The sequence below is a fragment of the Mytilus trossulus genome, chromosome 11 (genome assembly GCF_036588685.1).
Source record: "Mytilus trossulus isolate FHL-02 chromosome 11, PNRI_Mtr1.1.1.hap1, whole genome shotgun sequence".
In the NCBI taxonomy this organism is placed as follows: Eukaryota; Metazoa; Mollusca; class Bivalvia; order Mytilida; family Mytilidae; genus Mytilus; species Mytilus trossulus.
In genome coordinates this window covers 234,989-307,077 of record NC_086383.1, presented here as the reverse complement: position 1 = coordinate 307,077, position 72,089 = coordinate 234,989, and the positions used below count along the sequence as shown (strand labels likewise).

At 31.6% G+C, this 72,089-nt stretch overlaps 3 protein-coding genes across 3 annotated transcripts; all 3 read right to left on the bottom strand.

Moving 5' to 3' along the window:
- Positions 1-41,234: 41,234 nt before the first annotated feature.
- On the bottom strand, positions 41,235-41,792 carry LOC134691539 (uncharacterized). Its single transcript, XM_063552105.1, has one exon. The coding sequence runs from the start codon at positions 41,790-41,792 to the stop codon at positions 41,235-41,237; it is 558 nt and encodes a 185-aa protein (XP_063408175.1).
- Positions 41,793-46,674: 4,882 nt separating this feature from the next.
- On the bottom strand, positions 46,675-50,149 carry LOC134691538 (fibrinogen-like protein A). The gene is made up of 4 exons (XM_063552104.1): positions 50,138-50,149; positions 48,144-48,240; positions 47,427-47,591; positions 46,675-46,889 (listed from the first exon to the last, which is right to left on the bottom strand). Exons 1-4 carry the CDS (start codon positions 50,147-50,149, stop codon positions 46,675-46,677), a joined length of 489 nt encoding a protein of 162 aa, XP_063408174.1.
- A 282-nt stretch (positions 50,150-50,431) lies between these two features.
- LOC134691537 (fibrinogen-like protein A) lies at positions 50,432-67,897 on the bottom strand. Its single transcript, XM_063552103.1, has 9 exons — positions 67,787-67,897; positions 58,001-58,066; positions 57,158-57,229; positions 56,358-56,429; positions 55,237-55,296; positions 54,876-55,015; positions 52,070-52,166; positions 51,359-51,523; positions 50,432-50,607 (listed from the first exon to the last, which is right to left on the bottom strand). Exons 1-9 carry the CDS (start codon positions 67,857-67,859, stop codon positions 50,432-50,434), a joined length of 921 nt encoding a protein of 306 aa, XP_063408173.1. The 5' UTR covers positions 67,860-67,897.
- Positions 67,898-72,089: the final 4,192 nt, after the last annotated feature.

Below are 72,089 nucleotides of genomic sequence, written 5' to 3'. Positions count from 1 at the left end.
ATTTTACGTTGTACTTTCGGGACCTTTAATAGCTAACTATGCGGTATGGGCTTTGCTCAAGGTTAAAGGCCGTACAGTGACCATGGTGACCTTTAATAGTTAATTCCTGTGTCATTTTGGTGTTTTGTAGACATTTGTCATATTGGCAATAATACTACATCTTCTGTTTCATAATCATCATAGATACTAGGATTAAATTTTAAATTACGCCAGACGCGCGTTTCGTCTTCAAAAGATTCATCAGTGACGCTCGAATCCAAAAATGTTAAAAAGGCCAAATAAAGTATAAACCCATTGCAATGTATTTGCCTTTACAAAAATAATTTGCTGCAACAGTTGAGTAATGATAAAAAAGTCATACTTAACAACAAGTGAAATGTATATTAATGTAGTTATGGGGAAAGAAGTAGTAAAAACAAATATGACATTCAAAATAAATTAACTGAGGATTTCTATTAAACCTGAAAAACTCAAACACTTTAATCCAACGGAACCAATTTGGAAACAACTGGCATATTCTTGTTTGGTGAATCGGTTTAATATCGTGGCATTTTTCGTGTTTCAACTTCACGCATTTTAAACAACAAAGAACAGCATGAATAGTACAGAACAACTCGAGTTTTTTATTATGTTGTTCACATCGTATATTGATTTCCCGAACAAAAGCCGGGAACTTCATGAAATCTTCGATCGGTAAAGTGCGATGACTTCTGGTTGCTTTACAAAGACCATGGTGCTGTTTACATTCGGAACAAATCGACTTATCACATTCAGAACACCAAACAGTAGCTGGTTAGAAAATACCACGAAGACTGTAGATGTCAAAATGTGGTAATTTGCTTGTCATATTTCTGAAATATTTTTTAAATGTGATTAGCTTGGAACATTAAATAAGACAGCAAAATTCAAAGCTTATCAAAAAACGAATGCATTGCTTTTATTAAAAAAGATGTTTCTATAAAAATGTTAACCGACTCAATAAACTATCCGACAGAACCAAATTAAAACTTTTGAATTTCACAATTTTACTATATGACAAGAAATTGTTTCAATAACATAGACGGTACCAATATCGCTGCACCAGATGCACATTTTGACATGTCACAAATATTAAATAAACAGACCGAGAGTTAAATTCATGCCTCAGTAAAAGACCGAAATATCGTCCCCCTTCAGTTAATAATCGGAATGAGTGTCGTAATATCATCCACGACTCACTCCGTACTAACTGTTTGAAATAGATAAAACGGGAAAAAGCTGACAAACAATCTTTGGACTCTTTTTTCAATTCAGTAATGAACATAGTTGATATGCGTATTCAACATTTTAAAGAACATTTTATTATTATCAATAACCACAATAAACCTATTCCTATAAACGTATCAAACATAAACTAAAAGAACTTGCCAAGGAATTTGTTTTTGTCCTGACCGATAAAGCTACTAATAATATCATTATCGTTTGACGTAAATTTTACATTGAGGTTCTGAAAAAAGAAATAACCAATTCACCAACATTCCAACTGACTCCATTTTCAGAAAACTACATCTGTAACAAACATAAACTTTTAGCTTCCGCTTTTCAATCAGAACCAAATACAATGAAAGTCTAAACTATGTATTGTCTTCCGAAGCTCCACAAAACACCTTACAAATATAGATTTATTTCTTCTTCAAGCCATTGTACCACAACTAAATTGTATATTCTTCTTACCAGTACACTTGGTACAATACAACCCCTGATAATAAATTGTTCAAATTAGGGTTTGGAAAATAATGGAATTAATTACTTTTGGAGTGCCAAGAAATCGTTGGAAGTACTTGATAAATTGTAGCTTATATTGGTGATTTTGAATCTGTTCAAAGTTTTGATTTTTCTACCCTGTATATCCCATTGCCTCACATTCTCATTAAGAAAAAAACACCAACCTAATTAAATGGGCATTTACAAAGTCAGAATGTGAATATATATGATCAAACTCTTTTAGGTAATTTTTTAGTAGCAATAAACCAAAAAACTATGTCAGTTGGACATGCTTTGATACTATATATGCCTTTGAATGTTAACTGGATACACATTTTTGTTCGCTTTGGAGATTCCGTATATCGTTAGGTTATCGGAATTCCAATGGGAACTAACTGTGCGCCACTTATTGTGAACCTGTTTTTGTATTTCTATGAGTTACAATTGATGACAACAATCAGCAAAGACCCATCGAAACAACATCTGATAAACACATTTAATAAGACTTTTAGATATTTGGATGACATTTTGGCTCTCAATAATGACGACTTCAGTATGTATACTAAAGACATTTATCCTGTTGAACTTACTTTAAATAAAGATTATAATAACAATGACCACTGCCCTTTCCTCGATCGTTATATCTATATCACTAACGGAAAGCTGAATACTAAAATTTATGATAAAAGAGATGATTTTGCATTTCCTATCGTTAATTAACCATTTTTAGATGGTGACGTTCCCTTGTCACCATCTTATACGGTGTTATATATCTCAACTTGTACGATTCGCTCGTGTATGTAACAATGTTTTAGATTTTAACGAGATAAATTTATATATTACTGGAAAATTGTTACACCAGAGTTTTCGATATCACATACTAATCAAAACGTTAATTAAATTTTATCATCGGTATAATGACATCATTCGTAAATATAGCTTAACATGCAGACTTCTTATACGTTTAGGTTTTTCACATCCATTTTTTATGGAAATATTCGTTATCAAGCACAAAAATGTAAGTATTCACCCCAGCAACTAACAAAACCTTTAAATAGACTTATTAAGAAGGGATATAGTTACGATACTGTTGTCAGGTCATTAAAGATTGCATATTCTGGCGTTAATATTGATTCACTTAAAGGGTCTTTGCATTGGAACTAAAAACAGTTGTTGGCATTACACGGGTTATGTTCTTCTCATATATGTTAAGATGGTCTGATACTAAACCCCTAACGGGAAGGATTGTGCCTGATATTCATATGATGAAATCATAATCTTTCAATCAGTTTAATTGAAGTCAGGAGCTGGCATGTCAGTTAACTGCTATAAGTCTGTTGTTATTTATGTATAATTGTCATTTTGTTTTTTTTCTTTAGTTACATCTTCTGACATCAGGCTTGGACTTCTCTTGAATTGAATTGTAAATGTACGTATTGCTATGCGTTTACTTTTCTACATTGGCTAGAGGTATAGGAGGAGGGTTGAGATATCATAAACATGTTTAACCCCGCCGCATTTTTGCGTCTGTCAGGAGTCTCTGGTCTTCTTAAGTCTGGTATTATTTTAATTTAAGTTTCTTGTGTACAATTTGGAATTTAGTATGGCGTTCAATATCACTGGACTTGTATATATTTGTTTAGGGTCCAGCTGAAGGACGCCTCCGGGTGTGGAAATTCCTCGTTACACTGAAGACCTGTTGGGGACCTTCTGCTGTTGTTTTTTCTACGGTCGGGTTGTTGTCTCTTTGATACATTCCCCATTTCCATTCTCAATTGTATAGAATATCGATAGGTTACACTTATTGATGTTAACATTTTCCTCCATACCAACTTTGATCAAACACATTTCAATAATTTACTAATGACTTATACAACGTAAAACGTGGATCTGTCTTACAATAACAACAGACTTGCTAATTGTTGAAAGCCTTATAGTTGTCATTTGGTGTTTTTTTTTATTTGGAGGAGAGTTGTGTCAATAGCAATTATACCAAATCTTCTAATCAGTTTATCTGGATCATGTGCTTAGTTACACATGTAATAAACGATCTCAAAACTTGTTTTTAGCATTTTTATTCAGGTCAGCGATGTTTATTTTGTTCAACCGCTAGCTTTATACAGAAAATCGCCTATAAATAATGTGTGAATTCGCGTAAAATCTTATCTGACAAGAACAACATTGTAAACAAATGAATGGCATGAGAAGAAAATTACAATATCGGATCCTATTCCGGAAGCTGATATGGGTAGTTCTGGGTTTTGGCGATCTTTAAAAAAATCAGACAGATGACAAAATATATCTTTGCATGGTAAATAAATATAAACACTAGAATTGAAAACCAAAAGATATATGTGAAAGAATGAAAAATCAGAAAATCTTTTCGTACTGAAACTCAAAATTACTTTTTGACAAATTTTAATGTCAAAATCCAATACAATGTGAGTCTTTGTGACAGCTGGGAATAGTATATCTAACAATATATATGGTCCTGGTGAAAGTATAATTTTTTCTTCATCAGTAATAAATGTTGGTAAAGCAAGTTAGATGCTTTTAAAGTGTAAATATATTACTGCAATTTCAATGGGTGTTTTTTTCTCTCATTTTTAATGAGTCTGTTAAAATAGCTGGAAGTTTCTAATTTTACACATATAATGCAACTAGATCATATGATTTCTGAATGTAAACAAATTATATAATATGTATGTGGAGACCTTTGGGTCACTCTACCCCTCCTGTTTGATAACTTTGAAACGGATGAGATCCCCACCTCTCAACCACATACATTCATGCATGGGACTATACAACTAATCAAATGAAATATAACTGGAGTTCGTGGGACCCCTCTACCCCGTCCTGTTTGAGAATATGAAAACAGTTCAGATCCCCACCCATAAACCATATATATTATTGTATTGGACAATATAACACATCAAATGAGTTAAAGGGGGAGTCCCTAGGGTCACTGCACCCTCCTGTTTGAGAACTTGGAAACAGTCGAGATCCTCACCCCTTAACCATACATACTAATGTATGGGACTAAATAATAAATCAAATAAAACATAGGGGGAGTGCCTGCGGTCTCCCCACCCCTCCTGTTGTTTGAGAACTTTAAAGCAGTCGAGATTCTCACCTTTAAATTCAACCATGTACTTTCATGTATGGGGGAAAAGAACTAATCAAATGAAATATATGAGTCATAAGGGTCACCCTACCCAATACTGTTTGATAACTTGGAAACAGATGAGATCCCCACCCCTAACCATGTACATTCATGAATTGGACAATATAACTAATCAAATGCAATATAGGGGAAGTCACTGGGGTCCCCACCCCCCTCTGTTTGGAAACTTGATAGCGGTCGAAATCCAGACCCCTAAACCATATATATTCATGTATTGGACAATATAAAAAATCAAATGAAAAATAGGTGAAGTCCCTAGTCTCACCCAACACCCTCTTGTGTGTGTTTTGAGAACCTGTAAAAGATTCAGATACCAACTCCTTAACCATGTTCATTCCTGTTTGTCATTTCAAAAAGATTGAATGACATACAAGGTCAATCTTATAGGCGTCACATTTGATATCACTTTGCTAAACCTAACACCTGTCATTTTATTTCAAACTTCGACATCATGGACTTGGGGTGAAGGTGAGAGTCATTTACATTAACTATGGACAGGTCATCCAGACCTCACCATTGATCCCTGTAGTAGTAAACATTTGTCTGATTTGTGTCTCATAACTTTTGTGCTGTAGAACACAAACTCAGTTTTCAGCAAGTCCATTCATACTTTTACAAGCCCGTTCTAAAGTCAACTTAAAGTACTAACAGTCAACTAATACGAACAATTAGGATCAGCTAGAAGAACTGCAATCATTGCGAATTTGTACCACTGCTAACTAAAGACTCATGACCATGAAAAAAATATAATTGATATATACGTTGCTATTGAAAACCTTAGTAAAATATGAAATATTCGCCTTAATGATTTAATTTAATTCATTAAATGAACATAAATGTACAATTATATACTATGAATGTTTAGTGTTTGTTCTTTTAAATCTCTAAAAAAAAAAAACATGGAGCAACATTAATATTGCCAAAGTTTTCATAATTATGTTTGCCTTGGTTTTTGGTTAACTGCCTACAGTGCTTACTGCGGTTTGATTGTTTTGTTTTTATTTAGAGTTAATCTCCACGTTTCACACCACTTGTTTAAAATGTCCAACTGCTTTTGCAGTTTCCCTGCGTCAGGTGCAATCAATGCAATGTCATCATCGTATAATAACATAGAGACCATTTTGTCATATATTTGAATACCACATTTTGCTTCTTTAATATTTGAGACAAAATCATTTAGATAGATAAAAAATATAGTCGGTGATAAAACACAACCTTGTTTAACACCAAGAGCAACACGACAAAATGATGTCATAAAGTTATTTACTCTGACTGCACAATTGACATTACTGTATAAACAGGTATTACAATTGAATATATCGTTAATACAAATTTTCCTCTATTTAAATAGTAAATAGTCTCTATCAACAGTATCAAATGCTTTTTTGTGTCAATTGTACCAAGTCAGAAAAATGGCCACTGTTCGTTTATGTGTGTGTTTCATATTCAGTGTTGGGTTTCTGTTGTGTTGTAGTTCTTTTATCTTATATTTGATATGTTTCCTTCAGTTTAAGTTTGTACCCCGTTTTTTGTTTATCAATCGATTTATTAATTTCAAACAGCAGTATTCTACTGTAACCGATTTTTATCAGTCTATAAACCATGTAATAATCAAACTGTCGGCTCTATCAATCATCAAAACGACTGAAAGAGATCTCTGATATTCCATACTTGGTTAAGGCACTTTCCCCAAAACCTGGTTTCATAGTTGACTTAATGATTAATGTTACTTATTTTAATGATTTCATTATGATGACATCAATAATGAAGCTAATCAAGCACACATAATTTTAAACAGTAATATGTCAGTTCACGTGGGTTTTCACCTGTGGAAAACACATTAACTTAAAGTTATATTTACTTACACATTCATATTTATTGTTCAGTTGACGATTAATAAAAGGGTTATTTAATTAATTGTTGTGACAATAAAAGAGACTGACAGAAAGCATTATATCCGCTGTGAAGTCTATGAACCATGTAATAATCAAACTGTCGACTATATCAATCATCAAAACGACTGAGAGAGATCTCTCATATTCCATACTTGGTTAATGCACTTTCCCCAAAACCTGGTTTCATAGTTGACTTAACCTTACACTTGTATGAGTTTTGTTAACGATTTCATTATAATGACAACAATAATTTAGCAAATCAAGCAGACATAATTTATTAACAGTAATATGTCAGTTCACATGGGTTTTCACCTTGGAAAAACACCTTAACTTTAAGTTATATTTACTTAAACATTCATATTCATTGTTCAGTAAACCCTTCTTGTGTTGAAGATTAATAAAAGGGTTATTTAATTAATTGTTGTGACCATAAAAGAGACTAACATAAAGCGTTACATCCCCTGATTTCTACATACAAAAATAACGACATATATAGAAAGAAAAAAGTATTTCAATTTTTCTATTTTTTTAATTCATTTTTTTATCATTGTATAATTTGATCATTATAATGAAGAAGTAACTTTTATGATAACACGGTCATCATTACGTACTGGTTATTTAATATCAGATGATCATTATAATGAACAAGCAACAACGAATATTCTACAATCAATGTCATCGTTTTTTTCTGTTTTCTGTTCAATCTCAAGCATCTAAAAAAGAGAAACAAATAGTCTTACACAATTTGCCTTATCTATTTACGGAAAATTTCTGATATTCAAATATGTTATGAATATAAATGCTTGTTAATGACTGTACAATGTATTACCTAATGTCATATCCTAAGAGAGAATATTTATCTTGACGCTCATATCAAAATACTTAGCAAGCCAAACAATTACAAAGTTGAAGTGCATTGAGGATCCAAAATTCCAAAAAGTTTTTTCTAAAAAATATTGCAAGCCTAAATCTTACTTTGGTTAAGCTTGTATATGATGAGATGGTATTATGCCTGTCGACTGTTTTACTCAGTGCGTCATCTTTTTCATAGACTTGTAGCTTCTAAAAGGTGTTTAATTCAAACGTAAATGATACCATGGGAAGGCACTATGAAAATGAGGTAAACATCTTTTCACTGTATAACTAGTTTAACACCAACCAAATGTTTTAAATTTGATTTGTTTCTCTTGGTATCTTGTGTGCTTTTTTTAGAAGAATCGCCGTTATTGATATTTTTAAAACAATTTCAATGTTTACATATTTTAACTCTTTTAAAGGTTCCAATCCAAATGCATGTCATGCCTTTAAATACAGTTATGCAAATTAATTTAGTTTGGTTGAGTATGGTTTTTTAAAATAAAAAAAAGACGATAAACATGTTACTTTATTTTAAAATCACTGATTTTGTTTTGTTAACACTTGCACTGTTAAAATTTCGAGAAGAAAAAAAACCAACGTCAACTTTATTATATTTATTGAACAATTGGTGTTATATATTTGATGTTTTTCAAACATCAAATGCTTGATAGAATATTTCAAAAAGGTAGATCAAAAAGGGAATTTTTTCACATAAAAACAATTGTCATTTGTAATCCACATTGACCAACATTTGTTTTGAAAACAAAACATAGTTATGTATTTTATCAAAGTCATCTGTTAAACAGAAAAGTTGTATGATTTGACTTATGTACTTAAAACTATCGCAGAGACTTACACAAAGTTAGTATGTATCAAAAAATAATACGTTTCCCAACGATTGTAAATGAATATTTCTTTACAAGTTATTGCGTTTAGTATCGCAGAGACAATCTTGATAAGTAAGTATGTATCAGAAAATAATACGTTTCCCAACGATTGTAAATGAATATTTCTTTACAAGTTATTGCGTTTAGATATCATTTTGTATCATATTATTTCTCCTATGACAATTTTGAAGTATTGAACATTTTTAAACGAACGATTGTTACTGATATATCTCTAGACACATATATGAAAGTTTACAATGCAAAATGAATTTAGGAAGAAATGGTCGATTAATTTCAAATGCAAAACATTAAAACATTTTTCCATCAAGTATTATTCTTCTTCGGATGGTTGTTGGTTTTTCCCCAATTAGAATTTAAATGGGATTTTTTTTAACATTGTTTATATTTAAAAAACACCATGCAGCATCATGTCATCCTAGTTTCCTCTTTTTATTTAATGGTAATGAAAACATAGAACCAGTGGTTTTAGCTTTACATTCAACGGAAAATATCTCATGATTATTCCTAATAACGACGTTAATAAATCAATACTTACCAGTACATGTTCCAAGTTTGAGATTTATATCATCAATTGCAATGTCACCCCTGTAATTAACACCCCTAGAAGCTTCTATGGTGATCTGAAACATACAATCAACTTATATTTCTGAATTTGAGATATCATATAACAAGAACGAGTATAGCAGTGACCATATCCATAAAACATTTTTTTTAAATATTGATGAAAAGGTTCTTCATGGATACACACTACTTATCAATTGATAATTTAATTGATTTATATTAAGTTGCACAAAAGTCACCATTTGATAACTAAAGTATTGTTATCAAGTTACACAAGACTCAACACTTGATAACTTAATTGCGTTATAAAAAGTAACACAATACATACTATTTGTTAACTAAAGTATTAGATGTCAAGTTTCACAACACTCATTACTTGATAACTTAAGTGTTGTATGTCAAGTAACACAAAACTCACGACTTGAGAACTAAAGTTTTGTAGGTCAAGGGACACAACACTCACCACTTGAGAACTTAAGCATTGTATGTCAAGTAACACAAGACTCGACACTTAAAAGATTTAAACTGTGTTGTGTCAAATTACACAAGACTGACCACTTGATAACTATAGTATTGTATTTCAAGTTACACAAAACTCACAATTTGAGAACTAAAGTACTGTATTTTAAGTTTCACAAAACTCATAACTTGAGAACTAAAGTATTTTATAAAACATTTGAACCAACCGTTTTATCAGAAAAAATAAACTGGTTATATAGCAGTTTGACAAAATCTTATTTTGATCTTTGAAAAGCTTTATTTTCCCTTAACAATATAATGTAATTAAAACGTTTAGCTGATTTTACAGAGTTATTTCCCTGTAGTGTTAGGTACCACCTTAAGTACTGTATTTCAAGTTTTACAAAAATCACAAATTGAGAACAAAAGTACTGTTTCACAAAACTAACCACTTGAGAACTAAGGTATTGTATTTCAAGTTCAAAAACTCACAACTTGAGAACTAAAGTATTGCATTTCAAATTTCACAAAACTCACCACTTGAGAACTAAATTATTGTATATCAAGTAACACAAGAGTCACCACTTGAGAACTCAATTGTGATATAGTAAGTCTTAGCACACTCATCACTTGCTATCTTTAGTTTCAGGTATGTCAAGTTACCCAAAACTCGCTAATTGATAGCCTAAATGTGGTATATCAAGTTAGACAAGATCACCACTTGAGAACCTAAAAATGTGGTGTGTCAAGTTACACAACACTCAACACTTGAGAACTAAAGTGTGGTGTGTCAAGTTACACAACACTCACCACTTGAGAACCATGGTAGTGTATGTCAAGTAACACAAATGACGTGGAAAAAATCACCAACATGAAGGCTTCACCAAAGACCAAAGTCAATACTGAAGAGCATGACTAATGATACAATTATAAATGACAAATTCATATGACTGCGACTGACCTCTCTCGAACATTCATAATGGTGGTGATCTGTTTTTCAAGTCAATTGACCTGCAGAACAGTTGTCTTATTCTTGTCATATACACATGTATAGATACCGCTTCTCCGCTATTTCAGATAGCGGATGTTGTTTTTGTTTTCGAAAACATTTTGACGTCAGCATCAAGTGCCTTGAGTGTAATTTCTACTTAAACCTTTTTTTTTCATACATTGTTCATAAATGAATCGTAGAATACATACACCGAGATTATTATATTGTGGGATATCTATAGTAGCAGTTTTCCAAGACTCAGGATCGGGTTGCTGTCCTGTTTTTGTCCATATGCTAGTCAAAGGAGAAGTTTTATCCCCAGCAGATACTTTCAAAGTTCCTATAGCTGATCCTTTCATATGGTACTGGAATGTCAGACACCAAGGAGAGGCTAGAAAAAAATCATGTAATGATCAATATACTTGACAGCAATGAGACATGAAACTGATATGTGAAGAATGCAGTTTCATTCCCGTGCCTATGTTGATTGTTTTTGTTTTATCTAAAAGATAATTTCCCATTAGAATATAATTTAAAATGGCTAATTCGATTTGAAATTAAATATATGTTTTGATCTTCTTTCAGAAATTTACTGAAGCAGAATAATCATGTTGTAATGTACTATTGACGTCTGACGTAATTTACGTATACTTGAAAATCAGAAGTGTTGTCTATAAGAATAAGAAATCTATGAAAAAAAAGAACCAACGCAACCAACAAATTCAATACTAGTATAAACCTAAAATGGACGATACTGGGCATATAAAGAAAAAAGTATGGTTATATACAAATATGATGTGTAATCCCCTAAAACATGTGTAAAACTGTTTTTTACAGTTTAAGAAAATGTCGTCTCAACTTACGGAATTGAATTTTCTGTTTTCTCAATCAATTTATATTTTTACAACAACATGTTGACGGACTACTCAACATCCATGTTAAAGGAACTTTTTCCGAATACCTTTTTACTAAATGCTAGCGCAGCCACGAAATTACCAAATTAACCCTGGTTATCCGTTCTTAATCTAAACTACGAAGACCATACGTCTGTTCGAATTTGCATATTGACTTTTATAGAAAATAATGTTCGTTCCACTTGAGACTGTGAAACATCTACTTGAATATAATTTTTTTTTTTTATGTTCATGGCATTACAGGAGACTTCAACATAGTCGAAGACCGTGAGGTCAAAACTTTTCATAAAAAAGGACATAAAAGAGAGGCGAAAGATACAAGAGTGACAGTCAAACTCAAATATCGAAAAATAACTGATTACAAGAAGACCTCAACATAGTCGAAGACCGTGAGGTCAAAACTTTTCATAAAAAAGGACCTAAAAGAGAGGCGAAAGATACAAGAGTGACAGTCAAACTCAAATATCGAAAAATAACTGATTACAAGAAGACCTCAACATAGTCGAAGACCGTGAGGTCAAAACTTTTTACAAAAAAAGGACCTAAAAGAGAAGCGAAAGATATAAGAGTGACAGTCAAACTCAAATATCGAAAAATAACTGATTACAAGAAGACCTCAACATAGTCGAAGACCGTGAGGTCAAAACTTTTTACAAAAAAAGGACCTAAAAGAGAAGCGAAAGATATAAGAGTGACAGTCAAACTCAAATATCGAAAAATAACTGATTACAAGAAGACCTCAACATAGTCGAAGACCGTGAGGTCAAAACTTTTCATAAAAAAGGACCTAAAAGAGAGGCGAAAGATACAAGAGTGACAGTCAAACTCAAATATCGAAAAATAACTGATTACAAGAAGACCTCAACATAGTCGAAGACCGTGAGGTCAAAACTTTTTACAAAAAAAGGACCAAAAAGAGAAGCGAAAGATATAAGAGTGACAGTCAAACTCAAATATCGAAAAATAACTGATTACAAGAAGACCTCAACATAGTCGAAGACCGTGAGGTCAAAACTTTTCATAAAAAAGGACCTAAAAGAGAGGCGAAAGATACAAGAGTGACAGTCAAACTCAAATATCGAAAAATAAATGATTACAAGAAGACCTCAACATAGTCGAAGACCGTGAGGTCAAAACTTTTTACAAAAAAAGGACCTAAAAGAGAGGCGAAAGATACAAGAGTGACAGTCAAACTCAAATATCGAAAAATAACTGATTACAAGAAGACCTCAACATAGTCGAAGACCGTGAGGTCAAAACTTTTTACAAAAAAAGGACCTAAAAGAGAAGCGAAAGATATAAGAGTGACAGTCAAACTCAAATATCGAAAAATAACTGATTACAAGAAGACCTCAACATAGTCGAAGACCGTGAGGTCAAAACTTTTTACAAAAAAAGGACCTAAAAGAGAAGCGAAAGATATAAGAGTGACAGTCAAACTCAAATATCGAAAAATAACTGATTACAAGAAGACCTCAACATAGTCGAAGACCGTGAGGTCAAAACTTTTCATAAAAAAGGACCTAAAAGAGAGGCGAAAGATACAAGAGTGACAGTCAAACTCAAATATCGAAAAATAACTGATTACAAGAAGACCTCAACATAGTCGAAGACCGTGAGGTCAAAACTTTTTACAAAAAAAGGACCTAAAAGAGAAGCGAAAGATATAAGAGTGACAGTCAAACTCAAATATCGAAAAATAACTGATTACAAGAAGACCTCAACATAGTCGAAGACCGTGAGGTCAAAACTTTTCATAAAAAAGGACCTAAAAGAGAGGCGAAAGATACAAGAGTGACAGTCAAACTCAAATATCGAAAAATAACTGATTACAAGAAGACCTCAACATAGTCGAAGACCGTGAGGTCAAAACTTTTTACAAAAAAAGGACCTAAAAGAGAAGCGAAAGATATAAGAGTGACAGTCAAACTCAAATATCGAAAAATAACTGATTACAAGAAGACCTCAACATAGTCGAAGACCGTGAGGTCAAAACTTTTCATAAAAAAGGACCTAAAAGAGAGGCGAAAGATACAAGAGTGACAGTCAAACTCAAATATCGAAAAATAACTGATTACAAGAAGACCTCAACATAGTCGAAGACCGTGAGGTCAAAACTTTTCATAAAAAAGGACCTAAAAGAGAGGCGAAAGATATAAGAGTGACAGTCAAACTCAAATATCGAAAAATAACTGATTACAAGAAGACCTCAACATAGTCGAAGACCGTGAGGTCAAAACTTTTCATAAAAAAGGACCTAAAAGAGAGGCGAAAGATATAAGAGTGACAGTCAAACTCAAATATCGAAATAGAACTGATTACATACGACACAACATAGAAAAAAAGACTACGATACGGACCTCATCATAAAAATCAGTGTTAATGTCAAATTTATGATTAAAAAAAAACAAACTTTAGACAGTTATTTTAATTAAATTACTGATAAACTAGTAATAGAGTTTATGATATACCCATTTCTAAATAAAAAAAAAATAATTTGATACTTGTTTTGTTAAATACCTCCGAGTTCTCTTTAAATATACCGAAATTTACACAAAGGCACTTTCCTTAATTAACTCTAACATAAACAACAATTATTCTCCATTTCTAGATTTAGACATTTTAATGATTTTAAGGGAGACTTCATACTAAAATGTACGACAATAGTTATCAACGGTGCCAGGATTATAGTTTCGTACGCCAGACGCGCGTTTCTTCTACATAAGACTCATCAGTGACGCTTATATCAAACTATTCATAACGCCAAACAAGTACAAAGTTGAAGAGCATTGAGGATCCAAAAATGAGACGATTTGCCATTCCCTTTGGTTAATTTTCCTTTTTGTCGGCGCTGTTCATTTGGCAGGATTGGCTCTATCATACGGTGTATATGTACTTTTAGTATCTCAATTCGTTCATTATGCCCGTGCATATAATGTATTACAGAAATTAACGAACTTAAAAATAGATCACTGGTAAATTATTAAGTCAGGGATTTCGTGACCATAAATTACTTAAAACTTTTACTAAATTCTTTCATAGTAAACTTGGCTTTACATGTGAAAACTTATTAAAAACGGTATTGCACATCTTGAATGTTACGGCAATATGAACGTATAGAGCGGAAATGACTATCTGATCCGTGTAAACTCATAAAATCTTTAAACAAACGTATTAATAAATTTTGTATATAGTTTACATTATCACAAGAAATGACTTTGTAAACAGCAAATTAAAACATTACTAAGTTTGTAATATTTTTAAGCGGGATGTTTAGAGATACATCCACGTGCATTTCTTAAGCTTTTCTATGAAGAAGGTAACTATTAACTATCCTACTGCCGGTCGATACATATGTTTTTGGCATTGCACAAGACATGTCTTTTTTGACTATGCATAACGTTAAAATACTAAATCCCTAGGATGTGTTTCATTTGATTTTAGTCTCAACATGTTGCATGATTTTTATCATTATTAACTGTTTTTGGTTTTTAACAAATATTATTATTAAAACTATAAATGTTCACTTCTTCATATTATGATTGATTGATTGATTGTTGGTTGCTTAACGTCCAATGGCAAATATTTCATGCATATTCAGGACGAGAACAAGTTCATAATAAATACAATAGGTCGGGTTGTTGTCTCTTTGACACATTTCCGATTTCCATTGAGTGAGCCAAGGCTCCGTGTTGAAGACCAAACGTTGATCTATAAAAAAGAAAAATCACAAAAATACTGAACTTAAAGGAAAATCTAATCGGAAAGTCCATAATCCCATGGCAAAATCAAATAACAAAACAAACAAAAAACGAATGGACAAGAACTGTCATATTCCTGACTTGGTACAGGCATTTTCAAATATAGAAAATGGTGGATTAAACCTGGTACGGTTTTATAGCGTTGACCCTCTCAGTTTGATGACAGTCTCATCAAATTCCGTTATATTTTCTATGATGCGTGAACTAAAAAGACATAATAGATAAAATAGTCCAAATATGGGTACAGCAGGCACAATCTTGTATCAGTTTTAAGAGAAACAATTTAACAGAACCGAACACTCATATATCTACACGCTGTTAAGATGATACACAACGTCAGTACGCAGAATCTATACATCACAACAATCATGTATTATTTGTGAAGTTGAAAATGAATATTTATCAACAAGGTCTTGGTACCTTCCTATGAACTTTTTTTAGAAAAAGGACGAGACGTTCGATGACATACCCCTGTGTCATCAACTTTCTTTTCATACACTGATGGTTTACTTTTAAAAATTGTGACTTGAATGGAGATATGTCATGTATGTGGTAAGTTATATGACCTTCAAAATACTGTTTATATTCATTACATCTCTGACGCGACATTAAGTGTCGAAATCCGGATATGGTGTATCAATTTTTGCACCTGGTGTTTACGGTCTACCATCTTTTCCTCAAGTTCATCATGTGTTTATTGTTATCTGTTTATGTTGTTTTGGGCTCAAATAAGTTGTTGGTAACTGATACACAATTGCATTTTTTTTTCTCTTCAACCAAAACATTAACATGATTAACTTCGGTATGTTTTGGTATTAATAATGATCCATAAATTGAAACCCCTTTCAATCAAAAACTTACACAAAACACCACGAAAATTGGTAGCTACTAATAAAATGTCTCAAATATTAAGAATATGCGATCATCGACATGTCAATCAGAAACATTCTACTAAAGTGTGAGCATAAAGGTAGATGACCAAAATAAACTGGAGATACACAATAACCAACTTTTATGAAAGTAACGAATATCCTACCTTGTAAGTCAGTAGCTTCCGTTGTGAGTACAGTTTTTTGTCCGGAAGATTGATCAGTTGCCTCTATGTACATGTAGTATGTCCCTTCGGCTGCTGATTCAGGACCAGTTTCACTGGAAGTGGTCCCTGCCTAAAGCATTAGTAATACAAAATTAAAAAACAATAAAATTGATATTTATTTCTATCCACGTTTATTACGTTATGTACGGAACAACATGTTAAAGGTGTACCTTTTAAACTCAGAAAAAACAATCCTTTTAATTTGTGGATTATTCCAAAACCACTTTATAAAAATGGTATGTCATATTGTAATGCTATGGAGTGTACACTCTTAAAATGTGCCACCGTTTAACACTGTATAAACCTCTTAAATTTCAAAAATAAGCATACAATTGATATATTGATATAATCAAATTGTTATACCACAAATATTAAATTGCATCTTTAATTAAGCTTTCTTTGTTTTTCTCTGTATTGTTTTAATGCTGACACCGATAACACATGCAGTCATATATTATTCGATAATTGCTGAAATAAAATTGTAATTTGGAATAATGGTAATGAAGGGTATGCACCAAGGACTCACATATTTCAATTTAAATGATACTGTCACACCTTGGTACAAAATATATGTTACATGAGTATATATACTTACAGATTTTGACATGAATAAGGTACGCTTCATTTATTTGTAAAGGGACAACAATGTTACTTTGACACAGATTTATGTTCGGCGTATATAGAATGTTAATAGTAAAATGGAAATAATTATCCTAATATGCAGTTTGTAAACATTTACCGTGATATTGCATAGAAAAAAAAACTTTGTATATCTTCAATGAAAGTGGCTTGTCAAACAATTTCCCTGTATGTTTGTACAAGATGTGCATATTATTAATTACAGAGTGTGCTAGTGATCTAATACGGTATATATGGGGTCAGTAAATTCCATACGGGATCAGAGTGAAACTCGAATCCCCATATGGAACTTACTGACCCCAAATATACCGTATTGCATCACTAGCATGCTATGTAACGAATTTATCTTACCGACTATCTTAACGTGTAAAATTTTGTTTTTATACTCTATTAACCATTTGCAAATTCAAAACGATTAAGTATACAAATTCGCTGTTTCAGAATCAAAAGCATCATAAGTAATTTCATTGTTCGAACCCCAAAGTGAAAAAAAAACGTCATTGGTTGCATTTCGATTGTTTATAACGTTTTAAACCAATCAAAACGCTTTGGTGTACGCTTTTGAAAATATTACCCAGGATGCATTAGATTCTGAAACGGCAAATTGACTTCTGGTAATTAACACAACTAACGTGTAATCAATGTACAAGCTTCAATCAATAGACCATGACTAAGGTAATTAACACAACTAACGTGTAATCAATGTACAAATTTCAATCAATAGACCATGACTAAGGACAATATGTCAAATCTGGTTTACAGATATGAAATTTGCAAAAACTGATGCAACTATATATCAAACATAAGATAAAGAAACACTAGTTCAGGTCCGGTCGGAAGAACATACAGGAAAGCAATACATATTCTAATAAAACCATTCTATTTAATTATTTTGGGAAACAAATGTGGGGATAAGGAAAAAATGTAGAACCCTTGTTGAAAGTTTCTTAAGTTTCATTAATAAAAAAGTATACACATATGGAAAAAAGTATTGCATCACTTTGATTTTTTAAAACTTGAAAAACCAATCGTTTATTTTGGATGGAATAGGATAAAATAATTGTAAAATGATATTGAAAAGTAGTTAATGATAACATTGGCTTTAAAACGAATAAAAAATGTGTGAAAACAAAAAGTTGTATCAAACCAAATTTTTTATTACAAAACGAAGTGTTTTTTCTAATAAAAAAATGCATTTTACAACTTTTACTGTAGTCGAACTTTACAATGTCAGACATTTTAAAATTAATCTTTAGATCATTGTTCACATCATGGTTGATCGTTATACGCCAAAAAATTAGTACTTTGTGCGCAGCTTTCATTCGAACGGATAACCGCATCTTAACGTCTTCTGATTCCAGCCATAAGTCGACTGATTTGTTGCTAAGCTAGCAATACCATTCTTGACGAAGGGTATTGTTTATTTCATGACTTGTTTGAACTGGGTTGTCGTTTCATGCACTTTACGCCAAAAAGTGTCCCATATATGCTCGATATGGTTCAAATTCGGGCCACGTTTGGGCCAAGGAACATAAACCAAATTTCATTGGAACAATGGATCTTCCTTCACGACGCTAATTTTCAACTTTTGCGAGCTCTGCACTATATTGGATACGAGCTTCTGTGTGTCTTTTCGTATGCAAAGGTCTCCAAAATGGTATTTTCACTCGATAACCAGTAGCGATGAGCCGATTCCGAACAGTTCTTGTTTGAAGTCTCCTCTATGGTCATCATTCTCTTTTTAGGATTGTATTGTTTGCAATGGGTTTCCTTCTGAACAACATTCATTATGCTTTATTTTATCTAGCAAATTTTATAGGGGTCTTCTTGACATCGGAAGGTCTTTGACATCGTTTCGTGCCTGATTTTTATTCTCAAAACGACTTGTAGTGGAATGGCGATGACCAACAATACGTGGAATTATCACAGCGACATATCTGCTTCCATCATGCTGGTTATCTGCCATATTGCTGCAGTTACTAGTATGACTTGTGGATGACCAATTGCAAGGTGTCAATAACATAAATTTATAAACTTGGTTATTTTAAGTGTTGAAAGCAATGAGGATAAAACCAGCTGTGTTAGTGTTAACGAGTACAGTAGCTGCATGTGCAGATAAGAACTGATAGAGTCGATATTTATTCTTTAAACTCAGATGAAATTTAAATAATGTGTAACTAGTTCTATTTCAACAAATGATTAACAAAAAAAATTAAAAGTTTTTTTTTTTATTTGAATTTGAATTTGGTGTTTCAATACTTTTTTCCATGTGTATATATGAAATTAAAACACAAGTGCACATTTGCCCTGTTTGTCAGACAACAAGTTCCTGTTTTGTACTTCCAAACTTTCATGAACTAGTACGCTCTAATATGCAATTTTTCATCACTAGCCAGGATAAGGTATTGTTTTGATATGAAATGACTGCCACTTTATATGAACATCCGACAAGGTGCTCATTAATCCTTGAATTTGCCCAACTTAACAAAGAAAGCAATGGGGCCATCAATCACTTGTTTGTATAAAACAATTGAGTAACCATTTCACTGACACAATCAAATACTAAAACAGGTGTTAACAATGATACAGCGACCTTGACCTTAATTGTTATGTTCATTGTTTTGTTTATCAGTATATAATACTATTGAAATCTTTGATTCTAGATGTATATGTTCAAAACCAGATTCCGTAAAGTACAACCGCTTCAATTCTCATTGAAAATTAGTGTCCGTCTCGTACAAAGTATTCTTAATATGTTCTCCAGTTACGCGGTGTGTTTTAATAAAAAAGAAATCTGAAAAGGAGGTAAAGCAATCAATTTAGATTGGGAGGGGTAGGTATCTAGTTTTTGCATCATTGTAGAACCTCATATTCTAACGCTGTTTTGGGTTGTTAACCATAGAAAAATACCGATTTCATAATAATTCATTATCCATACCAATTTGGAAACACAGATTATAAAAAAAAACATGTGAACTCTCCTCACATTTTTTTTTAAGCACGAAAGCGTTAATGTTGAACTTGTGTGTCTAAATATCCAATTGCTACATTATCTTCCTCTCTTTAGAAACACTACACTTCATGTAAAGCCGGTCGAGAATTGGCCGTTTCAGAATCTAAAGCATCCTGGGTAATATTTTCAAAAGTGTACACCAAAGTGTTATGATTGGTTTCATACGTTAAAACAATGGAAATTCAAAGAATGACGTAAGGTTATTTTCACTTTGGGGTAAGAACAATGAAATTACCCATGATGCTTTAGATTCTGAAACGGCCAATTGTACGACTATTTGTTGAAAGTAGACTTGGTTTTGTTTAAAAAAAACTTACAGATCCTCGAGTCCAATCAAAGTCATCCAGACTTGATTGTCTAAAAAAACATTGTTCAGTTGTCTCAAATCCACAGCTATGATTTATGTCCGGTATGACTGTAAATGATATCAAATCACTTTATGTTGAAGTCGATGGAATCATGAATTAGTATAATCTTAGTATGTAAATCTAAGTCATGGCAGTCCTTTTGCCATTTTGATTTATATACAATGTAGCCATTCGAAAAATATAATGAAAATTGTTTTAGCACACATTTGTCCCTTTTCATTTTGCATCTGTCCCACCAAATTAAAATATATAGATTGAAATGATTATCTGTCATTGGTTCTGTGATACGGGAAACTTGTTTGCTAGATTTATTCTACTACTTTTTTGACGACTAAGTTAGCAGTTTACATTGCAGTCTAGATAATTCAATTAGCAGCATGATGACATCATCAAGGACAAGGTCGCACTATTAACAATCTACCTTAAGTTTTTGGTCTTTAACGGGGAAAGTTCAAATTGGATATGCTTTGTACAGATATGTTATTGTTAGATTTACAATGACGTTGTAGTCGGATGTACTAGTTGCTTCATTATTTTATGTCGAGCACAAACTGCTTACAAAAGAGGAAAAAAAACAACTTTTCTTTGAATTGTTCAATTTCATTTGCAGTATGGTACGTTATTCAAAGACTTGCCTTTGGGTTCCTCTCCGCAGCATGGTTTTTTATTGCAGCATATGCCCTTTTCAATCCATCCGAGTCCAAATATTTGTTCACAGGTTAAGCCTTTCCGTCCACATACTCCATTTGAAGCCAGACATTGTTCAGTTAGTACTGAAAAGAACAGTACTTCGATACAATATGAAATCATTCGTTATGGTTTATGCATAATACATTATTATTTTATATGTAAGGTCATAAATTGTTATAAGTAAACCGTTATTGAAAAAGGAGCTAAATATTACCGCCAAGGACAGAGAGGCGAAAAATACCAGATGAACATTTAAACTCATAATGCAAGTAAACTGACAACGTCATGCCTCAAATGAAAAAAAGACCAAATATTCACATAATAGTACACAAGAATCAACATAGAAAATAAAAAATGAGCAACACTAATAAAACCAAAAAAATGAGGTCATCGCAGGTGCTCCAGAAGAGGAGATCCTGCTCTGCATGTGCAAAATTGCTGAAAATTATATACGCAGTTTTATCTAGCAAAAAGGTAAGCTCTATTATTTCCAGTTATCAGATTAAACATGGTATTTCACAGAATCATTCTGGAGAGACATGAGAAGAAGTAAATGCCCTTTTCACAATTACATTTTCCAGATGCACCAGGTTCACTATAGGACACAAATAAGAATGTTAACTCAAGAAAAGGATTGTTTAAAATGTTATGATATTTTGGTATTTATGATTTCTTAAGAATAAATTTATCTGAATTTTATTGATACTCGTTACTCTATTCAGATGTTTGAAATTTTCTGTTTTGGAATGTTGAAAGCTTTGATTGTTCTTGCGTCAAACGTTAATTCCACAATGAGAAGATGTGTAAAGTATTGCACAGCTCAAACATGCTCATGCTATTGTGTAAAAAAATGAATGTGTAAATTCCCCAATTATTGTATTAGAAAGAAAATTAGTTGAGAAACGAGATAATATGTTTGTATTTCTGTAACATCACTAATTCTATTATATTGGTTGTTTCCTCTGGTCCGCCAGAGAAGCAAGTCTGCTGTGATGCTGTGAAAGAAAATACTGTACCTGTCAACTATGAGAGACAATAACTGCGTATCATTATATAGTCCCACGTTATTGCCCTTATAACTTGCACTTAAAAAAATCATAGTTCAATCATAGAGTCACAGGCTCAAGTCGTTGTTTTGTCCGTCCAGGCTTTTGACAGGGTTTATAAAGCTCAATCATAACACATATTCTTCGTTTTATATTATATTTATAGAAAATATTTTTTCAAAACAAAGTTGGGAAAGTATTTGTCAGCCGGCCTTAAACAGTTATAACTACAAATAAAACATTCTTAAATGTATTTCATGGTTTGGGGCCTCCGTGGCGGAGTGGTCTCATTATTTACTACTGTAGGTTGTGAACTCAGCTCTTGTTGGTACAATTGACTCCACCCTTAACTCACTAGTATTGTCAGTCTTCCTATAGAAGGTCCGTGGTCGCTACGAACTGGCGTTAGAACACCCACAATAAATAAATCAATCCAACTCTGATTGTGCATATTAAAAACGAGATAATTTTGCTTGTTTTATGTGACACCAATGATGTAGACACTTCTTGTCCTTTCAGTAAAACAAAGTTAATGACATAAGTTTGGAAGAGGTGGTCTTGCTCTGCCCTACCGTTTCGATGTAATATTAGCGGTGTGTGGATTTTTATTCTTCATTTAAATAAGTTTTGGGTTGAAAAATAGTTTGGCTTCGAGCATTACTAGATAGACATATTTTGAAATGCTGATCTAAAATATGAAGACCTTATAGCTACAAAAGGACGAGCAACTTAATTAACGCATACACTTTTCAGCTTTATGTATTAGGGTTTGAATATAGGTATATCGCATCCCTAGCCAAAAGATCAGTTCTTACTTCTTTTAACATTTTATACATTTCCACTTCATCAGGAGCTAAATGAGGTTCTATATGTCCGATCTGGACAATATATGTCTTAATTCATTTTAGAATAACTTTGCCGGAGAGAGTTGGAAACTTGATTTCTTTATACGTTTGCTCTTTAATAACATAGAATTATTTTAATTTATCGATGTAGAATTGGACAAAAACATAAGCAACGAGCTGCAGTAGTGTATTCGACACAGATTTGATTGTAAATGAAAATAACACTTTCCTAACTACCGCTAATCGTTAACGCTTTATTGTGTTTTTATTGCTGCGAGTAATACTGCCGAACTAAGAACACAATGCTTCAAATCTTCATTTTTCTATAAAACTAATGAACGTGGAAATTCGTTTTCTAAAAATCCATATCAATTGAAAACCAAACCTCTCATTTGTATCTCCGATAGCAGGGTTAAAAGCCTATATCAGAATGATAATATCTACCAACGTGTCTTAACTTACTACTCTAACACGACACCTTACTTACATTACCTTAGCCAATTATTATAAAAACAAGGTCAAAGGTATATTGCATGTTGACCTTCAGTCTAACTCTTTGCAGTTAACACGTCAAACATAAGTTTTTTGCGGTCATAAAAGCATGTTTGATCATTTAGCCAAAATGCTGTACTCGTTTTAATATACTTACTGCCGCCATTAGACACACAGATGACGCAGAGGATTATTACAATCAAACAACAAAACTTCATCATAATTCTGAAATGAATATATTTCTATATCAATTCTATATTCCGGGTTATTGAGAATGTACCGATAACCAGCAGCAAGCGATACACTTGTATTCATTACGGGGGCTCGAGGGTCTAAACAAATATTTTGATTTAATATGAGATTTCTCTATATTTTTCTATAAATGAATTTTATCTTATAATTATTAGAAAAATGAAAAAAAAATAAAATCACCTTTCATTAACGCTCACAATGTGCCTTCGAAAGAAGCATACATTTTTGTTAATGTCCTTTTTTTCTGTTGAACTAATAAGAGAAATAGCGATACTATCGAATTAAAATAAACTAAATTACAGGAGTAACGTTAATTTGACAATTATTTAGATTATGTACAGCTTATTCGAAAACAACAATAAAAAAAAACAGGTCACCGATGAGTTGAAATAAATATTAATTGTACATGCTGTTATGCCAAAAAAAAGGCATTATTGCACCAAAGGGAGAAAATTTGAAGCTTTGTCAGTGAAGTCTACATTTTAAAAGTCACCTGGGACCAATACGAATTGATTTTTGGAATGATTTTCGAACCATATGATGAAGTAACAACTACTAAAAGTAATAAATAAAATTTGTAATGAAAAAATAATGTTTATCTATATATTTCCTGAAAATCTTATACCCGCGAGCCTCCTTAAAAGATCAATTGTGATTGCTATTGTTAAAGCTTCAAAAAGACTAGTCTTCAGTCCCAACTTATATTTAAGGGCAATCTGACGGGTTTTGATGTGTTTTTAAAGCACTTTCTTTCGTAAACCATGAACATATCTTATTTTAACAATATTGTTCAAAGTTCATATGTTCATATGTTAAAAGGGGAAATTGATAATTGGTCGTTTGAAATTACAACTAAAAAATGAAGTTATTGAGATCACGTCTAGATTCGTTTAAAGGGATTCGTGTTGCTCTTGTTTTAGTTTAAAGAGTTGTTCCTTGTTATTTTTTTTCTTTTTCATGCTGTTCAGCACTAGAATGTATGTAGGTGGTGTGAAATTCTTTCAATTTCGAAGTTACTTTTTGAAGGTTGTTCCAGAATCACATTGACTACATGCTCAAGTAGTGGCTTTATTTTTACATTTGCATTGAAAATACTATTCCAAATAACTCGTTAAAGGCTAAGAAACACGAGAAAGTAATGTATATTAAAAGAAAGAGAGAGATTGGATAGCAAGGTCACATTCAAAAAAGATGATTGGACTCACATTAGTAATAAACAATATATGGAAATCTAACGACAAAGTAACACTAGAAAAATAAACATGTCAAAGGTACCAGGATTGAAGTCTTATATTTGTGCAAGCTCAACGTTTCTTCTACAAAAGAATTATCAGTTGTTTAAAAAGTGACATTTCTGTCTTTGAATTTTACTTGCACATTAGATGTCTGTGTTGTGATGGCCAAACGCTCTCCAAAAACAACATGAGCTGTTAACCATCTGATGATAAACTGTTATATTACCTCTTTAATTGTATTGATCAAGTTCAAATCACAAGAATTTTGTAACCAAGAAAATAATTAAAAACTTACCTCAATTTACAAAAGAAGATCTGCAGATAAAAAGATAACTTCTAAAATGAAGTGCCTCCTTATAAATCAAATTGAATTTAAAAAAATGAACATGTGTTAAGGAATTTTTATCCAAGATGTGCAACATCGAATAGTGGCATATGTTGTTTTTCTTCCTTTAATATCTGAATAAGCAAATATTTCTAGAATGTGTAACATCTTTCATCTGTTGTTAATTTGCACTTACATGTATTGGTAGATAATGTTATTGCATCAGCAAATTTAACATACCTTTTTCAAATAAAAAGGCCAAATAAAAGTTTGGTTTATAACTAATTCGATATGAGCGTCACTGATGAGTCTTATGTAGACGAAACGCGCGTCTGGCGTACTAAATTATAATCCTGGTACCTTTGATAACTATATATCTACATAAATAAATATACAAAAGAACAACTATATTTAAACGATAGAAGTAAATATAAGTTTCAAAACATATTTCAGAAAAAAAACCATATATTCTTTTTCAGAGTAGTTTGCATATTGTTAGAAATCAAATAAATACATTCTGATTTTGATAAAACAATCTCCAATGTTAATGTCAAAAGACAAAAAAAAACATATATTGTTTCTCAGAGTTGTTTACATATTGTTAGAAATCAAATAAATAGTTAATACATTTTGATTTTGATAAAACAATCTCAAATGTAATTGTCAAAAGATAAAAAAAACATATATTCTTTTTCAGAGTAGTTTACATATTTTTAGAAATAAAAAGAATACATTCTGATTTTGATAAAACAATCTCCAATGTTAATGTCAAAAGATAACCAAACACGCCATACGCATGTTTCCTCTACACACAAAAAATGTATAATGTAATTTAAATAAAAAAAGGCAAAAAGATACCACTGAGTTAGTTGTAGAGTTAAAAGTGATTAACCGTATTAATTTATAATTCTATAAACAAATAATGTGATACGATATCATTTACAGATAATATTGCTTGTTTCGTTTTTATTTTATATGTTGTCCTTACATTTATAAATGTATGTGACGTCCTTTCAGATGTAAAACAGACATTATATAGATATGCTGAGTCAAGCCCTTTTCAATTGATATGTATAGTTTGTTAATATGTGTTGCTCTTACACCATTGTCAAGGGTCGAGTGTTGTGTATTATGCAAACCTGATTAACCCCGACATTTTATATATGTGCCTTTCCCATATCAAGGGATTGTAATTCAGTTGTTGTCTTTAGTTGCTGTAACATTGGTACAGTGGAGATCACTTCTAATCTCTAATTAAATCTGCTAGGAAAACTGTTCTAGAACAGTACGTAGAACTGTCAGCCTGACACATTTTAGTCAGTTCTAGGTAAGATCTGTTCTAACTACAATTGATTTGGTCAGTTCTACCTAGAACTGGTTTGGACAGTTCTACCTAGAACTGAGCCTGACAGTTCTACCCTAGAACAGTTTTAGACAGTTCTAGCTAGAACTGACCAAATATTTGGTCAGTTCTACTTATAAAACAGTTCTACGGTTGAATTTGATTTCTTATTCTACGGCTAAAATTGATTTTTACAAATTCTGCGGCCAGAATTGATTTTTATAAATTCTACGGCCAGAATTGATTTTTATAAATTCTACGGCCAGAATTGATTTATAAATTCTGCGGGGAAAATTGATATAAAATTTCTACGGCTAAAATTGATTTATAAAGTCTACGGGTTTATTTATAAACTTTAAGAAAAGTTTGTTTCCAGTTTTTGGTGAAAAAAATATTTGTTTTGAACCCTGAGAAAAAAAAATTGTTTGTTTCATCCTCAGCTGCCACTATATAAAATGCTAAATTTGAAGAAGAAAAAAATGTTTTCGGTTTGTCGCTTAAAAAAAGATTGTTCTTCGCCAAAGGCGAAACAAAAAGTTTGTACATAAAAAATACCCATAGCCCCCCCCCCCCAACCCCCCCAACCCCCGATAGTCAAATGGTTGCTGCCTTAGAGAACATGTTCAAACTGTTAATCCCGCCATATTCTGCATGTTTGTGTCTGTTCCAAGTCAGGAGCGTGTAATTCAGTGATTTTTTTTTGTCGATGTGTTACATAATTTTTTGTTTTTTTCTCAATGTTTGTACACAAATTAGGCCGTTAGTATTAGGGGGGGGGGGCATTATTATTTGAATTGTATTTGTTATTCCGGGAGTCAGGATAACAAAATTATCGGACCTCAATAACCAACAAAATATCTGTTTACGAGTAGTTTTCATACCTTGGACGACCTGTTTAAAAAAAAATTTAAACTGCCTTTATTTGCTTTTTCCATTCTGCAAATCTATATATATAGCTGCACAGTACTTAAGTTTTAATTTTAGGTCTAGAGGGACTGTAATATACAAGTAACAGCAATTTTGGAAAAAAAATGTAATTGTTCACATCAATTCATAGTGCCAGCATGCAGGGGCAGCTAGATCCAGGCTAGTGGTCAAACTATATGCTCCCATTCATTTGCATTGATGTTAAAAAAAAGTGGGATTCCAAACCCTGAACCCCCTCCTCTTGATCCTCAAATGAGCATGTCCTTGTTTTATTCAAAATATTGAATCATAAACAAATATCAGTAGTTTGTATACTTCAGAGTGAGTCGTGTAAGAAAATCTTTTGACTGCATTAACCCAAACTTACCATATTTGCTTTTTATTATTTAAATCTATATAGCTGCACAGCAATTCAGTTATAATTTTAGTTCGAGATATGCTGTAGTATATAAATAACTGCAATATTGGAAATCAATGAACACAAATGTTTTTTTCGCATTAACTGAGGGTGCCAGCATTTCCTATTTCTAGTTAAAATATTGCATCAGAAACAAATTTCAGTAGTTTTCATACCTCAGACTGACTCATGTGACACAATTATTTGTCTGTATCAATCAAATGGACTTTGATCATAGTTGAAGGCCGTATGGTGACCTATGGTTGTTAATGTTTGTGTCATTTTGGTCTTTTGTGGATAGAGGTCTCATTGGCAATCATACCACATCTTCTTTTTTATAACACTGACCATTTGTGACAGCATCAACCAAAACTGAACATATTTACACTTCATAATGTAAATCTTAATATATATATAGCCGCAAAGTAAATCACTTATACATGTAGTTACATATCATGATGGATTGTATAATTCAAATGACAGCAATATTGTAACACATTGGCTAAACAAAACTTTCACATCAACTTACATGATTTAGAGTACCAGCAATTTTCTGCAAGTCCTCTTTTATTCCAAATATTGAATTGTAAACAAATTTCAGTAGTTTTGATATACATGTATCAGACTGAGACGTTTTATTATGTTGGATATCGAGGTCCGATAATTTTGTTATCATCCAACACTCACATTACTGATTCATATACTTTATTTTGAAATAAAAAGTACATGTATCGGAAGTTCTCTTCTTGGAATAGTATACTGTTAATATAATTTGAAGACAAATGGAAGAAGGCAAAGAAAAATGCATGGTTTTGTTTGTAGCCGAACGTCCAGTGGCACATACTTCATTCATGTTCAGATTACTCGTATATTTTTCTGAGTTTCAGACTCCCAGATATCATTTATAATCGTTATGGATAAGTCTGTCTAAATTGACGAGATGGTGCAAATGTATAGTTTTTTACGTTATAATAAAACACTTTTTTCAGTAATATCCCATAATTCATCCACTGTACAATTTTCGTATGAACATGTGTCAAAACAGAAGCTTAAATGAATGTAAATCCAAGGCAAACAAGGTAAATTACGATTAAAATTCCATGATTTAAATGTAGAGTTATATTATAAAGAGACTGTTAAAAACGGGGAACGAAGAAACATAAACAATGATGTTTCCTATGCAATCTTATAAACATATTTCTCCGATGAGTTGGATAACCTCCTATTCACTTCGATATTTGTACATGTGACGTTTGATCAAGGATTTGTATACTAGTTAACTATACAAATCATTGGTTTGATCAGAAAGAAATATAGAAAATCTGCTATTATTCAGCAAAGTAACTGGAAGTGATTTTTTCTTCTAAATTCTAAAGTGCCCTTACTGCAGTGTCGTCATTTAAGTATTATAATTCTGATTTAGTCAGTTCTGCTAACAGTTCTACGGTTAGAACTGATTTGGACAGTTCTACCTAGAACGGATTTGGACAGTTCTACCTAGAACTGATCCTGACAGTTCTACCTAAAACTGATTTAGTCAGTTCTACCTATAACGGATTTAGGTTAGAACAGTTCTCCAGACAGTTCTCCAGACAGTTCTAATGAGTGGTTAGAAGTGATCACCACAGTATGTGCATATATCAGGACGTTAATTTTCTCGTTCGGTTTGATTTACGTTAATTTTTGTCTTTTCGGGGCTTTTATCGATGACTTTTCCGTAAGAGTTTTGTAAATTGTTGAACTATGACCTTTCTTTTTAATCTTCTTTATCATATGTTTTCAATTGATATGTATAATTTGTTAGTATGTGTTGCTCTTATACAATTGGCAATGATCAGGAGTGTTGTGTATCTGCAAACCTGATTAACCCCGCCATATTCTATATGTGCCTTTCCCACATCAAGAGCTTGTAATTCAGTTGGTGTATTTAGTTGCTGTAACATTGGTATGTGCATATAGCAGGTCGTTAGTTTTATCGTTCGGTTTATCTTTTCGGGGCTTTTATCGATGACTTTTCCGTAAGAGTGTTGTACATTGTTGAACTATGACCTTTCTTTTAATCTTTTTTTATCTTTTGGTCTGTTGTGGGAAGTTTCTCACATGTTGGCTATCATACTATATTCTATTATGCCATAGCAAAAGTCGCTCAGACATTGTTTGTATAATGTTAAATATATAAGACGAAGCTAAAAATACGACAAGATGTGCGAAATTGATTTGTGACAGACTATACTTCCTTTGTTAATCTTATTGATTATGCAAATTTTCCAATTTCTGATGATTAATGTCTATATACATCTTTTATGGTTTGTTCAACTTATCTTACTTACCGATTTACCTATGTATATTTATAAATATTGGGAATACTTCAGCAGACTGTCACATGTTCAACTAAAAATATATTTTATATTTGTCTCACTACATCAGCAGAAGTTCACATGTTAAACTATAACAAATATTTTATATTTCATTCAACCTATCGCACTTTATCAAGAAATTTTCACATTTTAAACTATAACAAATCTTTTATATTTTATTCAACCTATTGCACTTTATCAACAGAATTTTACATGTTAAACTATAACATGTTTCAGAAAAAAAAATATATATTCTTTTTTTGAGTAGTTTACATATTGTTAGAAATCAAAAAAATACATTCTGATTTTGATAAAACAATCTCCAATGTTATTGTCAAAAGATAACCAAACACGCCATACGCATGTTTCCTCTACACACAAAAAATGTATAATGTAATTTAAATCAAAATAGGCAAAAGAATACCACTGAGTTAGATATAGAGTTAAAAATGTTTAACCGTATTAATTTATAATTCTATAGACAAATAATGTGATATGATTTCATTTACAGATAATATCGCTTGTTTCGTTTTTATTTGATATGTTGTCCTTACATTTATAAATGTGTGTCAATTCAGATGTAACACAGACAGTATATAAATATGTTGAGTCAGTTGGTGTATTTAGTTGCTGTAACATTGGTATGTGCATATATCAGGTCGTTAGTTTTCTCGTTCGGTTTGATTTACGTTTAACTTTGTCTTTTCGGGGCTTTTATCGATGACTTTTCCGTAAGAATATTGTACATTGTTGAACTATGACCTTTCTTTTGAATCTTCTTTATCATTTGGTCTGCTGTGGAAAGTTTCTCACATATTTGCTCATACTATATTCTGTTATGCCATAGCAAAAGTCGCTTAGACATTGTTTGTATAATGTTAAATATATAAGACGAAACTAAAAATACGACAAGATGTGCGAAATTGATTTGTGACAGACGAAACTTCCTTTGTTAATCTTATTGAGTATGCAAATTTTCCAATTTCTGATGATGCATGTCTATATACATCTTTTATGGTTTGTTCAACCTGTCTTACTTACCGATTTATCTATGTATATTTATAAATATTTTGACTACGTCAGCAGACTGTTACATGTTAAACTAAAAATATCTTTTATATTTTATTCAACCTACAGTATCTCACTACATCAGGAGAAGTTCACATGTTAAACTATGACAAATCTTTTATATTTTATTCAACCTATTGCACTTCATCAGGAGTTTGATACATATTTCTTTCTTCAAAAACAGGCAATATGATTTTATACATACCATATTTCCTTGATACAAGAATGTATATTTGAAAATAAATAATTACAAAAAAACATAATTGCATACAATTTATAAAAAGAGTGTTTTTTTGTTTATCAAGTGCAATCATCCCTATATAGAATTGTATAGGGACGCGTAATGATTCGAAGGAAAAATTGTGTTTACGTTGTCAAGAAAAACAAATGTTAATGTTCGCCAGATGAGTGTAAATATATGGGCCTCGTCTTTAAATTTTACTTTTGGGGTTGTGACACATTAACGTTACGACATTTAATAAAGAGAGTGAGTAACACAAAGGCGTTTCCTGTCATCACTTGTACAATTCCGTACTATTAAAATATTTATGAAACTGAAATAGACATATGATACATATATCTAAATATATAACATCTAAAAAGATAACCAAACACGCCATACGCATGTTTCCTCTACACACAAAAAATATCTGTAATTTAAATAAAAATTGGCAAAATAATACCACTGAGTTAGATGTAGAGTTAAAAATGATTAATCATATTTATTAATAATTCTATAGGCAAATAATATCATATGATATCATTTACAGATAATATCACTTGTTTCGTTTCTATTTCATATGTTGTCCTTTCATTTATAAATGTACGTCCATGCAGATGTAAAACAGACATTATATAGATATGTTGAGTCAAGCCCTCTTCAGTTGATATGTATAGTTTTTTAATATGTGTTGCTCTTACACCATTGTCAGGGGTCAGGATTGTTGTGTATCTGCAAACCTGATTAACCCCGCCATATTCTATATGTGCCTTTCCCACATCAAGAGTTTGTAATTCAGTTGGTGTATTTAGTTGCTGTTACATTGGTATGTGCATATGGCAGGTCGTTAGTTTTCTCATTCGGTTTGATTTACGTTAAACTTTGTCTTTTCGGGGCTTTCATCGATGACTTTTCCGTAAGAGTGTTGTACATTGTTGAATTATGACCTTTCTTTTTAATCTTCTTTATCATTTGGTCTACTGTGGAAAGTTTCTCACGTATTGGCTATCATACTATATTCTGTTATGCCATAGTAAAAGTCGCTTAGACATTATTTGTATAATGTTAAATATATAAGATGAAACTAAACATACGACATAATACGCACAGCAAAAATAAAATATAAGACAAGCTCATGATACTCTCATGCACTCAAAATTTCTCAATAACCATAATACTCACAGCAAAATAAAATGTAAGACAAGCTCATGATACTCTTATGCACTCAGAATTTCTCATTATTAACTTATAAATGAACATATCATAGATACCAGGACTAAATTTTGTATAAACGCTAGACGCACGGTTTCTCTAGAAAAGACGCATCAGTGACGCTCGAATCCACGAAATTAAAAGAGCCCGATAAACCACGAAGTTTAAGAACATTGAGGACCAAAATTCTTAAAAAGTTTTTTTAAATACAGCTAAGGTAATCTATGCCTGAAAGTCACTGACATATCTTCGTACAATCTCATTTGGTTATCTTTTTGCCATTATTATTCCCAATTTCAATGTTTTTGAGGGAATTAAACTGTTTTCATCGACAATCAGAACTATAAAAAAAAGTGTATAAACAAAAGAAGATGTAGTATGATTGCCAATGAGACAACTGTCCATAAGAGACTTACATGACACAGACATTAACAACAATTGGTCACCGTACGGCCTTCATGTAGTAAGCTATAACAGGCCACGACAAGACAATGTAAAGCAATTCAAACGAGAAAACTAATGGCCTTATTTCTATGAAAAAATAAATGTAGTTTTCTTTATACAGTTTTGACAGTACGAGTAAGTCTGTTATTAATCCTTGCAATTTTCGAACTGGTATATTGTTATGAAAAATTACGATACGTGCTATATGTTCAATAATTTTCCTTTCAAAACATTGTTGGCTTATTGCCTCTAAATTAAAAAAAAGTTTCATTACAAAAAGAAAGATATTTTAATCAAATACAAGTATTCATGTTATCAATAATCAATACAAAATACGATATCTTAATAATCAACATGTAAGTGATAAAGTAATTAAAAAAAACATCAATGCATAATTATACAAAATAAACACACAGTTGATGTCCATACATGTCTTTTTCTTTTATGGACCTCTTTAGCAGAAGTTACAATTGTGGAAATCTTACTTTATGATAAGTCTACGGAAGGATATTAAATAACAATATCATGAAATTAGTCACAAAGATCCTGACCAATTATAATATTATGAGTCGATGTTTCAAATTTTGAGAAATGCTACTTTATTAAATAGTCATGAGACTTTGGAGAAGGTATGATAAGCTATATAATTGGCCCCCTATTTTAGTGAAAAATAAAAGACAATTGTTTTTCTGAAATATATGTTTTTTAACTTCCATAAATATCGAACTTATATAAACACCATTGAAGTTCGAATATTTTTAACTTTTAACAATCAAAACGACACGTTTTTCTTTTCCTAGTAACGGAAAAACAACAAAATGGTCGGTACCTAACAGTAATATCGAATGAATTGAATTGAAATCAATTCCAGCGTTTGTATTTTATGGTTTGAATGAAAAGGAAACGGACATTCTTGGTTTGACGGGTAAAGATTGCACTATTTTATCGGAGTATCAAAATTTACGCACTGCTGTGTCATACTCCGGCGTCGTGATTCTTCTCAGTACTATTTGCGTGATTGTATGTGTGGTTATATATGGAAAAATTGTATACGTGATATGCACTCAAATGAAGAAAGAGAAAAAACGAAAAGACAAACCAAATCACTACCACATAAATGAGTCCACGTCCGACGTGAAATCATTTAATACGCAAGCTATCTCAACAATTAATAATAGTGAGGTGGAACTGAGAAATGTTCAAACGGAAGTGACTGGCAAATCGAAAGATAAGTCGTCAAAAACAGCCAGCAAATACGAGAAAGGGAGACGACTGACTATAAGCCTAATAGTGGCAACTGCAGTTTCGTACGCAGGATATTTAATTTATGTGTTCACAATATTGGTAAAAATTACGAATCCTAGACTGTACGAAAATAGTATCCGACCAGCAACTGCGATCCTTCTACGTGCGTATTTTATAAACAATGCATCTAACCCTATTGTTTTTTGTCTCATTGACAAAACTTTCAGAAAAGAATGTTTGAAATTGTACAAGAAGACGATATGTGCTAAGAAATTGTACCAAATGTATAAATGATGCATGTGATAATATGAGCAAAAGTATAATGTATATTATTAGTCATGCTGCATTGTAGGTTAATGCTTGGGTAAAAAAGAAAACTGCAGGCCATATTTCGACTATTTTTACGTGATTCTTAAATCTTGAAAAGGCCAGTGATTATCACTCAGATTCGACTTTGAACCACAAACTACAAAACAAATAGCATATGAGTCATGTTAGATAATATGCGTATTAAAAACCAAATATTAAAAAAGTAGTAGGTCCAGTAAGGACCAATTTTGGCCTCAAATCTGAAGTTCATCTGATGAAAGATTTGGACCACTTTTTAAACACTTAAGTGTTTATTTCATTTGAATCAATTAGTTAAAGTGAAGGATTTTAACTGATATAGTCATTAAAAACGACCCAATTTAAGCTCAAATATGAAAAATCTTCCAAATATGCCGAAAAATGTCACTTTTCAGATGGTTTTTGTTAAAAATGAAAGTGGCCGCATCCGTGTTTATCATCAATCTTTATATGCTAGTATAGTAAGTATTATCATAAAATACAATTTTCCTTTTAATATTACGGATGAACACGAATGCGGCCACTTTCGTTTCACACCAAAACCGTCTAAAATTTAACTAAAATGCTAGAATTGTGAAGATTTCAGTAAGTATGCATGACTTAATGGTGCTTATACCCGATATATATGCATTGTATTGTCAAAAACAGCCTATATGTATGTAGCAGAAGCATTTTACTGTACAATAAATAAACTAAAAATTTACATTTTAACAATTTTGTAAAACTGCTATATTTTGGAGACAAAAAGGGGTCTTACTAGACCTACTCCTTTCCAAGTGAAGCAATGTATAGTCTGTACAATTGTATTCTAAGGTTACCTATTCCAAACAAAAATGTGCACCGTTTCTCCAAATACGATACTAAATTGATCAGCATAAATTAAACCTGAAGCTATCATACACGATGTAGTTTGTCATGGTCATTGTTATGTTTGGAACATCTGGGAAATCGTTTTGGAGAGAAAAAGATTCATAATATCCTTCCCGTCATCTGACTAGGATTTATGTCGATACTTCCGTTTCTCGCTCTATCTATGCGACAATGATAACATTTTCTAAATTTACCACTTTTTTATTATAAAGACCTGGATAAAACAGTTATGTGTGGGGATAGAACTTTATTATTCTGTTTTTAAAATTGACTACCAATAGTATCATGACCAACTTCCAACGGAGCTTGTTTATTCTATTCATGCCCACCGTTTTTTTACACCAAATTTATGAAATTCTTGAAATCTTATCGAATAATTCTATATATTTCAATAGGTTTCAACATTTATATTGTTAATATACACACTGTAGTTATTCATAGATAGTAAAAATACAGTATACCCTTACATACAATCACAGCGCTCCTAATTCGAATACCTCTACCAACCTGAAGCTTGGAAAATGTAAAATGTACCGTTTTCCCTTAACGCCAATAGGAACACTGATGACTCCGATCTCTCCTTGTATACGGAATTGTCTGAACTGTGACGAATGCCGATAACTGACGCAATTGATTTGAAGTACATTTCTTTAGGACACTGTAAATAAAAGAAAAAGACTTTTACAGTTTAATGTACTACGCTGAGGACAAATTATATCAAAACTATACAAAACTTCTTGAGCTAACTCTAAATATTGATACAAATGTATGATGCAGAGGACTTTAATTCAATGTAACAGCTTCTGGTGTTCTCATTTTTTAAAATCATTTTCTAACATGACCAAGTTGCTTTTTTCCTTTAAATTCAAGCCACAATTTTCCCAATGTGATTGCACTCCTATTTGCTATTTCATGCATTACAAATGCAGAAATAAATTAGGAAGGTGTATGATTGTACAAAATGATTTGTTAATAATACACTGTCCATACAAGGGACTTTATTAGTCACCCAGCAACACAAATCTAAGGGTAAACATTGTGTTATCAAGGCAATCGTTTATTGGACGAGAGATATCCCTTAAAGCCGACACATTATCAGAACAACGCACCATAGCGTATATAAATTAAACAGAAATAGATGCCAAAAAATTTGTGAGAACATGATCACTAAACAAAAGTTATTACCAAAACACAGACACACACAAAAACCCCAACCAAACAACGATGTAACATGAATAATTTCTTTGAACAGTGTCAATAATTTAACGTGAAAAAACAGGGTGAATTTTAGAAAATAACCCACTTTACTTGTTTCTATGTTTTTATTTTTGCTATTCTTTCAACAATGGAGAGCTTACAAAATGTCAACGAGAAATATATAAATGTCTGAATTGGGTTTACAGAATAGAGAATAATGTACAAAAAAGACAGAAAAAGGTACACAAAATTTATTAAAGAATAGCTAATTATAAAAGTATGCACACAAAAAAGATGAGGGAATAATGGTGTGCTAAAATAAAAAATGAATAACAATGAGCAAAAACATAAGGAAAAAAGAAAATATGTAGAATTATTCAAGAATGAAGAATTAATGGACTTCATTCAGACCTTTTAACTTATTGATTTGCGAAGAAAAACATTATATCATAACTTGTTTTGTTATATCTCAACCCCGCCCCCTACACCTCTAGCTAAAGTAGAACAAGCAAACGCACAGCAATACGCACATTTAAACTCCGTTTAAAAGAAGTCCGAGTCCGATGAAATAGTAACAAAAAACTAAATACGCAAAATGACAATGATACATTTATTAAATGACTACTAGCAGTTACTGCCATGCCAGCCCCAGACCTCCATTAAACTGAATGGAAGATTATGTATTCATCATATGAAATCAAGCACAATCGCTCACATTAGTATTACAATTATAAACCTTATTTACAAAATACGAAAATACTCAGATAGAGACATACATTATAATTAATACATACATGCCAATAAATTCTGATATTACAATAGAATGTTGCCTCAGTGATACTTCTGCTTATCCATCTACATAAAAAAATGCCTGTACCAAATCAGGAATATGACAATTATTATCCATTCGTTTGATGTGTTTGAGCTTTTGATTTTGCCATTTGATTAGGGACTCTCCGTTTTGAATTTTTCTCGGAGTTCAGTATTTTTGTGATTTTACTTCTTTCTGATAAAATTATAGAAATTGGTCCAATTGATAATTAGGATGACGCTGACGTTGAAATACCAAAAATACGTGCTGCAAAGCGTGCGTTGTTTTGCCAACAGATAATATCCGAATTTCTTATCAAGAAAACGAACGAGAAAGTATCTGAACTTACTGTGAGAAATAATGTCTGTATACCAATTTTAAAGTTTGATCGTGCATCAACTGATCCTCGAAATATCTTAGCTTATTCTTTTGATAGAGTCAAGCCATTCCAAATTGATATTTCATAGTGTGTCTTTCTATGTTGTGGATGTTACACTATTGTTTCAATTAAGGGTGAAGGCTTGGTACCATTAAAACGTTTCTACCTGCTTCAATTGGGTGTAACCCGTAGTAATAGTTATCAAAGGTACCAGGATTATAATTTAATAAGTCAGGAATCTGATGTTCAGTATATGTCGTTTGTTATTGTGGTTCATTAGTGATTTTCGTATTTTTATATAGATTAGACCGTTAGGTTTCCAGTTTGAATGGTTTGACACAAGTACTTGTGTGGGGCTCTTTATAGCTTACTGTTCGGTGTGAGCCAAGGCTGCGTGTTAAAAGCCGTACCTTGACCTATGATGGTTTACTTGAATTTGGGTACCGCTATTGAACCACGAATGTAGAAATTTCAACTGGATATTTGTCGAGAAATCAAATTGACGCTATGAAAGAAACATCTATACTCGCAGCAACAGTTCCTGAGCTTGAAATGTTCAAATCAGCCGTTTCCGTTCTTTCACTTTAGGTTGTCACCAACAAAATGTAAAAAAACTCATATGAAATATTTGAAACTTTAAAGTCTATGAATCACATATAAAACTATCTCTGAATCAAGTTGTGATTGAAAATTGTTCTCAATTATAATTACAGTCTCTGATTGCGGTTTTGTAAACGAACACCCCTTCTAAGTATTTGCGATTCATCATTTGCATTTGAATTTATCTTAAGTGGGTAAAGTTTGACGATTGGTCTATTAGTCCAAATTTATTCGCACTATTGCTGATCTCACCAAACCGTCTCCACCACGCATAAGGTCCTCGATGATACCAATGTTCTATACAGTTCTAGGCGAGTCATCATGAATCTGTACTATGTCCCTGGTCTTTATCCTCTGTAGATTATTTTCACTGGCTCTGTGGAATTCCCGAAGTGATGTTAGGTACTCTTTCTTCCATCTCGTCCGAAAGTGTTTTAATAAATCTTTTTGTTGTTTGTTACGATTTAGCGCATGAGCGCAAGTTAATGTTTTTCTAGTGTCATTGAATTCGCTGTGGGCATTTGAAGGATACGGAAGTGTCTTTAATCTTCTGCCATACAAAAGATGAGACGGCGTTAGTGGTTCTGGATCCTTTTCATCAGTAGAGATGTACGTTAACGGTCGGTCATTCAGTGTGCACTCGATTTCTGTAACAACGGTGTGTAGCATATCTAAGTCGATACAGGCACGTCCTAATGTTTTCTTGAGGGAGGATTTTGTAAGTCCAATAAGTCGCTCCCACCATCCTCCGTACCAAGGAGCCCTGCTGGGTATAAACTTCCCCAATGTTCCTAACTCACTAAGTTTTCCGTGCACTTTTTCTGATTTGATATTTTTTGTTTTGTTTCCTTGTTACCATTTTCTCGTACATGTAACGCTCCTGCAAAATCAACTCCTGTGACGCTGAATGGCGGGTCTTGTCCAACACGATCCTTTGGTAGCGGTGGCGGGTCAGGAGCCACATACGGTCGACTAATTATCTTCCTACAGGGAATACAATTGCGTAATGCGGTTTTCACTCTTTGTCGGATTTTCGGTATCCAATATATCTGTTGAATTAAGGTACATTAAAATGGTCCCATTTATTTACTGTGATTTTGTAGTTTGTGTGCTTTCAAAATAATCAATGTTGTCAACGGGTGCTTTGTCGGAAGTAAATAAGGGTATTTCACTGTTTCGCTAACGAGCGCATTGTCAATTCTTCCGCCGGACCGAAGTAGTCCTTTTTCGTCGATAAATAATCGTAGCTGTCGTACAATAGGTAGTCGATTAGTATCCTTTGAAACAATATTTCGGATTTCATTCATGAAAATAGTTTGCTGTATATTCCGCATCAACACGAGTGAAGCATTGTGAATCTCATCTACCTCTAAATGTTGGTATTTCCTATTTTGTGAAAGTGTTCTACAATTCGTTATAAAGCGCAAAACGTAAGACATTATACGGAAAAGTTTCGGATAACTGCTGAAGTTCTCTATATTGAGGACTTCCTTTACAACTATGAATCTGTCATCATATTGTTGAATTTGCCGGTTTATTTCTGTTCTTTTATTGTTTGTATTTGTTGTCATAGCAACGGAAATTCGATCCCAATGCGGCCATTGTTCTTCATGTGCAAGCCATTTCGGTCCGTTGAACCAAGTATCATTATTCAAAAACTTAGATGAAGACATGCCGCGCGTAAGATAGTCGGCGGGGTTACAGTCAGTTGGACAATACCTCCAAGTTTTATTTTCCACAAGTTGTCGGATTTCTGTAATTCTATTAGCTATAAATGTTTTTTGTATTTTCGACGAAAACAACCAACTCAGAACGATTTGGCTATCACACCAAAATGTAATTTCTGTAATTCCTAAAAATATTCGACACATGTTTACCTAATTTCACTCCAACTACGGCGCCCATCAACTCCAATCGCGGCAAAGTAATTACTTTAAGCGGTGCAACTCTGTTTTTAGCCATAAATAATTGCAAATGTTTTCCTTGTACAATGTAGGCGCATGCTCCATAAGCTTGTTTGCTGGCATCGGTAAAAATGTGTAATCTAGCTGTTTGCGGCGATAATCCATTGTTGTTAAGTAGTCTGGAAAGTTCAACTGATTTTGTATCTTTAAGATCTGTAGATATAATAGTCCATTGCGTAGTTACATCTTCAGGTAAGCGTTCGTCCCATCCAAAATTACGTATCCATAGTGACTGCATTAGTATCTTAGCTTTCATTGTCACGGGACTAAGTATGCCACGCGGATCAAAGATTTTAGACGACTGTCGTAATATTTCTCTTTTTGTTACATCTAACATGGTTGAATCTATATCTACTTCTGCAAATAAAAGCTTGTCGTCTGCAACATTCCAGCGCATTCCAAGTATGTTGACCTCGTATTGGAATCTAGTACGTTTTCTGTTTCAGCAAGTTCTCGTAGTCTGTTAGAATTAGAGTTCCATGATCTGAGATTAAAGCCTCCTTTCTGTTATAAACACCTGGAATCACGGTAAAATTGCATTAAGTCGTCTTCATCAGTAAAACTAGTTAAAACATTGTCTACGTTGAAGCTGTTGGACTAGGATTCTCCTCAAAATGTTTTAATAAAGTTGCATTCAGTATAAATGGTGAGCATGTAGCCCTGAATAAGACTGACTTGAAACGATAAGTTGTAAACGGACTGGTTGAATCTGTTTGGTCACTTAACCAAAAGAAGCGAGTTACATCACGGTCAGATTTATGAAGTCCAACTTGCAGAAATGCCTTTTCGATATCTGTTGTCACTGCAAACTTCTGAGTACGAAATCTGGTTAGTAGCTCTGTTATGTCATTTGCAATCGGCGGATATGAATGAAGACAGTCATTCAAACTCGGACTTTTTGTGTTCTCTTTACAACTGCAATCATACACAATTCTAATCGGAGTAGTTGTAGAATCTGTCTTGACGGGGTGATGCGGTATGCAGTGTATGCGCTGTGGCTTGTCCTCATTCTCTCCTACCTTTTCGATGAAACCACGTTTTTCCTGCTCTTTAATTATGTCGCCATATATTTTGAATAAGTTTGGTTCCTGGTTTAAGCGGTTAACGACTCTATGGGTCCTTGCTCTTGCAATCATCTCGTTTGTCGGTAATTCAGGACATTCGTCAATCCATGGACGTTTTGCAACGTACTTTCCATCCTCATATGTTATCGATGCTGATGAAAATTCTTTGATGTTCTGTTTCTCCGTATTAAGTTTGTCATTTCTTGTATACCAAGGGACTCCAATTTCCAAAATCTCTCAATGTCATAGTCCTCTTATGTGTGACTAGATAATATGTGCATCATATGTGAATTGCGTTGTCCTCTTGTACATGTAAGTGGTCCAGATAACAAATATCCTATTTTTGAGCTCATCGCTGTCGGTCCGTCGCCTTGAACGATATCATCCTTGATTACATCCCAGTAGTGGTCTGCTCCAATGAGTAAAGAAATTTTTAAGCTATTATCCTCTGATAACGGGTGGGCTAGTCTTAGTCCTTTCAAATAATGTAGTTGCGAAACGTACCTGCGATTATTCTGGATCGGTGCTGCTATGGTAGGTACAATTAATACCTGTAAAGGTTTTTCTCTCCTGAGTCTGCTTCTAAATACACTGTGGCTTTATTCATGCGACGAACATTCTTGTCAGAATTTCCGAAGGCGGATATGTTGAGGGTTTCTTTCCGTCTGGCTTTACGTTCAACTTGTCTGCTATTTATTGCGTCATAAATGATCGTTGCACTCTTTCGGCGAAAAGGATGTGAGCGTCGGCGCACTGATTCTGTGACTATATTGGAGCGATTGCCGTTTTCAAGAAGACGATAGAACTTTCCTGTTTAGCAGATGTATGCATGATTGGCGTGCCATTTTCTGTATTACTTGTAATATTCTGAGTTTGTGATTTTTGAATTGAAGATTCATTGCATAAACTTGTATGATGCTTACGTTGACATTTACGGCATGTGTTTTTCTACCTACATTCTGATATTTTATGGTTTCCCAAACAATTGAAACATAGGTTTCTCTTCTTTACGATCTCCATTCTTGATTTGCTGTCGGTGAACTTTTTACACTCTGCAGGGAAATGTTGATCATTGCAATAAATGCACATTTTACTTTGAGATAAGTTTTTAGATTTTGATTTATTTAAGTAATTCCCATTTTTCTTACAAATTCCGGCATAGAAACCTGCGGTAGGTATATCATAAGACTCACTCCCATTAGTGCTGGCTTCTTGAATAGATATTTCCCGTTGTATTGCCTTTCTTATATTTCCAAGGGTCTAGTCGTCGTTTCCGATTTCTCTTGTGATATTACTTTTTTCGGCAATAGGGAGCTTACCAAGCATAACTGGGACTAACAAGGAACCATACGTATCTTGCCACTGTCCTTAAGATTCTAATCCACGGATATAAACCTTTGACTTATCCGAAAAAATACGGATACTATCGAATGTGTATGAGGGTGCTGGCAAATCTAAAAGGGCTTTCATATAAGCGTTCACAATTTTGTGTGTTTTCCCAAAGCGATTTACTAATAATTCCACGGCTTTGAGATAATTTGCACTGGACAAGTTTAAACCATTTATGACATTCATAGCGTCTGCATCTAGAAGTGACTGTAGGTACGTGAATTTCTGGACATCAGTAAGTGTATGATTGTGTGAATTGTGTTTTCAAACGACTCCCAAAAGTATTGCCACTCGAGAATATCCCCAGAAAAAGTAGGTAGGGTTAGCTTCGACAAGCGATTTTGACTAGACAAGGAACTAGTTTGTGACGAAAATCTTGGGATGAATTCTGTGTTCATTACAGGACAGGTTTCGGAATTGACTTCATGCATGTTCATGACGGGGCGTGTGTTTGGGATACTTTCGTGAGATAATTCAGAACATGTACGTGTAACTGTTTTTGCTAATTTCTTATAACGGCGTAAATTTGTTTCAAGATCTAAATTATACTCATCTGCATCTGTGATTTCAACTTATATATCTTCATCTGATGTATTTTCCAAAATCTGTTCATCCAGTATAAGAATTACACTTTGTTTTTTTTTCACTATAGCGTCAATAATTGGACCTGCAATGTCAATATCCATCTCCGAAACAGTGTTCAGCTCATCTAGTTTCTTGAAGAATTTCGTGACAGCTCGAATAGACTTGATTCTCGACGAATCCATCTTTTATCCTGGTCTGGGTACCAATCTCGTGATCGTATAATTGTAGTTTGCGTTGTGTTTTGAAGTAAGAAAAAGACGTCTATACAAATGGATGATTTAATGCTGGAATTAAAATGACGTTAACACATAACAACCATGACGTTACATATATAGAGAGCGCTAACGCGTATAGGTACATGTATGAATCCCGCGTAATGTCTCTATTTATCCTCGACATACGGTGTATGGTGCCAAGGTGTAAAGTGTATAGTTTATAGTTTACAAAAAGTTAAAATACAAATTATAAGTTGTACAATATTTTTCACACATTCCATATATATAATTATGCGATTTCTTTCCGAAAACAAAAACATGTTGAAAAAAGCCTGTACCATGCCAGGAATTCGATAGTTGTTATCCATTTGTTTGATGTGTTTGAGTTATTATTTTTTGCATTTGATAAGGGAATTTCCGTTTTGAATTTTCCTCGGATTTCAGTATTTTTGTTATTTTACTTTTCCTTCAACTTATGTTCTTCTATTTCTTTAATACAATATGTTTCAATATGAAATAAAGAAGGTGTATATGGTTTCAGTGAGTCAACTTTATATCAGAATTAAATGAGGTCACCGTACATTTACGTCAACATACGCTATCAAATGGCCATAAAAGGGCAAAGCGAAATGTAAACCATTTCAAGTCAAGAAAATAAACGGCTTGATTTATATGCAAATTTGAAAAAAAAAACACTATCACTGAATAGCGACTTTCTGACTATGAACAGGAACTTATCGAATGTGGTTAGTTCTACATGATTTCAAACGCTTCGCCTTGTACCAAGTCAGGAAAATGGCCATTGTTACATTATAGTTCGTTTCTGTGTGTGTTACATTTTGGTGTTGTGTTTCTGTTGTGTCGTAGTTCTCTTATATTTGATACGTTTCCCTCAGTTTTAGTTTGTAACCCGGATTAGTTTTTTCTCTATCGATTTATGAATTTCGAACAGCGGTATACTACTGTTGCCTTTATTTGCCTCCTTAACAACCTGCAACATTGGTGTAACAACACACCAAAAACCCTGGTAAAACGAGTGATAAAACTATTGACTGACCACATCGATACAGAACACACAAAAGCACAAACGAAAATAAGGATCAACGTACTAATCTTAGAGTCAATCAGTTACTGTGATTATGTTTTATTCGTAATCATCCATCAAATCAGATAATGTTTATAGATAAAGGAAGATGTGGTATGAGTGCCAATGAGACAACTCTCCATCCAAGTCACAATTTATAAAAGTAAACTAATATAAGTCAAGGTACGGCCTTCAACACGGAGCCTTAGCTCACACCGTACATCAAGCTATAAAGGGCCCCAGAAATTACTAGTGTAATACCATTCAAACGGGAAAACCAACGGTCTTATCTACATTAAAACAAGAAAACTTTTTTGTTTTAAAAAGATTATTCATCATTGAGACAGCAACTATTCAACAAAAACATATCTAAAAACTCACCATCATACAGCAGTCCTCAACGTGATAACCAACACCTTCTATTAGTAATATGATTGTTCCCATACATATTTTACAAAAACGCTTAGACGTACGTATCAATTGTTAAACTATAAATCAGTTTCGGAAAGCATTAGTTGTCTTGAATAAATTTGGAAACAACAAGACTCACTCAAATTTACAGATCGATTAAAATATTAGGAATTTATTAAGTGTGGTTAACCTACAATTTCGAGGGTCGATGGTTTTCTCCGGGAACACCGGGCCACCACTAATAAAAAAAAATAGCAAAAAAGTGGTGCGCATAATAAATAAACTCATCATAAATACAAAGATTGAAAATTTATCTTTGCACCAGACTCGCGTTTCGTCCACTTAAGACTCATCAGCGACGCTCGAATCCAAAAATGTTAAAAAGGCCAAATAAAGTACGAAGTTGAAGAGCATCGAGGAACAAAATTCCTAAAAGTTTCGCCAATTACAGCTTACATTGTAGTTAATCTATTCCTGAGGTAGAAAAGAAAGCTTCTAAATATAAGAGGCGTTACAACACCAATAATCAATTATTATGATTAACCAATCATTCAATCAATCAATAAATCTATTTCCAAATTTTCTTCCCCGTCAACCAACTCGGATTTATAGCGGTTTTTCTATTTTTCAATGCGAATGAAAATGACAGAAATCAATAACAGTACAACTATAAACCATTATATAAGCAAACGAAAACCTACCATAAAGTTTTAGAAATAAAAAAAAATGACCCGAGTCTTACGCAATGATGTCCATTCTATGTTAGATAAAACTAGTTGTATTTTATCACTTGACAACCTGAATTGAAATAAGCAAAACAATATCAAAATCTTAGAAACCGCCAATAAATCTGACCCGATTTCATGTTTATAGTCACATTATGTTGCATTGAATTTTTGTTCAATTTTAAAGTGTACCTTTTTAAGAGATCCTGCCTGAATTTGAGTTGAGGTAATAGTAAAATTATTTACGGTTATGAAGAAAATAGTTAAACAAAAAACATCGAACTCCAAGGAAAACTCAAATCGGAAAGTCACATATCAAATGGCAAAATCAGAAGCCAAAACACATAAAACGAATGAAAAACAACTGTTTTCTTGTTAGTATTAAAATAAATAATAATTCAATCAGGTTGTTTTTTTTAAATCCACTCCTTCATGATTTATATTAATACATGATGAAATGCTTGCATAGCAAAAGCTGTATCTTTCTTAAAATACCAACATGACGAAATAATTCATAAAAGGAATAGGTAAATATTTTATTATATCTAAATCCTCCGTATCATCATCACCGACGTCTTCACGTAATGACCACTTATATTATGCCAATACCAGTTATTTCTAGATGGACTGTTTAAAGCACTGTAAGAGCAGTCTTTAAACCACCATGGTCCAGTTTTTTTTGCGCAGTTGGAACTGTTTAAATCATTATCCCTGTCAACAGTAGTGAATTTCATTCCGTTGCTGTAATTCAACGAGTCTCCTGAAATTGAAATATGTTATACGTTATAATCAAACATAAAAACCTGTATAAATGCTAACGACATCATTTGCACTGAATACGCGCTCATTTTGCCGTATGTAATGTATGTTACCTTTAGTGCATTTGCATCTTTAAGTTCATCGTTCTATGTGTAGTTTATTTACTTCTACAAGAAGCTGCTTTTGCTGAGTCAGTCAGTGTTGAAAATTTATTCTATTGCAAAATTTCTTTATATAATTTGTATGCTTAGGATTCAAAATATACTGACTATTGTGCATGTTGACAATATAAGTCTCTGCCATAATGCACGAGGCCAGAACATTTAAAAATCCCAAACACAATACTGATGAAGAAATGATAATATAAAAAAACTGAAATTAAAGCGAAACTCGACAAGAAATTATATATATATATGATCGTAATTCAATTGGAAGAAACGTATTTATTAAATAACAATATTGTAAGGAGATAATTATTATATTCTGTTTATATTCAGCTAGAGTTATGACACTGCATTGTTAACAACAACTGTCTTACCTGCATCGCCGCTATAACCACCAATCGTCAGCTTGTACTGAGACGTTGCATCTCCAACAACAAATGTCTTATATTTAGCATACTTCTTTGTGTTGTTTTTATCAGTGAGATCTATTCTAAGCTCGTATGTACCACTGGACGTCAAACGGTGGATATGTTTGTTGCCTAAATAAAGACGTATAACTTATACGTAATGTGTTTTCATATTACGATTAAAAACATAGTTTTGAGTAAATTACAAACGCTAACGTTAGATTGATTGATGAACTTTATAGATTGTTTATAATAATTTGATAATGATAGTCTTAATGGCAACATTTCAAATAAAAATTGAATCAGAACATGTCACCTGTTTGGGGTTACAAGATTGCTACATGAATGCATATTTATTTTTCACACTAATGAAAGTTAGGGAAGATCATTTGCTATTTAAAAAAAAACATTTTTATACCAGAAATATATCCAATTATTTAAATCGCTTACTAGTATTATAAATTAAAAAAGTTTGTCGGGAGAATTGACTGTGCAGACGCTGTAATCATATCAATAAAGGCAACAGTTTTATACCGTTGTTCGAAATTCATAAATCGATTGAGAAAAAAAACCCAAACAAATCCGGGTTACAAATTAAAACTGAGGGAAACGCATCAAATATAATAAGAGAACTACTATCATATGTTATAATACTTATTTGTTATATGTTTTAAGTATACATACCAAGCCAATATTCTCCATTGACGTTACCGAACCCGTTTTCGCATTCTCTCCAATTTCTCTGGAAGTTAACAGAATCGTAATACCTTTTCTGGATAATCTTCAATGAATTAATAAAATAATGACATTGAAACTAGAATATCAAGCAAAAGCAATATATCCAACCATGTGATGAAACTCATTCCTATCGATATTTTGCCAACAACTGCAATTTACAAAATGTCACAGAAAAAGGTATAAAGGTATCAATCAAAGGCATTGAAATTCTAGTTTGATCCAAATTTTGGGTGGATATATGACATGTTCACCACCCTTTTTGCAATATTTTATGGTAAATACATGCTGAATGTTGCCATGGATACACATAAAAGGAATTAATTTTCACCCTTTTAACTTTGGAAAATTGAATCTATGGAAGATACTGATTACATACATATGCGCATGTACAACACAAACAGTTAGGTTAATGTATTAGAAATCCAGGAATAGGAGATGATAAAACATTTTGGGGCTCATTTTTAATTTTATTTTCTAACTGTGGAGTGCTACCTAAGAGTATTTCCGTTTGGATTTTCCTCGGAGGTCAGTATTTTTGTTATTTTACTTTTCCCTCCAACTTATGTTCTTCTATATCTTTATCAATATGTTTTGATATTAATTAGAAATGTGTGATATGTTTTTCATAAAATGTCCTGTACCCAGTCAGGGAAATGGCCATTGTTACATTATAATTCGTTTCTGTGTGTGTTACATTTCGGTTTTGTGTCTCTGTTGTGTCGTAGTTCTGTTATATTTGATACGTTTCCCTCAGTTTTAGTTTGGTACCCGGATTTGTTCTTTCTCTATCGATTTATGAATTTTGAACAATGGTATACTACTGTTGCCTTTATTTATACCAGAGTCAAATAAGGTCACCATACAACGTACGCTATCAAAAGGCCATAAAGGGCAAACCGATATGTAAACCAATTTATATCAGAAAATCAATGGCCTGATGTTTATCATGTTTATATACAAATAAAAAAAAACACACTATCACTGAATTGCGACTACTGACTTCGAACATGAACTTACCGAATGTGGGGACTACAACATGATTTCAAGCGCTCTGCCTTTTTAATAACATGCAACAATGGTGTAACAACACAACCAAGAACCCCGTTAATACCAGTGATAATTGATTATCAAACTCTTGATTGACCACATCGACACAGAAAACACAAACTAAAATAAGGGACAAAGTACTGATGTAAGGGTCGATTAGTTACTGAAAACCAAAGAAAGAATATTACGACTAACACAGATATCAAATATCTCAGATAAGAATATCAATCAGTACAAACTTATTGGTTAAATTCATTGTATTGTCCATTGTTTGATAACCTTTATATGTAACACGGTCGTTTATGTCTTTGACAAATTAACTTAATATAGTTGTAAAGGTTTTGTTTATAAAAGTGAAGTTTTTGTTTATAAAAAGACCTGAGTGTAACATAATTATGTCCCTGCTAGATGAGATAAAACTATTTGTACACCATCACTTGACAACATGAATTGAAATAAGCAAAATAATATCAAAATATTCCAATCCGCTAATAAATCTGACACGATTTCATATTTATAGTCACAATCTGTTGCATTTTAAAATTTACCCTTTTTCAGAGATCCTGGCTGAACTTGAGTAAAAGTAATGGTTCATTTATCTACGGTATTTGAAAAATAAAACGTGAAATAAAAAAAAAAGAATCAAATCGGAGAGTCACGTATCAAATGATACAACCAAGAGCCAAAACACATCAAACGAATGGAAACCGACTGTTTTCTTGTTAGTAATAAAATATATAAAAATTCAATCATTTTGTTTCGAAATCCCCTCCTTTGTGATTTAAACTAACATATCATGAAACGCTTGCATAGCAAAATCTATATCTGTCTTAAGATAATAACATGGCGAAATAATTCATACAAGAAATATATTTTTTTTATTATATCTAGACCTTTCGTATCATCATGACCGACGTCTTCACGTAATTAGATATAGGAAGATGTGGTGTGAGTGCCAATGAGACAACTCTCCATCCAAATAACAATTTAAAAATTAAACCATTATAGGTTAAAGTACGGCCTTCAACACGGAGCCTTGGCTCACACCGAACAACAAGCTATAAAGGGCCCCAAAATTACTAGTGTAAAACCATTCAAACGGGAAAACCAACGGTCTAATCTATATAAACAAAACGAGAAACGAGAAACACGTATATATTACATAAACAAACGACAACTACTGTACATCAGATTCTTATATGATGCCATTTCCAATGATTTCTAGATGGGCTGTTTAGAGCACTGTAAGAACAGTTATTAAACCACCATGGTCCTTCTTTTTTGGCGCAGCTGGAACTGTGTAAATCATTATCCCTGTCAACAGTAGAGAATTTCATTCCGTTGTGGTAACTCAACGAATCTCCTTAAATTGAAATACATATTGCGTCGTTTATATTCCAATAATTTAATTTTGGATGTAACGCGTCTTCTGATTGGCTGACGTTATTTTGTTATGAGCCCATTGACATAATTTAGTCATGTGACCGTGACGTCATCAACGTTTTTCATGGTTTTATACGGTTTGAAATGGAATTAAGAATTACATTATAAATGACTGCTACGCGCGTTATTCAGTGTGCACCAAATTTTGTATGTTATTTCTTCATAGACAGAAAAAATATTACAGTCATTCCTTAAAGAATAAAACATAAAAAAAATTGCTTGAACGTTGACGATATCATTTGCATACTAAATACGCGCACATTTTTTCGTATGTAATATATGTTACCGTAAGTGTAATTGTATCTTCAAGTTCATCGGAGTATGTGTTGTTTTTTCACTTATTAAAGAAACTGCTTTTGTTGAGTCAGTCAGAAATCACAATTCATTTTATTGCAATGTTGCTTTACATAGTTTGTATGCTTAAGATTGAAATTTCACTGACTATCGTGCATGTTGACAATTTAAGTCTCTGCCATAATGCACGAGGCCAGAACATTTAAAAATCCCAAACACAATACAAGTGATGAAGAAATGATAATATAAAAAAAAACTGAAATTAAAGAGAAACTCGACAAGAAATTATAAAAATATGATTGTAAGGAGATAATTATTATATTCTGTTTATATTCAACTTGAGTTATGATGCTGCTTGTTAACAGCAATTGTCTTACCTGCATCGCCGCTATAAACACCAATCGTCAGCTTGTACTGAGATGTTGCATCTCCAACAACAAATGTCTTATATTTAGCATACTTCTTTTTGCTGTTCTTATCAGTGAGATCTATTCTAAGCTCGTATGTACCACTGGACGTCAAACGGTGGATATGTTTGTTGCCTAAATAAAGACGTATAACTTATACGTAATGTGTTTTCATATTACGATTAAAAACATAGTTTTGAGTAAATGACAAACGCTAACGTTAGATTGATTGATGAACTTTATAGATTGTTTATAATAATTTGATAATGATAGTCTTAATGGCAACATTTCAAATAAAAATTGAATCAGAACATGTCACCTGTTTGGGGTTACAAGATTGCTACATGAATGCATATTTATTTTTCACACTAATGAAAGTTAGGGAAGATCATTTGCTATTTAAAAAAAAAACATTTTTATACCAGAAATATATCCAATTATTTAAATCGCTTATTATAAATTAAAAAAGTTTGTCGGGAGAATTGACTTTGCATACGCTGTAATCATATAAATAAACGCAACAGTTTTATACCGTTGTTCGAAATTCATAAATCGATTGAGAAAAAAACCCAAACAAATCCGGGTTACAAATTAAAACTGAGAGAAACGCATCAAATATAATAAGAGAACTACTATTATATGTTATAATACTTATTTGTTATATGTTTTAAGTATACATACCAAGCCAATATTCTCCATTGACGTTACCGAACCCGTTTTCGCATTCTCTCCAATTTCTCTGGAAGTTAACAGAATCGTAATACCTTTTCTGGATAATCTTCAATGAATTAATAAAATAATGACATTGAAACTAGAATATCAAGCAAAAGCAATATATCCAACCATGTGATGAAACTCATTCCTATCGATATTTTGCCAACAACTGCAATTTACAAAATGTCACAGAATTCGGAAAATCTGTATGTCGTTTAGAATATCTTATTGTATGCTGTCTTTTTAAAGTTTTGATACTTGTATACACTTCATCAGTAAACTGAGAGCTATTAAGTATTGGCCACTAACATGACTAATGATAATAACTTTATAGCTTTTTATAGCTGACTATGCGGTATGGGGTTTGCTCATGATTGAAGGCCGTATGGCTACTTATAGTTGTTAATTTCTGTGTCATTTTGATCTGTTGTGGAGAGTTGTCTCATTGGCAATCATACCACATCTTCTTTTTTTTTTAATATATATATCATTACAATAAATGAGTGTCGCATTCGAAAGATCTTGTTGAGTTATCTTTTTGAAGGATTTAATACTTGTATAATTTTTTTTCAGTAAACTGAGACGAGTGCTAACGCGCCTAATGTGTGTCTTATATAGCAGTATAAAGACGTAACCATACGCATCAAAGTTTTATGTATGTAGATAAAAGTTTTTCATATTCTTAATTGGATTTGTTACATATAGATATAATTTGCAACCGTTAATGAAACTTTGACATATTTGGTATGTTAAGAGAACACTTTGTCAATTTTTGTTTTGAACTTGTCTGTTATCAATATTCTCAATAAAACAATTATTAAAGTTAATTTATGTTTTCAGATTTACTTTGTATATGTAACAGTGAATTTGTATAATCAGGGATTATGTAGAATCACTGATTTTTCAGGGAATATGTAGAATCACTGATTTTTCAGGGAATATGTAGAATCACTTATATCATTAGTGATTATATGTAATCTCTTAAAATGAACAGTGATTTTACATAATCACTGAACATTGTAATAGTTATTCTACAAATTCCCTAATATGATTTCAGGGATTATCAATAATTTCAGGATCCTTTGTTTGATAATTGTTTTTATTATAGACAAGTTATAATTTTTTTTTCATATTCCTTGCCAGATGAAATAATTTTGGTTTTAAGCACAGAGGATGATTTAAAAGAAATAACCAACACAGGGTCTCGAGATACAGTTGAAGACTTCAAAATTAATGATATTAACATTCCTTTTATAGGGATAACGTTACATGTATTTTTTGTTTCTTAAAAGCCAGCATCATATGGATATTCATGTTATATTTGTAAATCTACAGAGCATGTTATTTGGGGTACGTGTAAAACAAATGTTGAAGAAGATTATGAGAAGATTATGGAACATCTGTTTTGTAGGTTTTTGTTGGTTTTTGTTCAAATGAACATGAACTTCAAACTGACAAATAAAACAAAATTTTAGAGGAGGCTGACATTTGGTGTAATATTCTCATAGCAATGCCATGGAGTAACAAAAAGAAAGGAAAACCCAAAAAACTTAATGGCAATTGTTCTGTGCCTTGCCACAAAACATGGTATCTTGCTGAAACCAGTTTTGGGGTTGCTAATTCCCTTTTTTTGGGAATACCCTTCAGATGTTTTTACTGAACACTTTATTTCTCTTAGGCATGTCGTAAAATCTGATTCGATATGTGAAGGAAAAGGTTTTTCAAAATGTGGATATTTTTGTAAAAACAGATGTGAAGCATATTATTTTAATATATTGTGTTTAACATTTTAATATATTGTGTTTAAAATTAAAAAAAATTGGGGTTATTATTTTGATATATTGTGCTTAACATTTTACAAATAATGTTTATAATGATGTTTTAATGATTTTATAGAAACAATTATTTGACTTTTATTCATTTTCTTTATAAATAAAACTATTTCTTCATTTCAGTTATTATGTTAATCACTGACGTTTTTTCTAGTGATTATACATAATCCCTGAAAATTTAGTGATTATATAGAATCCATAAACTTGCCAGTGATTCTACATAATCCCTGAAAATTTCAGGGATTCTACATAATCACTAATTATACAAATTCACTGTAACATATTTATATATATAAATTATGATACACAGTTATTCAATGTTTACTAGTATACTGAATCTTCACTGTAAAACAATGTATATTTCTACTCTTTATGTAGTCTTTTAAAAACGTACAATATCGAACGACAGTAGCAGGTTATTTTTCTTTGCGTTATATCGCTCGCACTTAATTCAGGTTGCATTCTATTGTATATTCATACTCATAGCATAATACACATTTTTAGTTTAGAAACAGACTTCTTAGTGAGCCTGATGAGAACAATTAGATATAAATTGATGTGATAATTGAATGCTTCTTTATGTCATTGGGTTGTTAAAGCGTTGACCGAAATACATTTTCTATAAGCGCGGAAGCGCATCATTCTAAAAATGTACGCACGGTCAACGCTTTTACAACCCTATGAAATTACTTAATGAAGCATTCAATACTTATAATTACATGTTTTTCGCTATGATCATGAAAACACGATTCCTATCCTGTTTTCCTTGTATTTGAATATGCACTTTATTGTGGAAACGTGTGTCATCATATATGTTTCAATTCATGCAATTCATTTTAAAATGAAAAATGACGCGAGATTGCTGCTAGCCAATCAAAATAACGTATACCTATGAAACATACATCTAATGTAATTATATTATTTTTGAAAAAAGAACGTACTGTCCATCCCCCGCCGTCTGTATCCATGTCACAATAAGCCTTTACTCCTTGTGTTTTCTTAGGAAATATTTGGTAGACACCAGAGGTTGCTTTATATTTCTTAATCTCAGTGCAGTCCTTTGCAGACCCTACACATATCCCTGCAATTTATATACACAACAGTTTTACATATTTGATAGAAACAAATATCTTTAATTGAACGTAACAATATTTCTTTTAATTTTTATCCTTCTTATTAGAAACAATGATGATAGTTATCTAGATTTTCTTTATCTTTATCCTCCTTCTCTTTTTTTTTTTTAACATTCACTATAATAAAAAGACATATTGATATAATAAAAAGGCAATGTGGTCTATTTACCTTTCACTTCATGTTTCAACAGCCTGATAATCCTTGAAATTTCTTTTTCGCCACGAGATTCTATAAAATTAATATGCAAAATGTTAGCCAAATCTGATGATTCATTATTACTCAATTTAAGCATACTTGTGTATGCCTTTTGTTGAGAAATAAATTTACATTAACACATTGCATTGCCTTTTTTTTTTAACAAATTTAATTTGATATTAAGCCTCTACATCAACGACTTGAGTATATTCAGTCCTTTCTTCTGAAATATTTAAAATATTTTTATATTGTTTCCATTGTTGTTACCACAATTCCGTCCTCTTTTCACAACGACGGGATACACATTTGGAGTTGAATGCTGCATTGTTAGTCTTATATTTTCTTATTTCCAGTTTGTTTTATCTCTGAACTTAAATAGCCTTTTGTGTCATTCGATCCTTCGGGAAAGTTGTTTCATTGGCAATGGTACCACATCGTCTTCTTTTTATATTTTGGTATCTTTCCCCTCTGTTTTAAACCGTCAAAATTTTCTCTAAATTACATTTGCAACTACATATTAATATGGTGTCTGATGATTAACACTAACACTACCGATTGTTTACACCGGATGGTAGCAAATAATTTCATGAGATATTAGCTTGAAATTATATATACACGTCGCAGAGCTGATATAGCAAATAGGAGAGAACATGATAAAGGGATGGTGTTGGGATAAAGAGGACAACATTAGTATACCGCTGTTTAATAGTCATCATTTTATTAAGCAAAAGCCAGAAAAATGAAAGAAATCATTGCTGTGTACATGTATAAGCAGGATGGAGCTAATTCCAAACTGTTTTTGATAATAAAAAAAATTTGTGAAAGTATGGAATGATTTGCTACAAGACTTCTGTTACATTTCGGGTTATAATAAAAATTGTTACTATTTCAGTTAATGGGTCGTCAGTGGTGTTCGTTATAACATGTTTATCATCCAAAGCCTAACACTGTTTCTATTTCTAGTGCAAAGACTTCTTTACGTTTGTTCTGATGCAATATTTCAATTCGTTGATTTACTTTTCCTATGTATAAACCTCTAAGGAAAATATCTATAATGTATATATGTATATGTAACGCTTATACAATATACTGACCTTCTAGGATCCATTTTATATCATTCTTCAACTGTTTGTTCATCTTTACTACATCTTTATACACCGCTATATCTATTAAAAAGACAGTATTTGAATATGACACAAATACAGTTATCCCTTTTAATCTGATACAATTTGTTTTACGTGGATTTTTATTAAGGCATTGCTCTACTTGTTTAGTATCAATCAGGTCGTGAGTAGATTTTAAGTGTTTTTGTTTTGGTATTACAGAGTTTTTGTCTGGTTGTTTGTCAAAGAGAGCGAATATACAACCATAGCAAAGGGATCAATTGAAAATCAGGAAGCATCAGACAAACAACTTTAATGTATGACAGTGCTTGTTATAGGAATTTTGTAACTCAAACACAATTTTAACTCTGGTATTTTTTGATGAGCACGGTATTAACGATCATAAACCGGGTCAAACTCCTGTGCTACAAGGGGTAATTAGTACCTAGTCCAAATATGCACTTACTGTGCTGCTCTGGGTTTTTTTAATTAGCGATAAACACTCTTGGGCTGACCTTATGAGCCGAATATATCTCTGCCTTTAGTCGGTTGACTTAATGTACTTTTGTTCGCCAGTGTCAGTCTATTCGGAAAGACTCCATGTTTTCCTTTAAATGCCTTGTGTTAAATGTTGTCGTTATGCTGCATACGTTTTGATCGTATGCTCAAATTTTCTTTTATTGATCCTTTCTCATTTTCAATATCTCTTAACTTGGCGCTTTCGACAAGATATTTTAAAAGTAAAAAAATAAATTAAAACATATTCACATAAAAAAATATCATATACTTACTTTTGAGTATAGATTGTGTATCTTTCTTAAGTTGTGTAACGTCTCTGTCTTCATTTTCATGCAGACATATTCCTATCAATTAAAGTAGTTATGATATTTCAATATGAAATCAATCTTAAAGCGTTTATTTTGATTTAAATAAAATGATGGAAATTTTTTTTTAGTATTTTGAATGTTGTTTTTCTATATATAATACTTTGTAATCTAATTTAAACAACCTCCGTTAATGTAATTATATTTGTGACAATTTGTTTTAAAGAAGAGCTTTTTGTTTGTCATATGACACCCTAAGTGTAATATATCAACGATTTAAGAAGCAACATTAAACGCAAGCCTTGGATATCAGATGGAAAATATAAAGCTCAAACATATCAAACGAATTGAAAACACTTGTCATATTTCCGACTTGGCATTCAAAATTGTAGGAATAGACCCCAAAACTAATCTAATTACATGTATGTCATGATGGATCAATTAAGCGAAAATAAAAACATAAAATAGTAATGTTTTTTTTCTTCTGTCACGTGTTTTAAGATAAAAAATAAAAACATCCGTATAGATGTTCAAAAATAAAGATTAACTTTAAAAATTAGAATATAGTTATATTTGCAAAGCAGAGGAGTTTCTGCATGTTTCAGGTTGACATATTTTTTAAAAGCGATAATCCTCTTGACATATATTCCTCCTCTCTGATCAGCAGTATATGATTTAATAAAAAAAAAACATTGACGCAATGTTATTCAAACTTTGCATGCCTCACATTGGAATAAACATTAGAGGGTTTCTCGAAAGATGTACCACTAGTTATGAACATACAAAAGGATCCAAAAACGGTAATTGTACCTTGTAATTCGTGTAAAATATCATCAACTCTAGTCTTCTCCTCTGATTCTCTATATGTTCTCAAAACTGAAATTAAATTTGATATCTAAAAGTGTGTTTTGTATTTAAGTTATCTTCACGTGCCATGGATATGCCATAGCGGAAACGTTTTTAATCAATTCAAATCAGATTCGTTTACTTATGTAATTGCCTAATTTAAAATGTTGTCAATATTTATTTTCCTTTATATTTTTATCTATTATTGACCTGTTGCAACCATAACAAGATACCTTTTAAAATTATTTGTAATCATTGTTGTTAAATTTGTTAAGCCCTAGCTACAAATGTTCACATCACCTTACATTTTGTTTTCGTCCGTCCAATTACAAATAAGCATTTGCACATGTTGTAATACACCCCATACAAGTTATCGCACCCCTGACTTTTCTAACATATGCATATTTTATCAAAGGCTGTCTTTGGTATTGAAGATAGAAAATAATTAACTTTCGATGCTTATAAATAGAAAGGATCCATCGCTTCTTCCCAAAAGACAAATACTGAAATAAGCAAATGTAAAAAAAACAAGGCTTTGAGCTTAAGTAGTAAAAACAGTTACAAAAGCCAAATTTAAACACGAAGGAATTAAATGACAGTTGTAAATAACTGCAGTTTATTGATTTTGCCTGTTTAAGATGTATCGATACTTATTACTAAAAATGGCGAAACCAAAGTATTTAATGTTATTTGATATCGTATTTTTACTGTTGTATCTATTACTTCCCAATTGGTATTTTTATTCATCGTCTTGTAATATACAGTACTTGCAACCTTAGGCGTTACTGTTTTAGCGATCAATCAGCGGTCATCGATCAGCCACCGATCAGTCAAGTTCGCGTCAAACTCACGTCAGCAATCCGTCAGACTTATAGTAAACAAGTGCACACCCGTGATATCGCGGATCCGTGACTGAATTAAAGTATATAACTATGCCTAAGCCTTATTTTAGTAATTGGTATTGTCATCTGATAAAGTCATGTCGATTATAAGATACACAGTTTTCTCTGCTTTCAAATCTTTCTGTTTGAACCCGCCGACCTGGAACTTATCAATTATTGGAAATATTAATTATTTGGAAAACAAAAGGTCCAGGCTATCCAGGAATGGGGTATTTTTTAATCAACAGCATTGTCCTATATTAGTTATCTTAGACAGTCTTGCTGATTGCTGAATAAAGCTAAAATAGGGAACAATTTGCAATGATTGAATTTAGTCGTGTCAGCCCTTTGATTATGACCCGTGTATATAGCAAAATCCTAAATACACCGTTTGGTGGTGCGCCTGTCAAATGCGGAACGTACAGATAAGGTAATAGCTAACAGGTGAATATACTATTGGTATCGGTATCGGATTAGACCCGGAACTTGTTAATTATTGGCAATATTAATTATGTGGAAAACAAAAGGGTCTGGAGTGGTGTAATTTTTAATCTACACCATTGTCCTATATTAGTTATATATAGAGTTGAATTCTTTGATTTGTCGTTTTTACCCGATGACGGCTGACAAATTGGACCTCGTAATTTTAGTATTATAGAAGTAATTGACTGATCGGACTGATCGGACGGATAGTACCGATTGACCTTACTGACGGATTGAACTTTAATACGTCACATGATATACTAGTACAAATTACGGAATCTTAGTTTCGTTTAATTTAATTAAAATGGTGAACCGTGAAATACCAACGTTCAAGTACAACTGATACATTTTTTATTAATTATATAGCAAAGTTTTATGAATTGAAATGAAAAGAAATGTACAGATAAAATCTAAATTAAAATATTATCATTAAAGAATGGTCTTTTTCATTTTTATTTAGGTTATATTATATTTTCAAACGCGGTTATATTATATTTTCAAACGCGGCAAGTTCTAAAACGGTGTCTATATCAGTCGCGATTTTGATTTTATTATATTCCATAAATACTCGAGAAAACGAAATGAAGGGATCAGTTATTGAAAATTTTAGTCTATTATTTTCAATACTTTAAATTTTGGTATTCTTATCATTATAAAATTCAGTAAAAACACTTATCACAATCACGGCCTTTCTATATTCTTGTCACAATCAAAGCCTATAAAATAACAAATTACAAAATATGCTGGTTTTTTTTTTTAACAAGAAATATCAATAATTTGCAAACAACATTACATTATATTTTACTGATAGTCTTTTTTGCCTTATTAAAAAATAACCATTCCTAAACAATAAAAAGTACAAAAATCCAAAGGTGGTCATAATATTCTATGAAAATGAAGAATAATTTCATGTTTGATCAACAAAAACAAACCGTTAACTTTAAGGTGTCAGACCACCAATTACTGCCTCCAATTTAGAACGTATGTAAAAGTAGCCCTACTCTGACACAAAATAGTGCTTTTGATGTCCTTGTTTACTTGAACTCACCAACAAATTTGCAGAAATGAAACTTTTGGTGAAAGAGAAAGAGAAAATTGAGCCAAAATTTACTTGTCTGTGAGTTTGCATTAAAAATTGTGGATTAATGCGCTCCATAGTATACTAATTTTAGATTTCCAGAAAACCAGTTTTTTTTTTTGGAGTACCTCTGTTTAAAGGTCAGTTATTTTGTTAGAAGGCTTTAAAGGTATGGTGAAAATTGGCATGTAGAAAGCTAATACATGTACAATTAAGAATATACCTGGTTTCTATGATGTTAAACTTAAGGTAAAATATTTGGAAAGCTGTGAAAATTGCAAAATTTGGTTGAACAGATAGGGATTTTTAATTGGTGGTCTGACATCTTTAAGAGATATGCGGTGAAACCCAAAATTCAGAAAACAATTGTTTTTTTGGTCTTAACTGATCATTTGAAATAATAGTAGCTACATTTTAATCTTTTTTGGAGCAAAAAGTCACATATTGAGAATTTAGAGCCTTAAACCTGAATGTGTGCTATTTTTAGCTTTTCCCACCCTGACAATATGTTTTCATATAAAAAATGTTATAAATTGTTATAAATGCACAGTAAGTTGTTTCTGTGGTGTTAAACATTTAAACATAGGTTGATTGCTACCCCAAAAAAATTGTCGTCATGAAGATTTGATGAAATTATTTGATTTTTACCCCTTATGTCATTGCGGCATACCATGTATATGGCAGTTAACATAGCCTGATATAAACACTGCATAAACTCACAAAAATATCATTTATTATCCCAAATGAAAGTTTTATACTTTAAATTTTATTGACTGATAGTAAATAAAACAGTTAAATGACCATGACTGCACTTTTGATCAGTTAATAGTCGCATTACTGACACCAGGTGTAAAAAAGGGGGGTCAATATTCCTTGACTCTTCAATACCTTGGACTTTTTATTAAACTCATTGTAAAAATAGTGGAAAGTCTTTAAAGCAGTAGAACAAACAAAGAAAAATCAACAAAAGCTGATCTTGATATTGAAAGTTTATGTTTCTCTAGTCCAAAATGAGATTTTCAAGTATTTTCTATCAAATGCTTACATTACAGTCAGTTTAAATTGAGCTGTGAAATTTGTAATATGAGTCGCATTATGCTCAGAAAGGATGTTTTTAACTTCAAATTGACTAAGGATTAAGAATAAACAAAACAAAAGATTTCTGATCAACTTTTTTTGCTCTTTAGGTGTCAGACCACCAATTACTCCCTCCAATTTAGAACGTATGTAAAAGTAGCCCTACTCTGACACAAAATAGTGCTTTTGATGTCCTTGTTTACTTGAACTAACCAACAATTTTGCATACTATTTTAGATTTCCAGAAAACCAGTTTTTTTTTTTTTGGAGTACCTCTGTTTAAAGGTCAGTTATTTTGTTAGAAGGCTTTAAAGGGATGGTGAAAATTGGCATGTATAAAGCTGATACATGTACAATTAAGGATATGCCTGGTTTCTATGAAGTTAAACTTAAGGTAAAATATTTAGAAAGCTGTGAAAATTGCAAAATTTGGTTGAACAGATAGGGATTTTTAATTGGTGGTCTGACATCTTAAGCAGATCTGTTCTTGAATTATTCACATTTTGTACAAAGTACATATCAAATATATTTATAACAACTCATTGCAATTGAAATTACAATATTTTCAAATATGAGAAGGAATATTTACATTTTCAAAAGTACATAAATCCAATGGCGGTCAATAATTTCAATAAAATATGGAAATATTTGCATTTTAGGCAACGCCTACAAAAATTTAGTATCTTTTTCATTAAAGTAAACATAATTTATGAAGAACAACCAATCCTGATAAACAAAAAGAACTGAAATCATATGGCGGTTAATAATTTGTATAAAAATAAAGCAATAACTGCATTCTTAAGCTTATTCCACAAGAAAAAAAGTTTAAGTATTTTAATTCTTATTATATCCTATTCTAATTAAAAGACTTGTCTTGAGATGTTAAAAATAACTGATTTTAAATAAAATAGTTTTATTTTTGATAAAAAGAATAATAATTTGGGTTATTTTAAATAATGCGAATAAAATTTAAGTATGATTTTTCTGACATTCTTTTAATTCTATGAAAAACAACTTACTCTAAACTATAAAAAGTACAAAAATCCAAGGGCAGTCAATAATTTCAGTAAAATATAGAAATATTTGCATTTTAGGCAACGCGTACAAAAATTAAATACCTTTTTCCTTAAAGTAAACTATTTTTGAAAAACAACCAATCCTGATGAACAAAAAGTACTGAAATCATATGACAGTTAATAATTTGTATCAAAATAAAGCAATAACTGCATTCTTATTCCACAAAAATAAAAGTTTAAGTATTCTAATTCTTATTATATCCTATTCTAATTAAAAGACTTGTCTTGAGATGTTAAAAATAACTGATTTTCAAAAAAATAGTTTCATTTTTGATAACAAGAAGAATAATTTGGGTTATTTTGAATAATGCGAATTAAATTTTAGTATGATTTTTCTGACATTCTTTCAATTCTATTGAAAACTACCTATACTAAACTATAAAAAGTACAAAAATCCAATGGCGGTCAATATTTTCAGAAAAAATGAAGAAATATTTACATTTTAGGCAATGCGTACAAAAATTAAATACCTTTTTCCTTAAGGTAAACATATTTTATGAAAAACAACCAATCCTGATGAACAAAAAGTACTGAAATCATATGACGGTTAATAATTTGTATCAAAATAAAGCAATAACTGCATTCTTATTCCACAAAAAATAAAAGTTTAAGTATTTTAATTCTTATTATATCCTATTCTAATTAAAAGACTTGTCTTGAGATGTTAAAAATAACTGATTTTGAATAAAATAGTATCATTTTTGATAAAAAGAAGAATAATTTTGGTTATCTTAAATAATGCGAATAAAATTTAGGTATGATTTTTCTGACATTCTTTTATAATTCTATGAAAAACAACTTACTCTAAACTATAAAAAGTACAAAAATCCAATGGGGGTCAATTATTTCAGTAAAATATAGAAATATTTGCATTTTAGGCAACGCATACAAAAATTATATACCTTTTTCCTTAAGGTAAACAATTTTTATGAAAAACAACCAATCCTGATGAACAAAAAGTACTGAAATCATATGGCGGTTAATAATTTGTATCAAAATAAAGCAAAAAAAAAAGTTTAAGTATTTTAATTCTTATTATATCCTATTTTAATCAAAAGACTTGTCTTGAGATGTTAAAAATAACTGATTTTCAATAAAACAGTTTCATTTTTGATAAAAACAAGAATAATTTTGGTTATTTTAAATAATTTCGAATAAAATTTTAGTATGATTTTTCTGACATTCTTTTAATTCTATTGAAAACTACCTACTCTAAACTATAAAAAGTACAAAAATCCAATGGCGGTCAATAATTTAAGTAAAATGAAGAAATATTTGCATTTTAGGCAACGCGTACAAAAATTAAATACCTTTTTCCTTAAAGTAAACATATTTTATGAAAAACAACCAATCCTGATGAATGAAAAGTACTGAAATCATATGGCGGTTAATAATTTGTATCAAAATAAAGCAATAACTGCATTCTTATTCCACAAAAATAAATGTTTAAGTATTTTAATTCTTATTATATCCTATTCTTATTGAAAGACTTGTCTTTAGATGTTAAAAATAACTGATTTTAAATAAAATGGTATCATTTTTGATAAATAGAAAAAGAATTTTGGTTATCTTAAATAATGCGAATAAAATTTAAGTATGATTTTTCTGACATTCTTTTAATTCTATGAAAAACAACTTACTCTAAACTATAAAAAGTACAAAAATCCAATGGCGGTCAATAATTTCAGTAAAATAAGGAAATATTTGCATTTTAGGCAAGGCGTACAAAAATTAAATACCTTTTTCCTTAAAGTAAACATATTTTATGAAAAACAACCAATCCTGATGAACAAAAAGTACTGAAATCATATGACGGTTAATAGTTTGTATCAAAATAAAGCAATAACTGCATTCTTATTCCACAAAAATAAAAGTTGAAGTATTTTAATTCTTATTATATCCTATTCTTATTGAAAGACTTGTCTTTAGATGTTAAAAATAACTGAGTTTAAATAAAATAGTATCATTTTTGATAAAAAGAAGAATAATTTTGGTTATCTTAAATAATGCGAATAAAATTTAGGTATGATTTTTCTGACATTCTTTTATAATTCTATGAAAAACAACTTACTCTAAACTATAAAAAGTACAAAAATCCAAGGGCGGTCAATAATTTCAGTCAAATATAGAAATATTTGCATTTTAGGCAATGCGGATAACAATTTTGTATCTTTTTCCTTAAAGTAAACATATTTTATGAAAAACAACCAATCCTGATGAACAATTGTACTGAAATCATATGGCGGTTAATAATTTGTATCAAAATAAAGCAATAACTGCATTCTTATTCCACAAAAATAAAAGTTTAAGTATTTTAATTCTTACTATATCCTATTCTAATTAAAAGACTTGTCTTGAGATGTTAAAAATAACTGATTTTCAATAAAATAGTTTCATTTTTGATAAAAAGAAGAATAATTTGGGTTATTTTGAATAATGCAAATAAAATTTTCGTATGATTTTTCTGACATTCTTTCAATTCTATTGAAAACTACCTACACTAAACTATAAAAAGTACAAAAAATCCAATGGCGGTCAATAATTTCAGTAAAATGAAGAAATATTTGCATTTTAGGCAACGCGTACAAAAATTAAATACCTTTTTCCTTAAGGTAAACATATTTTATGAAAAACAACCAATCCTGATGAACAAAAAGTACTGAAATCATATGGCGGTTAATAATTTGTATCAAAATAAAGCAATAACTGCATTCTTATTCCACAAAAATAAAAGTTTAAGTATTTTAATTCTTACTATATCCTATTCTAATTAAAAGACTTGTCTTTAGATGTTAAAAATAACTGATTTTCAATAAAATAGTTTCATTTTTGATAAAAAGAAAAATAATTTGGGTTATTTTGAATAATGCAAATAAAATTTTAGTATGATTTTTCTGACATTCTTTCAATTCTATTGAAAACTACCTACACTAAACTATAAAAAGTACAAAAATCCAATGGCGGTCAATAATTTCAGTAAAATGAAGAAATATTTGCATTTTAGGCAACGCGTACAAAAATTAAATACCTTTTTCCTTAAAGTAAATTATTTTTGAAAAACAACCAATCCTGATGAACAAAAAGTACTGAAATCATATGACAGTTAATAATTTGTATCAAAATAAAGCAATAACTGCATTCTTATTCCACAAAAATAAATGTTTAAGTATTCTAATTCTTATTATATCCTATTCTTATTGAAAGACTTGTCTTAAGATGTTAAAAATAACTGATTTTAAATAATATAGTATCATTTTTGATAAAAAGAAAAAGAATTTTGGTTATCTTAAATAATGCGAATAAAATTTAAGTATGATTTTTCTGACATTCTTTTAATTCAAGAAAAGCAACTTACTCTAAACTATCAAAAGTTCAAAAATCCAAGGTCGGTCAATAATTTCAGTAAAATAAGGAAATATTTGCATTTTAGGCAAGGCGTACAAAAATTAAATACCTTTTTCCTTAAAGTAAACATATTTTATGAAAAACAACCAATCCTGATGAACAAAAAGTACTGAAATCATATGACGGTTAATAATTTGTATCAAAATAAAGCAATAACTGCATTCTTATTCCACAAAAAATAAAAGTTGAAGTATTTTAATTCTTATTATATCCTATTCTAATTAAAAGAATTGTCTTGAGATGTGAAAAATAACTGATTTTCAATAAAATAGTTTCATTTTTGATAAAAAGAATAATAATTTTGGTTATTATAAATAATGTGAATACAATTTAGTATGATTTTTCTGACATTCTTTCAATTCTATTGAAAACTACCTACTCTAAACTATAAAAAGTACAAAAATCCAATGGCGGTCAATATTTTCAGTAAAATGAAGAAATATTTGCATTTTAGGCAATGCGTACAAAAATTAAATACCTTTTTCCTGAAAGTAAACATATTTTATGAAAAACAACCAATCCTGATGAACAAAAAGTACTGAAATCATATGACGGTTAATAATTTGTATCAAAATAAAGCAATAACTGCATTCTTATTCCACAAAAATAAAAGTTGAAGTATTTTAATTCTTATTATATCCTATTCTAATTAAAAGAATTGTCTTGAGATGTTAAAAATAACTGATTTCAATAAAATAGTTTCATTTTTGATAAAAAGAATAATAATTTTGGTTTTTATAAATAATGTGAATAAAATTTTAGTATGATTTTTCTGACATTCTTTCAATTCTATTGAAAACTACCTACTCTAAACTATAAAAAGTACAAAAATCCAATGGCGGTCAATATTTTCAGTAAAATGAAGAAATATTTGCATTTTAGGCAATGCGTACAAAAATTAAATACCTTTTTCCTTAAAGTAAACATATTTTATGAAAAACAACCAATCCTGATGAACAAAAAGTACTGAAATCATATGACGGTTAATAATTTGTATCAAAATAAAGCAATAACTGCATTCTTATTCCACAAAAATAAAAGTTTAAGTATTTTAATTCTTATTATTTCCTATTCTAATTAAAAGACTTGTCTTGAGATGTTAAAAATAACTGATTTAAAATAAAATAGTATTATTTCTAATAAAATCAAAAATAGTTTTGGTAATTTTAAACAATTGAGAACAAAATTTTAGTATGATTTTTCTGACATTCTTTTAATTCTATGAAAAACAACCTAATCTCAACTATAAAAAGCACAATTACCAATGGCGGTCAATAATTTCAGTAAAATATAGAAATATTTGCATTTAGGCAAAGCCTATAAAAATTTATTATCTTTTTCATTAAAGTAAACATACTTTATGAAAAACAACCAATCCTGATAAACAAAAAGTACTGAAATCATATGGCGGTTAATAATTTGTATCAAAATCCGTTCGATCCGTGCATACATTTAATTTACTAATCGATCGATGACCGTTGTCACGGTAACTCTCACATAGGTTATTTGACTTATCTGACGGATCCTATGGGTCACCGATCACTCATCGATCAGTCAAACATCCGTCACCGATTATCATCGATCAGTCAAGTTCACGTCAAACAGTAACGTCTAAGGTTGCAAGTACTGTACCATAATAAAAACTGGAATCCAAACAATTTCGTGAAATTTAAACAAAAATAAAATTACCAAGTGACGTTGCTCAACTATGTGCATTCTTATTAAATGATAACACATATAATTATCCTACCTTCTCTGTCTTTTGATTCCAAGGAAAAAGTTACGACGAACAGAAGTGACAACACGATAAGCATCTTGAACATATTGAGCAAATGATGTTCCTCAACAAACGAGACAGTGAAATTGTTGTATTCAAATAAAGAAAAATATCATTTGATATAAAATGATTTTGTTGCATGTTAACTTTTTTCAAAACGTATTAAATTTCACAGGTATCCAGATGGTGCATTCTTTTTTACATTTACTCAGCAGAAAATTTTTTCTATTATTTGAAAGTTTTGATTGCAGAAATAAAGCATTACAAATAATTTTTCATGATTTTTAAATAATATAAAATTTAAGGAATAAAAGTACAAATTGTCGGAAGCATTAAAGCTTCATTAATAATTTTGCATAATCGACTTCGTTCATATCTTTTAAGCACAATAGTCAACACTTCTGTGTTGTAATGAAGTACAATCAACTGTTTATAAAACTTCCAAAAATCAAAAATAGAAAACTGTTTTGATAAGCGAATACTCATTATCGCTCTTCTTTAAAATTATATTGGAGTAGCTTTCGTGTCGTTGACAACCCTCTGAATACCATATAATGTTGACAAGGACGAGAAAAAAAAACCAGAAAAAAACTTCATAAGAAAACCTCATAAAAGTAGTGACTAAATATAAATATACAACACAAAAATGCAATGTAGACAATTCTAGTATGACGTCCTCCAAACGCTTTGGGTACACATCCGTGGTAAAATGTGAATATATTGATTTAGCTGTTCCGATCGTTTGATTGATTGATTATTGGTTGCTTAACGTACAGTGGCAAATATTGCATGCATATTCAGGACGAGAACAAGTTCACAATAATTACAATAGGTAGGTTGTTACAATAGAGGCCATTCAGGAATTATGGTCGGAGAAATCTGGACTGCTACCGGAAAAGGAGGGTATATGGATAGGGACAGAAATTTTACCTTGCAACAGGCCACCTACGGACCCCTCAAAGAGTTGTTGCAAGGGTTCTTAACGTGCAAAGAGCGTGGCACTCTCTTTACACGAGGCATCGGATTTAACGTCCCCCTTCTGACCGGACGTGACTGCGAACTTGATACATCCCGCACAGCCAAACGGACGCCCCACTTCGGCAAGCGTTTTACTGCCGGTCGGAAGAAGACCAAGTGACCATATTTCTATACCCCAGTCATCCTTGGGGGCTGTTCCGATCGTACTCATATGCTAATTTATGAATGAGCTTCACAACATCATAGAACAATGACGTAAGAATATAAGCATTATACGTGAAAATACACGCTTGTGAAACCGAAAATCATCACAACAAGGAAACGCAAACAAACGATGCTTAAATTTGTCATAAGCCATATTTTTATAATACATTTAAGACATACAAGTACATTATCATTTAAATTCAGCCAAAACTATCTAAATACGTTATTATTAATAGTTTAAGCATGTCACTTACTCAGTTTGCTCCGTTCTTTTAACGCTAGTTTATTTATGGTAACGGCTTTTTCAAAATTTTCCTATTAATTCTGCTCATATGAGTATACATACAAATCATCCAGTAAAAAGAAGTAATGTTGATCAAGAGAAAAGGATAGGATTTTGATAATATAATCCTTGGTGTATTTGAAATTAGAATAAGTGTCTTTTTCCGAATTTTCATTTTTTAAAACCTATCACAACAATAAACAAGCCAGTTGAAGGAGTTTGTAACTTCAATTCCCAGTTTTATTTAAAAAGCTCTGTTTCATGTGACGATGTGGTCATTTTTATATTGATAATTGCGAAACATTAGAACAAAAACTTACCAAAAAGAACATGCTGGTTTTATCTACATATAACCCATAATCAAAACAATTTACATGATAATTTTAAACATATATATCATGTTAAGGAGGGGTATTTTTCGCAAATACCACTGAAGAACATGCTATATCTGTTTTATTACACCGAATTTCAATGTTCCAAAACGCATTGATGATCGTTACGTTACAAGTGTCTAGTCGGATAGAGTATTTTTTGGCAAATACAACGACAGAAAGGGTAAAGAAAATACCCCGGCGGCGTTTAAAATTGAACGATATGCATTTGATAACAGTAAATTGGTGAAAAATACACTGGCTATTAACAAATCAAAACCCAGAATTTTTACATAAGGTGTTATTATAAATCAAATGCGTTAACTTGATTATCATTAAACATCGAAAAGTCTAAAGTTGTGATAATACGACTAAATAAGGATGATTGTGGTTGCATATTTTGGAGAACGTCTTTAATAATTTGCAAGAATCCCCAACGGACTAAAACCATTGGTTGAATATACAATTAATTTTAGGCAGAATGGCGTTAAGTCGAAGATCTTGATGTCCTGGTAATTTGTCACTCTTTACATATATTTTTTAAAAGTATAATAAGCGAACATGAAGATGGGAGATCTTTATTGTTCTTTTTTAATATTAATAACAAAATCAAAATGTACAGATTTTTCCAAAATCTCCTCGAAACAAATAAACGGTTTATATGACATATCTAATAAACATACATAATCATAAAAAAAATTATGATAAAAGAAATGATTTTTCATTTCCTATTGTTAGATAATTTTTAGATGGTGACGTTCCCTTGTCACCATTTTATTGTGTTTATATATGTCAACTTAAACGATTCGCTCGAGTATGTAACAACGTATTAGATTTTAGCGAGAAAAAATTATGTATTACTGTAAAATTATTACACCAGGGTTTACGATATCACATACTAATCAAAATATTTACTAAATTTTATCATCGGTATAAGGAAATGATTCGTAAATATATAACTCAACATGCAGAGATCTTATACGTTCAGGTATTTCACATCCAATCTTTTATGGTAATATTCTTGAAAAAAGCACAAAAATGTCACTATTCACCTGAAAAGCTTACAACATGTACAAAACCTTTAAACAGATTTATTAAGAATATTCCAGGATTATAATTTAGTACGCCAGACGCGCGTTCGTCTACATAAGACTCATCAGTGATGTTCATATCAAAATATTTATATAGCCAAACAAGTACAAAGTTGAAGAGCATTGAGGATCCAACATTTCAAAAAGTGACTACTGGGCTGGTGATACCCTCGTGGACGAAACGTCCACCAGCAGTGGCATCGACCCAGCCAGTGGTGTAAATAGTTATCAAAGGTACCAGGATTATAATTTAGTACGCCAGAAGAGATATAGTTACGGTACTGTTGTCAGGTTATTAAAGATTGCATATTTTGGCTTTAATATTGATTCACTTATAGGGTCTTTGCATCGGAACTAAACACATAAAAAAACAGTTCTCGGCATGACATGGGTTATGTTTTTCTCATATATTTTATGAAGGTATGATACTAAACCCTTAACTAGAGGGATTGTTTCTGATATTGATATGATGAAGACATAATCCTTAAACAAGGTTAGTTTAAATGAGATCTGAAGCTGGCATTTCAGTTAAATGCTAGTAGTCTGTTGATACTTATGTATTATTGCCATTTTATTTTTTTATTTTTGTTACATATTCTGACATCGGACTCAAACATCTCTTGAACTGGATTTTAATGTGCGTATTGTTATGCGTTTACTTTTCTACATTGGCTAAAGGTTTATGGGGGTGGGGGAGGGGGGGGGTTGTGAGATCTTATAAACATGTTTAATCCTGCCGCAATTTTGCGCCTGTCCCAAGTCAGGAGCCTCTTTCCTTAGTTAGTCTTGTATGATTTTTAATTTTAGTTTCTTGTGTATAATTCGGAGTTTAGTATGACGTCCATTATCACTGTACTAGTATACGTATTTTTTAAGGGACCAGCTGAAGGACATATACGAGTGCGGGAGTTTCTCGCTACATTGAAGACCCATTGGTGGCCTTCGGCTGTTGTTTGCTCTATGGTCGGGTTGTTGTCGCTTTGATACATTCCCCATTTCCTTTCTTAATTTTATAATGCATGTTTATTATTTTTTATGTAGTTTTTGAAAAATTCCACGTTTTAATATTTTTTTGGTGAACATTTCTGGAGAGAATCATTACCGCCAATTTATAATGGCTTATATGTTAAATATTGGGATAAACAGGAGATAATCAAATCTGATTTGTGATCGATCGTCTATTTGAAATGCGTTATATATATATACGACAAATACTTAAAGTATGATTCAAATATAACTATATACAGTAGAAAGTAAAAACACAAAAATACTGAACTCCGATGAAAATTCAAAAAGGAAAGTCCAAAATCAAAAGGCAAAATCAAAAGTCCAAACACATCAAACGAATG

Bases quoted from the DNA above. Each gene is read 5' to 3' on its own strand.
- LOC134691539 (XM_063552105.1), bottom strand. From the start codon at position 41,792: ATGATTGCAAGAGCAAGGACCCATAGAGTCGTTAACCGCTTAAACCAG.
- LOC134691538 (XM_063552104.1), bottom strand. The intron at 47,592-48,143 runs GTATGTATACTT...GTCTTTATTTAG, and splicing joins CAATGGAGAATATTGGCTTG to GCAACAAACATATCCACCGT. The intron at 46,890-47,426 runs GTAAGACAGTTG...TTTCAATTTCAG, and splicing joins TGGTTATAGCGGCGATGCAG to GAGACTCGTTGAATTACAGC.
- LOC134691537 (XM_063552103.1), bottom strand. From the start codon at position 67,859: ATGTTCAAGATGCTTATCGTGTTGTCACTTCTGTTCGTCGTAACTTTT. The intron at 55,016-55,236 runs GTAAATAGACCA...TATAAATTGCAG, and splicing joins GTTGAAACATGAAGTGAAAG to GGATATGTGTAGGGTCTGCA. The intron at 52,167-54,875 runs GTACGTTCTTTT...AATTCATTGAAG, and splicing joins CAGACGGCGGGGGATGGACA to ATTATCCAGAAAAGGTATTA.